The 72,089-nt window shown below is 34.8% G+C and overlaps 1 protein-coding gene across 2 annotated transcripts; it reads right to left on the minus strand.

The window, feature by feature from the left end:
* Positions 1 to 10,140: 10,140 nt before the first annotated feature.
* LOC127547959 (zinc finger protein 501-like) lies at positions 10,141 to 34,323 on the minus strand. 2 transcript variants are annotated; one of them, XM_051975092.1, is made up of 6 exons: positions 34,162 to 34,323; positions 33,348 to 33,425; positions 31,669 to 31,760; positions 21,594 to 21,720; positions 21,144 to 21,239; positions 10,141 to 14,093 (listed from the first exon to the last, which is right to left on the minus strand). In XM_051975092.1, the coding sequence occupies exons 2-6, from the start codon at positions 33,379 to 33,381 to the stop codon at positions 12,865 to 12,867; spliced, it is 1,578 nt and encodes a 525-aa protein (XP_051831052.1). In that variant the 5' UTR covers positions 33,382 to 33,425; positions 34,162 to 34,323; the 3' UTR covers positions 10,141 to 12,864. The 2 variants fall into 2 exon arrangements, with proteins under 2 accessions (XP_051831052.1, XP_051831053.1); XM_051975093.1 differs by lacking the exons at positions 31,669 to 31,760; positions 33,348 to 33,425; positions 34,162 to 34,323 and adding an exon at positions 19,801 to 19,931 and having other exon boundaries at positions 21,594 to 21,692.
* Positions 34,324 to 72,089: the final 37,766 nt, after the last annotated feature.

Below are 72,089 nucleotides of genomic sequence, written 5' to 3' on the forward strand. Positions count from 1 at the left end.
GCTATGGGCGAGGCACTATGCTAAGTGCAAGGAGTATGAAGAAAAACAAAACAGTTATATCAGGAGTCTAGACCCAAGATCATCAAAGATAATTAAAAGAGTTCAAGTATATTTTTAAAAGCTAAAGCTAGACAAAGAGGGCTATCCATTATTAAACTCAATGGCAGGGTTTTTTTTTATTTTTAATCTCTGTTATAAGATATTATTTGCTAAATAGGAGGAAGGAACACATTTCAATATGAAGGTTAAAGTAAAAGTAAAGAGAAATTCTAGAAATATACAATCCACTTAAGTCAGATTAATACATGTAATATAGCAATGGAGGGTTGGGGATAAAGTTCTGAAGAGCTTGTACAATCATGATAGGAGCTCTTTGCTTTAAGTTGCCCAATTCCTTGATTATCTTTAAACACACATGCCTAAATCAATAATGTAGGCCTCTCCACCTATCCTTTCCTAGGTAATGCCAATAAGACTTAAGTGGGTGGTTTATAGTACTAGATAGTAATCCCCTAGGGTGTGAACCAAGAATGTATTTGGACCAATAGGACTGCTTTGACAATATGATTCTCTTTTTCATATCCATTTAACCCATCTTTTGATTTCTTCCCAAGAAAAGACAACAGACTGTCTCCTATTGGACAGTTTTAGATTTTTTCCTCTACAGTACTTCCTAGCTGCCAGAATTCTTGGTCTTGACATAAGGGAAAACTATCCAAAGTTCAACTGCTCCTGACCATGAGAAGAGACTTATATAGGAAGGAGAACTGGAAAGTCAGATAAGGAGGAAAAACAAAGGAGGAATCCAAGTAGAATAGAAGAAGAAACCATTGCGAGCAATCACCTGCAAGATACAACAGAAACTGAAAAACAAGCCATGAGGACCTGTCAGAGTATTAAATTTGAATCTGTGCAATGACTATGCCCCAATGAGAGGATCCATAATTCCAATATTGGGAAAACCTATTGGAAGATCAGACCTGATCCTATGACCCAAGCAAAACTTTTAGTAGTTATTAGTTATAACTAAAATGGTTAGGTGTGAAAGATTACTTGTTTCTTTTCTTAATTTCTTTGAGAAAGCAGGGACTATTTTAATTTTCTATTTGTATCCTCATTATTTAGCTCTGTGTTTTCACATAGTAAACACTCAATAAATGTTTTATTCATTCATTATCTTTTACTTTTTATTTAGATAGCATTCACCTTTGATTAAAAAAAAAAAACTGACAAATAGAAACCCTAAGTAAAGTTATATTGACATAGTAGAAATCCCAATAGTAATAGAGACGCCAATACTTTTTAAGGAACTTCAGACCACCTGGCCTTAGGAATAATGTCTCCTTAAAATGTAGCTTTTGGAAGTGATACTGCACAACCTTGGAGAATGTTTGTGGAAAAAAAAGAGTTAGCCTTGACATCTTTATTCCACCAAGCTATCCATCAAGATGTCTGGCTTGTTATCCAAAAGTCTAGATTGCTATCCCAGATCTGGACTCAAAAAAATAAGCATTTCTTAGTTTCATGAAAAGAAAGAGGGGTCATTATTAACTTCCAATACCAAACTTCCTATCAATCATGTTGACCCCAATCTCATGATGTTTACCCTGCTCTATTCTTTGATCCATACTCTCCAAATCCCTATAAATTTACCTGTTTGCTCCCTGCTCTTTGCTATCTTACTGTCTTGGAATTTAGCCCACTTTAATGATCATTACACTTATAATAAAACTCTTCCTTTTGACTAGGAGATTCCTTCAAATTTTTTTGAGATGCCTGCAACACTGGTATGAAATTTCAATATTTTGAGGTCCTCCCTGAGTCCCAGCAATACTTTATTTAGTTTTCATATATTTAGATAAAATGAGAGAGCATGCTTTGTTTTAGAGAGGTTAAATATTTGATCCAGACATAGAGATGGCTAGACCTCAAGGCATTACAATAATGAGAGGTGCCAGTGTTGGACAATTAACTATTAGCAGTCTGGCCAAAAAAAAAAAATCCAAAATCCAAATAGCTAAATTTAAAAAACATGAAGTGATAGTAACTACAATCTGGAAACCAGAAAATGACAATTATTTTTCTTTTTCTGAAGGTAGCTATTTGACAAAAGGTTTGGGAAAGAAAGCTTATTATCCCAAGCATCTAAAAGAGAGAGACTATGTTACTTGGGAAAGGAATGAAGGCTAAGTGAACTGCTAGGGAAGCTCCACACTAAGGAAATACAGGGCAGGGAGGGGAAGGGGAGGGATGGGGAAGTTGTCTAGGATTTTCAGACAGGGAATGATTGATAGTTAATTACTTTTATTTGGAATTGCACCAAAATTTTTGGTTCCTAAGACCAATGGATAACTATTATACTTTAAAAGTGAGAAAGCCATGGGATTTAAGCATGGGATCAAGAGTTAGCAGTTCTTGTAACTTTCTCGGGCATATAAGGAGATAAACTCCTAAATTTAGACTCACAATCTGTTTTTGTTAAACTGTATTTTCAGTATGTTGGGCCAAGAATGTCTTTCCTATCAATGCAACTAGGTAGTTATATGTGACAATTTCATTCAGGAGCTTTAGTTGTTTTGTTTTGTTTTTCATGTTCACTTACTTAGAAGAAAACATATGCAGTGAATCAAGTATACTTCACTATGCCTATTATTATTTTTTATTTTTATGTTATTTTAAAATATTTTTATTTAATTTTCTTTTGATTCTGAATCCTTTTAAAATAATGTTTCAGCTTTCAAGTTAATTTTTATTTGCTTTAATTTTATTTTTTATATTTTTAAATCTGGTTTTAATTTTAAGCTTTATTTAGCATCCTAGGATGGTCCATTGTCTCTCTCATTCTATTGTTAGCATTCTGCTATATGGTTGTATTATTACTTCTCTATGAAAGAACTTATTTCAATGATATAATAGTTAAATTATGATTTAAAATGCAATTATTATGAGATTTTTATTATTGTTACTAGTAACTATTACTAATATTAGTTACTAATTAGTAATAGTTAATATTATATTAGTAGTAGTTTATATATTTAACTGAGACTATTGTATCATTTACATACAACTTTGCTTTATTTTGTCATTGTAATATATTTTATATCTGGCATTTAACTCAACATTATGAGTTTGTTGAATAATAGTAGCATAGATCAAACTATAGATGTTCCGTAGAACAGATTTTTGAGCTTTAAAAGTATGATGTTTTCTTGTAGAAAATCATAGCAATGTCCTGACTCTAGGAATGGATCCAGAAAATAAAAATATATTTTAAGCACCCCAAAAAAAGACACTTGAAAGAGTTGGAAGATTATAGTAAAATTCATAGCAAAGTCAGAATAAGGGAGAGTTTTCAGACAGGACTGTATGTATTACTTGATCTGTTTAGTTATATTTAATTATAGCATATGCAGACAATAGGAAACAGTACCTGAGAACTGACCCCCATCCCATTCCCCCAGGAGAAAAAAATCAGCCAGAGAATAGAGGCCACAGTAAGCAAATGGATCTTGGCAGCAAAAATTTGGGAATAGGTATTAATCTTTGGCTCAAAGAATCAATTACATGAGACTCTCTCCTCACTGATGGAGACGAATTACTCGATTACATCTAAGTAAGGAAAGCTGAAGAAAATGTTTTCTGGCTTCCAACTTCAACAGAGATATGCCATTTCATCATATCCTTGGTCAATGCTTAATGAGAGAAGAAGGTTCTGAGAAAATCCCAACAAATAGAGAAGCTACCTATCTCTGTCATGTCCTTATCCCCAGCTTGTTTTTTTTCACATGGGAAATTTATAGCATATGTTTAAGATTAACATCAACAATACAATAGCTCAAAATAAAGACTGGAGCAGAGTTAAGGAAAAAATAGTAATTTTTTTCATACAAATGAGGTGCAGAGGAAGAATAGACACGGATGCATTAGAGGGGGAGGAGGGCTTGTAGTTCTGAAAACCTACTTACATTCAGAATGGGTTTTAAATAGGCAACATTTTATATTTATAAATGTACAAGCTTGTTCACAAAGATATAATGTTATTTAGATATGTTATTAAAATACACTCTTGGTCATAAAAATATTTCACTATGCACACATATACTATATAAATTCTATATCCATTTCTGAAGCCTCCAAGTGAATTTCAAGGCTCACTGGCCCATCTGAGAGCTCGGTACCATTATTTTGTTCTTCACACTGTGCCAATAGGCTAAGTGTCATGGTCCTGCAGCTAATTCTCAAATAATATAATTCAGAAATAAGGAGGTAGGGATGGGCAAACAGAGAAGCCAAGGGTGAGGCAAGAAGACAAAGGAGGCATTCATTTGTGGGAAGAGGTTAAATAAATAGCAAAGCAAGTTAGAACAGAATTAAAGCAAAGGATCAACAGGGATAGGAAAGATATGTGTATGTCTATGTATGGGAGTATGTATGTATGCATGTATGTGTATATGTATACTTACATATGTGTATATATAAATGTTTCTTTTCTTAACTATAGCCTATTTGGGGTAGGGGTAGGGATAAAAGGGAAAAACAAAGAATAAAGTAGTGCCTGGCGCATGAACACTTAATAATAGTTGTTGTATATCTCCACAATCTATAAGTTATGCTACCTACCTGATGGACAATGATATCTATATGAAACAGTGGCTCAGTGACACTTCCAATGAAGGAGACACTGCACTATAATCTAATAGGGAGGCTTAAGTACAATTCCAAAAAGGGAGAAAACTGACTGAACCCAAACTATCCTATTCTGCCTAGATTTCAGTCATAAAGTTCTAAGTATAGGTGCTCCACAGAGCCTAAAAATACTATTAACCAGCTTGGGTTCTCCACAAGCTCAGGTATAGGAATTCAGGCTTAGTTTTCACAGGGACCATGATCAGCCCATACTCACCATGGTGTGTAGATAGAGTCAGATCAGCAAATCATAGGAAAGGCCAGTCTCTTCTATTCATGACCAAACTAACATATCATTCAACCTATGAGGTATTTGCATATATAGCTAGACAAAAATACTACTAACCAGTATGCCATGTCTTGCATGTGATTGCACATTTAGTGTTTATATTAATGATTGAATACCATGATTAAATACCATGAGTTGTATTGGTATAATTCTGCTATTTGTGTTTGATTATGGAATATTGTAATATATATTCTATAGCTAGAATTTTAATATATTCATTTTTCTGTTGCTACTTACATTACAAATACGCAAGCAATTTTACAGACTTATTGATATATTGCTTGTTGGCAATGTTTTGTTAAATTTGTTTTCTTATGTTCTGTGGATATGAAAATACTGTAGTGATTTGTAATATATGCTATCCATAATTTGGACATCATTCCTGAATCAGGTTTGTTTTGCACTGTATTATGTCTATAGCACATATTGCAGGACTCCCTAAAATCTCAGTTGGCCCAAAGTCAATTATGGGCAGATTATCCAATCTAGTTCCCAATCTATTTGGGAAAAGATTTATAGATAGGAGAATTAAGAGTTAATAAGAGTAATGAAGGCAAGCAACACTTAAAAAAAAAAAAAAAAAAAAAAGGAAACACACATCCCATTCTGCTATTGCCTTGGGATTTCTAGTGGGAGAGGTAGAAAGTTTGTAATCTAATTTTCAAGAACTAGCATGTATGTAAAGTTATTTCAAATGCTAATCAATAGGAACTGACTCTTTATTGTAATGGGCTGAAGCTCAAGTTGATGCACTGAGGTCCCAAGTACGTGAGGCTAAATAGTAATTGGACTACACTCTATTATATATATGCTTGGAGAAAGAATGGTCCCCGCCCACTCTTTGTGCAAGTCCTGATGTGTTGTATAGGAAATGACAATTTGGGTGGGAAGAGGCTGAGGAGCAGGAAGAGAGGCAGGGAGGGACTGCTAGCTGGCTTCTTGTCGCAGCTGCTCACATTGCTATCATGATCTCCCTTCACCTCTGCTGGCTGGGTCCTGTTGCAGCTGCTCACATTGCTAATCCCCCTTCACCTCAAAAAGAATAAAGATTGAAGATTTTCCCTTAACCTGAATTCCTGACTCCAGCTGATTTTAAAATATGCGGTCATCACATTTGGCGCCCAACGTGGGGCTGTTTCTCATTCCCTGTGGCAAAACTGTCCATTCATATCTTTTGTAAAGCTAAGTTAAAGCTGGGCAATGAAAAGGCAAATCTTTTCATATCCTCCTATGCCAGACATGTAGGTGTCTGCTTTAATCTTTGGCCAGTGACTGGGCCAATTGGCACCTCTAATGACAGTACAATCTGCACCTGTGTCTACCAATCCTTCTAATGGTAGGCCATTTATATAGATCATGAGCATAGGTCGGTCAGCTGTTACAGCTGCTGTCCAGTATATTTCTGGATTTTGTGGTCTGGAGCCAGAATCTGAGTGACTATCACCAGGTTGCTTATTAGGATTCTGTATGAGTAAACCTGATGCTACTACTCCTGGGTGATAAGTCACACATTATCTACCTGTATTAGTGACTGGGATATTATCTACACAGTCCCCAGTTTCCCACATCAGTGTGTGGATGGACACTGTTTTGTACGCCATTCTTTCTCCAAGCATATATTTTAATAGAATATGGTCCAATTACTATTTAGCCTCACGTGCTTAGGATCTTAATGCATCAACTCAAGCTTCAGCCCATTAACATCTCATGGCCTCAGATTTCAAATTCTCTAGTTTCCTTAAATTATCCCTTAAAATGTTGATCCTTAATAGAAGTTTCTAGAAGTCTCAGAATTTCAGTAGAAAATCCTGTTTAACTCATGAAGTATTCATAGTGAAGAGTAGTTACTTACTCAAGATTATACATAAAGCAGTGGAAAATTACACTATTCTATATCATGGGCTGGTAGAACATTTAGTGCTTTTGCAGATGTGAACTATCAGTCACTCTGGTTCTTGATTAACATACTATTCCTCCCTAGCCTATGATTAACAATAATCAATGAAGTACTTGCACCTTGAGTATCTTACTTTATCATCAAAATTGTGCAATTACCAAGAATATCTTGTCCATAAAGTTGACTTAAGAGTGTGATCAGGTCTTTGGTGACTTGACCAGAGGGTCTTGTTATAAAGATTTTTTTATGATCTAAAAATCTCACAGCTCCTGAATTCTATCTCAGAAAATAAAGCATGGTCACCTTGGGGTAAATCTCTCAGGTCCAGTATAGGGATAGAAAGTGGATTCAAGTAAAAAATTGGTCCATCAGGAATTATTAGTAATGTTCAGTTATTCAAGGGCCTAAGTGCCCTCCAGGCTGGTAAATTAGAATGAGCTAATCATACTGGACCATATCCTGAAACAGCACAATCACAAAATTGTCTTAATCTATACACCTTCTGCCATCTAGAGACAAAATGAATTTGGAAACAACACATAGGCTCAAAGACTAAGAGCAGAAAGGTGGCTTAGCTAGTTTAACCCTTTCTTTATATGGATAAGAAAACTAATACCTAGGAAGTCCAAGTGACTTTTCCACAATTACACTAAAAATATGCACAAGATATGAATACTGGTCCTCTGATTCCACAGCCATTGTTGTCATTATATCATGCTTCTTCTTCCTAAAAGATAAGAGCTCACAAATATTGCTGTTTAGGGATTATCAGTTTTCAAGTTTTTCCATATACCAAAATATCACACTTCCTCCAGGTGATAACACCAAATCAAAAAGGCTTTGATCAAGAATAGCTTCTTCCTCAGATTACAATAATTGTGCTTTGCTATAGAGTGCTTATGATTAGGAAAGAGTTCAGGGAACAAGCAAGATGAAGAGAATGTTCTAGAAGACAGTGGCTAATGGATATATTGGTAGCATCCATCTCTGCCACAAATGATCACTGTATGCTAAAAAGAGAACTACACCTTTTTTTAATGATTTTTTTCATGGCTGAGTGGAAAGCTGGAAAGAAAATTTTATGATAAATCTCCAGTAATGCCTCCCACAATATGCAGGTCATTCCAGTTCTTATTAAATATTCCATCAGCATACATCTTCTAAATTCCTAACCCCTTAGTTCCTTAAGAAATGACTCCTAGTCTTTGGCTCATCCAAACTAGACATTTGTACATATTCTTTAGAAGTGACTTACTCAGACATGAACTAGCTACAGTCAGCAGAAGTGTTAATATTAGATCTAAAATACATCAATATGATGTCCAAATTATATTGTCGTTCCCTGGTTAAGTCAGGTAGATCATGGCACAAACATCAGACAATGGAATATGTCAATTTCTTATAGAGTGAAAATGGCAGCAGGTGATAAAACTAGTGAAAGCAGGTCTGCAGTGTGGTCTAACTTGTGCTATAGCAATTTGTTGTTTTTAAATGTAACCCACCCTAGCTGGTTCATCAGATTGGGAAAATTTTAAATTGTAATTATGTAGAAATCCTGGAAATAATTAGAAAACCAGAATTCCCCATTTTTCCATTTCACAAATATTAAAAGACTTGGAGGGAAAAAGTTTACTTACCTAAATCTCTGGAGTTTAATGAAAAATTCCAAAAGGATACCTGAATTAGGGCATAGGCATAGGAAATTTGGATTTCTAGAATAAAGTCTGCAACACAGTTATCGATCTGAATTATGGACAAGGTTTCAAATTCAAGGGGTAGATTATGCTTACAAATATCTAGTATTTTTAGAGAACTCTGGATAGGGATTAACCAAAGCAGTACTATTGTTTGTAGCCAATAGGATGGCACTATAGCAGTGCTGCATGCAGAATTCCAAGCTAAATGTAATTTGCCTAGTTCTCCCAAAAAAAAAATAACTTAATTATAGTCATCAGATTATGAGTATCATCAGCCATTTTTGATTTAGAAGAGTTCTTTTGGTTTAGGAAAAACACTTTTTTATGTCCTCCCATTTAAATCTTCAATTGCTTTTGTGATTAGGCCAGTCAATCACAGAGTATTTAAGTGTCAGGCATTAGGAAAAATCAGAAGGGTCACCCACTTATCTATGGCCCTATTTTAAGTTTACCTTGGGGTTGGTTCAGGATTTCTTACCATTAGACTACCCTATAGTCCCTGAATTTCCTCAAGACCTTGAATTAGCACCTGAAGCTAATGTAGTTGGGTAACTCAGTATTTGGGGAATATTTGCTTGACTGGCAAACATGTGATGATTAAGCATACCTAATAGAATTTTGAATGAGATCCTTTATAATAAAGTACTTCCACTGACCTAGGTCTTTTAGGCCCTAGAACAAGAAAATGGGCTGGCAGTGCCCCAGCATCCAACAAAATAAGAATCATCTCCCTTCTAGTTTATTTTTCTGCTTCAAAAAACACAACTGAACCAGGAATCTACTCATCTGCATTTCAAAATTCAGCATCTATAGTAGATTTTTATACTTTAGGCATAAGAAGACATAGGGCTTAGGACAAAAGCATGTTTCTTTCTATGAGCCTTAGAAAATTATGGCTCTCTGGTGAAGGCAATTTTGTCTAAATTAAGTTCATTAATAAGCTTTACTAATTTAGTCTGTGGTTATCTTTATCATACTCAAAATCTTGACTATCCTAAAAACGAAAGCATATTCCCTCTACAATCCAATCCCTTAAGCATTCATAAAAATTTGTCAAATGTCAGTGTTAAATCTCAAAGTCACTTCATATGCTGAATTTCTGCCATAAAACAATAAAAATATGCTATTAGGTAACTGGCTGGTATCATCAAGATATCATTTAGCAGTCCATTTGAATGAATAATCTAACTAGCAGAAATCCCATCCTTGGGTGATCCATGAAGAAATTCCACAAGCTGGTTTTCAGATATAAATTCATCAAAGTCAAAATCTCAGAAATTACAAGAACTCTGAAAATTTATCTAAGAAACAGCTTTGAAAAAACTGTTGCAACAGCTCCTACAACTAAGGATTTTTTATCATCTTTCCATATGACCTGCCATTTTCTCATCATATTCAATCTACCTGTGCCTGACATGTGGTGATATGTTTCATACATTTCTCTGTATCTACTAAAAGTCCTGGGATTAACATACTCCTTCCATCCACAAAGGAGGATGGAGAAGTCAGATGGATAAAGCAAAAAACTGTCACAGTTCAAAAGGAAAAACAACACTCCAAATGAGCAAAAGTCTGCAAACAAACCAAGGTTAGTATTTCAACAATATAAAGAGAACAATCTATAATAAAAATCAGTTAAAAGGAAAAGCATTAACATGGGGAAATGAACTAAACTATTCCATAAGCATTAAACCCACACAAATATACCACAAATATAATAAAAACAAGGGACAAAAGGTTGGAAAGGAAAAATCAATTTCTAGAGGGTTCACGCATAACAATAATAAGCACTGTTTTCTTATAACTTGTGAGCTGTCTTCAATCATAACCATCGATTCAATCACTGATGAGGCATAACAAAGAAAAAGATGAAACTTATAAGATGATATCTCAAATTACAGAAAGGCATTGTACTTTCAAATTAGAATAAATAATTTGATCTCAAATGCCAAGAATCAGAAAGACTTGTGATTTCAGCAATGTAAGGTATTCCCTAAGAGAGATTTCTTCTACTAATCAACTCTGCAATTTGCTGTCTTAGAAAGTTGCCTAGGATCTTGAGAGGCTATAATTTGCCCACAACTACATAGGCATGAGTTTAATTCTTTGATGCAAACTGTTTCCATTATGCTATGTTCTCACTTAAATCACTCTTGCTTGTTAAAAGAAGAAAATTTATAGTGAATAAAAAAGGATAGAAAAATAAAGTTTCTGAATCAGTTTTTTGAAAGGTCATCAAATTTTTCTTATGTTTCCCAAAAGCCTTTCAGAAGTATCTAAACATATCCCCAAAAGTCCTTCTGAATTTCATGACTATAGGGAAAAGGTTCCTTCACCTTCTGATTTGCTGCCATATAAAATAATATAGGAATAATAAAGAAGCCAGAGAGAAAGTAATAAGTAGTAGACAGAGTAGCTGGTCTTAGGATTCAGAAGACTTAAATTCAAGACCTGCCTCTGGAACATACTATGTAATCATGGACAAATCATTCTCTCTCAATTTTCCAAGTATCTCATGACAAATTCAAGTTAAAAACAAGTTGTTGATCTGCATCATTAGGGTTAGAGTCTACAAAGGGAGTTCTCCAATTAATGAAATCAATGGTCTGCACAAAAATAAATTTTTCATATAAAATACAATTTTAAATGATACATCACTGAGTTGTCCTATTTAACAACTTATATACACTTTAGAAAACTTGGTATCATGCATCTATAGCATTTATAATAGATTAAATATAGTATTTGTAATCATTTCTATAAAAAACTTTGGACAACAGTCATCTGGTCAGGAATCTTGAATCCCAACCCTACATTTTAACATTGCTTTCTTATAATAATACTAAATATAATAATACTAAATATAAATCATTTTAATTTTCCTGTAAGGGAACCTACTACAAATGTAAGAACAGACTGTTCAGTTCTTTGCTCTGAAAAGTTTCTTTACAGACCCACTGTTGTTTCAAAAGCTTTAGTTGCTTTACACTCATATTCCTACATTTTCCAGAAATCTTAAACTTAAGGGTTATTCTAAGTAAACAGACCAGCACACTCAGATTTGCAAAATTCTACTGTTAGCTGACAGCAGTCTATTTATATTTAAAGAAATTTTTTTAAAAGGAAAAAAAAAGCGTCTTTAAAATACACCAGTTTTTCATAGATCAATGATTTCAATATTGCAGTCTATAATCCTACATTTCATCTTCATGAGTTTTGTGACCAAATTAATTTTTCACCTGGTAGTCAACTTTCTGGTAAAGACCTTCACAGAATTTACCTAGGCTGGTTACTTATGGAAGATAACACACTAATGCTGAGCCCATACTTTAAAATATACCAAATAAAATCAGAGTTGATGGGTGACAAATTGATATCTTGACTGCAAGTTAATGAACTAAGGATTAAGTCTGAAAAATTTCCCTTCTTCAGAATCTTTGTCATGGTTACTCTCCACTGAAAGATAAGGGATAAACTATAATTGAAAGCTTTTAATCACTGTATACATAGAATTCCTCATCAGTATAATTTCCTTGATGTTAAGTAAGGTATATACTCTGGCAGAAGGGTTTCAAACATTATCTTCATAGAAATTCTCTCCAATATGAACACAATAACATTTATCAAAAGTTGAGCTGATTCTGAAGTCCTTTTCATATATTCAGTATGCTTTTGTTTCTTTCTGATATCGATTTTTCTGATATTGAGTAAAATATTCTGGCTGAAAGTTTTCATACACCCAGAGGAGTTCTCTGTTATATTCAATCAGCCAATCTAGCAAGCCAACACTTAATAGCCAGGCTTGCCTCAGTAAAAAATATAGTTCAATGCAAGAAAGAATAAGTTGGGCACCAGAACCAAAATATTCAATAATTAAGTGAAAGTAGGAAATAAAACTCAGGGAGCAAAGGAATTACACCACACAGAGACAACAAAAATTTGAAGTCATAGATTCAGCCAGTTAAATATAATTATAGGCCAGTGGGAGGGAAGGGGGAAGAAACAGGATAGAAGGGTGAGGGAAAAAATGTCACCATGAGCTGCAGTGTCAAGAAAGCCAGGGAAAGCCAGGAAAATCAAACCTAGAGTTTTTGACCTTAAATTGGTGTACTTTTTTATATTCTAGTATGTTATCTTCTTTTTTAGGCTGGGTTGGCTATAATGCTGGTCATGTTACTTTTTTATTCTTAAAAGCAAACAAATATCAAATGCCTATATTTTAGCACTCATCAAATGTGAATTTCTGATGCAACAATTCATCTCTCATAAGAAGTGTTTCCATATCTACATCAGGTTTAGGGTTCCTCTCCAGTATGGATCCTCTGATGTTGAGTAAGCGATGAACTACGATTGAAGGTTTTACCACATTCATTGCATTCATAAGGTTTCTCTCCACTATGAGTACTTTTATGATGAATAAGGTGTGTCCTACAGCTGAAGGCTTTCTCACATTCATTACATTTATATGGCTTCTCTCCAGTGTGAATTCTTTGATGTTGAGTAAGTTCAGTACTCCGACGGAAAGTTTTCCCACATTCATTGCATTCATAGGGTTTCTCTCCTGTATGGATTCGTTGATGTTGAGTAAGGTGTGTACTCCATCTGAAGGTTTTCCCACATTCATTGCATTCATAGGGTTTCTCTCCAGTATGAATCCTCTGATGTTGAGTAAGATGTGCACGCTGGCTAAAAGCTTTCTCACATTCACTACATTCATAGGGTTTCTCTCCAGTATGAATTCTTTGATGTCGATTAAGATCTGTACTTTTTCGGAAGGCTTTTCCACATTCATTACATTCATAGGGTTTCTCTCCTGTATGAATTTTCTGATGTTCAGTAAGATGTGTACTCCAGCTAAAGGCTTTTGAACATTCACTGCATTCATAGGGTCTCTCTCCAGTATGGATTCTCTGATGTTGAATAAGATGTGCACGCTGGCTAAAAGCTCTCTCACACTGATTACATTCATAGGGCTTTTCTCCAGTATGAATCCTCTGATGTTGAGTAAGGTCTATAGTCCGTCTAAAAGCTTTACCACATTCATTACATTCATAGGGTCTCTCTCCAGTATGAATTCTCTGATGCTGAATAAGGTGTGCACGCTGGCTGAAAGCTTTATCACATTCATTACATTCAAAGCGTTTCTTCCCTGAACAAATTTTCTTATGTTTAATTAGGCCAGAATTCTCTTTGAAGTTCTTTCTGCACATGTCACATTTATGACAATTCTGTCCCACAGAAACTTCCTGAGAAGCCGTAGCAGAGTGCAGACTGTAGCTTACTCGAAATTTATTAGATTTAGGAAATTTCTTCTCAGTGAGGTTTTTCTTCTGGGTAACTTCCACTTGTTTCACTTGTCTTTCCTGGATTCCCTGTTGACAATTTGACTGACTATCACATTTCCAGGTTTTTCCTACTTTGGAAGACCAGAGACCACTCATGGTGATTCCTTCCTGGTGTGAGTTCTCTTTGGAAATGCCTTCCTTTGGAGCTGAATCTTTGGCTTCAGGCCTAGTTTCCCTGTCTGAAAGAAATGAAACGCAATGAGAATGGAAAAATTATAGTGCTAATAAGTATAAGGCATATCTGGTTTTTTCCACTCTGTAAAATGTTCTTAGCAATTCTGGGAAGAAAAAGGGAAAAGAATAACAATAAAGGAAGATAGAACTGGTTATAGGTAAAACTAATGCAACAAGAAAGGGGAACATAAAGAATCCACCAAACCAGACTGATTGATATAATGACCATTTTTAAGCACAGGGGATATGGCTAGAAGAACATATCAAGGCAAAGAATCAAGATTAAAGGTGGTAGTCTGGCATCAAATTATCAGTCCTTCATCATTTCACTTTGAAACAGTAGCAAGAACACCAAATTTGAAGTCAGACAATTGAGAAGCCAGCTATATAATCCTACAAAAGCAATTTTATCTCTGTGAACACAAATTTCTTCATCTCTAGTAACTACCTAGCTATAGATTATATTTCACAGGATTTTGTTAAGTATTAAATAAGATCATCTAAGGCAGGAGTTCGTAACATAGAGTCTGTAAACTTTTAGAAAAATATTAACTATATTTCAATTAATTAGTTTTCTTTATAATCCTATAAATTTTATTGTATGCATTTAAAAACATTGTTCTGAGAAACTAAAGGTTTCACCAAACTGCTCAAGAGGTCTATGGCTCAGAAAACATCATAACTTCTAATATAAGGTAAATTATTTTTCAAATTATAAAACACTACATAAATAAGCTATTTCATTCCAGAGTCTAGGATAGTCTCTTACACTCAGTCAATATCCTACCTTGGATATTTACTGTATGATCTTGGAGCAACTCACTTAGTCTATCAGTCTTAGTTTCTTCATCCACAAAATGAAGGTAATAATTTTTGAAATACTTCATTAGGTTATGGTGAGAAAAATGTTCAGCTCAAGTCTCTCCCGATTCCCAATCCAATTTTTTTTTTTCCTTGTGAGATAATGAGGGTTGATTTGCCCAGGGTCAAAAGTTACTAAGCATCCTAGATTTGAACTTAGATCCTCCTGACACCAAGGCCAGTGCTCTATCCCTTGCACCACCTAGCTGCTCTTCTCCCTCTAACACTTTTTTACAACATGGCATGCCTCTTTGCAAAACCTTTAATGGCTAAAAGATGGTGTCTTCAGTCCTCAACCTGTGCATATTACAAAACAAAGCCTTCAAAACTCTACTGAAATTTATATTGCGTTCTTCCACAAGTACTCTATACTCTAGCCAAGTCAATACCTTAATGACCCCAAACATGGTTCCCCCCAACTCCTCACTTAAAACATGCTCTTCCCTTTCTCTTCAACTGTTCAAATTCTAAACACCTTTGGAGTTCAGTTTATGTTTTACTAACTCAAAGAACAAAAACAATAACAAAAAAAAAAAAAATCCCTTTATGTTCAATTTTGTCCATAGATTTCCCTTTTAACATTATGCCTTCTATGACAACTATATCCATTCACATCTGATTACTTGTAATAGGCTGCATGCTCCATGAGGACAAGGGTAATATATTATTCTTCTTTATACTGACCATAAAATGTAGCATAAGATTTTGAACACAGAAGGCATTCAAAAATATATCCTGAATTGATTTCCTTAAATGATTTATATTAAGATTCTCAAGTCTTATATACCTAATTCTGGTTTCTCTCCTTAGTTCTTATACTGCATCACCAATATTTTTAGTGGATATCCTATGAGCATCTTAAACTTAACATATCCAAAATAAATTTATCTTTTCCAAAACTCTCTTCTAAACTCTTCTACTACTGGCAAGGACACTAACATTCTCCCAGTTGCATAAGCTCCAAGTCTATCATCCTTGACTCTTCACCCTTACTCAGCCCACATATCCAATTAGTTACTAAATCTTTATCTTTCATCTTCACAATAATTCATATAGTCTCCTCCATAATTTAGGTCCTTACCACCTCTGACTTATACTACCATAATAATTTTAATTGGTCTCCTTGCATTAAGACGCTTCCCACTCCCATACGTGCAGTTACCAAAGTGATTTTCCTAAAATATAGTTCTAACCATGCTACAGAGAAATACTTTCACCCTTCTCCCCAAAAAACCAATAGTTCCCTATTACTTCAAGAATTAAATATGAAGTAATTTGTCTACAACCTGGTTCCTTCCTATCTTTCCAGTCTTTTTACATATCAGTCCCCTCTAAACAATCTTCTATCTAGTAAACCTAGCCTATTTGCTATTCCTCAAACATGACAAACTCTCCCATCTCTGAGCTTTTGCAGTGTTCTCCCTTGTAACTCATACCTCTTAAAATCCCTGGTTTCACAGCTCAACTGTTATCTTCTCTTAGAGGGCTTTTCTAGTCCCCCAACTATTAAAACCTTTCTATATAAGGTGACTTCCATTTAGTCTTCATGTATTTTGGTAAACCTATAAAAATATTATGTATGTGGTTTTTTCCCTTATTAGACAAGACTCCTTGAAGTCAGGGACTTTTTTTGTCTACCTTAGTATCCTCACTACATAGAAAAAGCTTCGCATAAACAAAATTCTTAATAAATACTTGCTGATTGATTATATCAACTACTTTGTCAACCAATCATATACTATTCCTTTTAATGTTACCTAAATATTATTTAAATATTTAATATTTAAAAATTTTATGTGTTATCTGTCTTGTATTTCCAATTAGATTCTTATTTCTTAGAAGAAAACACATGTTTGTTAAAGACTAACATACATAAAAATTAAAGAATATAGGAAGTTATAGGATATAGATTATAAAAGATAAATTAATATCATTTCTTTGACTAAAAAAGGGAGGTGATCAATCATGTAATAAAAGTAAAGAATACCAGAAAGAAAACCTGTTACAATAAAAACTATGAAATAAATATCTAGGAGGTCTCCACCATAAAAGGCAAATCCATTAACTTAACTAACTTGAACTCTAAACCTTTTCATTCTACTGATTACCCTTACCTTCTGAAACATTCTGATCCATTCACTTTCAAGAAATTCTCTTTCCTATCCATCTACTACTCCCTATTTTCTTAATCATCACTGCATTCTTAGCATGGACATTCTTCAGGACTCTTAGTCCCTTTTTTTTTCTCTATATAAATTCCCCTCAAGATTTCAACTCCAATGGGTTAAACTTTACAATTTTTGTAAATGATACTAATATATCTAACATGATACTGAACTCCAGCTCCAATTGCCTATTTGACATCTCCATCAAGATCTCCCATAGGCATCTCAAATTCAGTTTGTTTAAAACAACCTTCTCCTTCAACTTTCTTTATTTCTATCTAGGAGAACACTATTATTCAAATCATTCAGATTCATTATCTCAGCTGTGACTCTTCCCTCACCCTCAAAACCTATTCTAATCAGTTGCTAAGATTGGTCAATTCTGCCCTATATAGCATCTCTCCACTTATATAACTATTATGCTATTTCAGACCCTCATAACCCCTTACCTGAACTACTAGTATAGCCTCCTAAACGGTTTCCTTGTTTCCAAGTTCTCCTACTTCCCATTTAACTTTCTCATAGATGCCAAAATAATTTATGTAAGGTACAAGTAGCACTATATTACTTCTCTGCTCAAAAATATTGACTAGCTCCTCATTGTCTGTAGGATAAGATACAGATAAGATACCTTGGCAATTAAAGATCTCCACAACCTGGCTCCTACCTACCATTATTACTGGATACAGTCATTGTCATTAATCACCATGCATTTATTAAGGACTCACTAAGTGCTAAGGATCTCCTAAGCCCAGGAGATACCAACAAAATTAAAAACAATTCTTATTCAAGTAGTTCAACATGACTTCCTAACAATTATTTTCACAAATACTATATTCCACCCTAACTAGATTACTAGCTATTCCCTGAACTTGATAGTCCATCTCCTATCTCTTTTCATTTTCACAAGCCAGCCTTCATTCCTAAAATGTATTCCCTCTTCATCTGTCTCTCAAAATTCTTCCTTCAAGTTTCAAACTTCCTCTGTAAAACCTTCCCCAATTCCCCCCTAGTAGTTAGTATTCTCTTTCTCCTCAATTTTCCTGTATTTTATGTCATACATGCTGATCCTGGATAACAGGCACAGATTAATTTCTTATCCTCAGCACTGTCACTTAATAAATGGATATGGAATTGAAATGAATTTGTGGAAGGATATGGGCAAGAATCTCAATAGTGAGAAGCCATGAATAGGTTTCAATTTGCAAGGAGTTTAGGAAGTTTTACTATTATCATGGCTCTTTCAAAGAATTAAAGTACAGTATGAAGTTATTAAAAACTTTATTATATCATGTGGAGTATAACTGGTCTAGAAGTCCAGAAAATAGACAGTAAAGCAAGGTTTTAAGGAAGAGATAAAACATAAGTAGGCATTAAAGGGTGGGAAGGGTTTGGATAAGCAGAAAGGAAGGTGTTTCACAAATACAGAACATCTTCAAAACCACAGTTGTAGAAAGACATGGCTTCTACAGAAGACAATAATAATACTTACTGGAAGAAAAGTTATTTGGGGACTAATAAAGCAAAATAAAATTTAAATGTAAAAATTTACAATAGGTTGTTATAATAAGTTATAATCCACACTCAAACACCAAACTCTCCAACAGGAAGGCGCTTTAAACTTTTGAATTAGGTTAACAATAGGGTAAAGAAACTCCAATATCCATTCTGTCCTCTACTTCCTTAATTCTAAAAAGCTACTATATTGCTTCAGCTGCTTTTGTACTTGAGGTTCAGATATTCCTTATCAGTCCAGGGCACAGAGGTAGTGTTTCTATTCCTGTTTTCTATGTAATCTTTACAGAGTTGCAAGTTAATAGCTACATTAATTGTGCTAACTTAGAAGTCATTTAGGTCTATCAGCAGAACAAAAGAGAATTATTTGGGAGGCTAAATAAGAATTTCATAAATCCAATTATGAAGTGATATGGACTATGCCTATATGGTTGGTGGCTGAATGGACACTAAAGGATAAACCTTGGGGAAATTGTTTCAAAGAAAGTAAACAGAAAAACTGGAAACAGATTGAACGAAAAAGGCAAAGATAAGGAGTATTCAAACTGAATCCTATTTGAAAGCTGGTCTAGTGGTACCCTAAATCAGAAATGTAGTATTTCAGAATGGGTGCTAGACTGGAGCTAGAATGTAAAATTAATTTGATTTTTCACATGTTGAGTTCAGCAGACAACAGGAATTCAAGTAAAAATGTTTTATAAGTAATTTAAATGATAATCCTGAAATATAGAGGCTATAGCCAAGAGAGAAATATATCTCTGAGTTATCAACATAGAAAGAATCCTATATTTCTGTAGGAAGAGAGAGAGTGCTAATAATAAAGCATTAAGGGATGCCTAAAATTAGATGTCTGAAAAAAAAAAAAAAAAGAGGAAAAAGGAAATAGAAAGAGATAAGAAGAAACTACAGCAATACATGAAAAAGAATTTTCTTCTTTCCCAAGTTAGCCTCACAGATGTCACCAAAATTAGCCTAATGTAGTATCCATTGCCCATCCCAAACTGATGAGTTTAAACCACTTCCCTGATTTCTTCCAATCACCCAAAGAAAGAGAAAAATTAGAAAGAGCCTTCCCCCAAGGAGTCCCCCTGTGTCACAGGAAAAGGATACAACATATCTCCTGAGTACCAACACCAGAACTGCTGACCCAGAAGTAGACACAAAAACTCACAAAGGGTCAGCTGAGGAAAGGATCCAAGACACTGCAGTGGTGGGGCTCCTCCAGGTCCAAAGTTCTGCACAAGCATCTCAGCTACAGAATCATACACAGTCTGTACTCTGCAAAATACCCTTTCCAGCATGCTGGGAAGAGGTGAGAGAAAGTGAAGTGGAGGAGTATAACAATGGGTATTACCAGTGTCAGACCCTGCCAAAACAAGACACTGATTAAAACAGATCTAATATGTTGACAGAAGCTAAGGAACGCATAGTTTTGGCTCTGTTGCATAATGCCAGGACCCTTGCTCCTTAATGACTTGAAATTATAATGCCATATTACTTCTCAATAACAGCTGCAAATCCCTAAATCCCAGAACATACTTTGCTAGAATGCTATTGGCTGTTAATGTTGGTTGTTTAGTTGGTGTGCTTCTCATTGATCAAGTACTTTCCATTAACTGCAGACCTTCATGTCAAAATGTTTAAATTAACTGCAAGATAGTGTGTTGTTGCACAAAGAAAGAAAAATTCAAGCCAGTACTCAACATCTCAAATAAAAGGTATGTGAAGATTCAGAAAAGATAACTTCTGCAAGAAAAAAAAAAATCAGTGAAGATATTTACATTAACTGTTCTGGAAAATGTGGAGGAAAGGGCCATATGGAAGGGATTCCGAAGACAATGGAAATGGAAGCCTTTAAGGAAAGGCTGTAAGACTAAAGAGATCAGCTGTGAAAGAAGTGAAAGAGAGGGAAAAACAGTCAAGAAAGAAGATGCCAGAGAATGAGACAAGAATCAAAAGGTCAAGAAGGCAAGAAGCGATGGGAATTACAGGAAATGTTCAGTTTAAAGAAGATAAATAATACCTCTTCTGATACCAGAGGAAAGTATCAAAAAAAGCATGAGGAAAGTTATCATTCTTCCCACAAGTAATCTTCAAAAATGAGAAGGGCTATAATGAGGAAGAAGATTAGGCTTCCATCTTTATATATAGTAAAACAAGATCAGAGTAGAACTCATAAGGAAGATTTGAACACAATATAAAGAATTCTCTAGCAATTAAAATGGAATAAGCATTGTCCCTGGAAGTGCTCACTTATCAGAAGAGATTCTTGAATTGGGTATAGAATTAAAGTGATTTCTGACATTACTTCCAACTCTAAGCTTCTCCAATACTTTGAGGTGGAGTCCAGGGCAGTGGTGGAAAATAGTAAATATCAAGTTTCCACAGGCTTTGAGAATAGCTCTTTCCATTCATTTATGATTTACCTATCTTGTCTCTCATTTCCCTGAAATTTCTGGTTTGGGGGGAAAGGAGTGCAGTTTGGGAGGGAGGGGAGTTTTACTTTCCACTTACTTGAACAAGTGCATCTTGAGGTTCCACTTTCTATCATCCATGGCTCTCTTCCTTTTTCTAACTGGGTAATCATATTTGGTTTGGAAATGTGATGCCCTACTCAAAAAGAAAGACAGAAATTGAATGTTTATTATGGAACAAAGAATAATTCCAGAGTTCATTTCCAGGTTCTTCTGAAAGACGCTGAAGAATTAATGAGATAAAACATCACACAGACATACAAACTAGTTTCCCATTTTAATTTCCATGCCATAAAGGCCTTTCATCTGTTAGCCAAAAAACAATATCATAATCTAATAAAAGATAAGAGAAATGTTCTTTTTGTTACCCAAAAGAGAACTTGCGATTTATTTAACTCAAGCTTAAATTCAGTAAAGATTTTAGAAGTTTTACACATTTTAACAATTGCAAACATAAATACAGTTTCTGAATATCAAATCACTATCATACCTAATGAGACCAGGTTCCTATAGTTCTCCAGCATAACTTCCCTGTATAGGTCCCTCTGACCAATGTCCAGGTGCCTCCACTCTTCCCGGGTGAAATTCACAGCAACATCCTTGAAAGTCAATGACTCCTAAAATATCAAAGACATTTCTATTCAACCATTTTCCAAAATATTCTTGAGGAGAAATGAGAAGATCCCAAGGGCAAAACCAGAAACAATAAGTAGAAGTTATAAAGTGGTCAAGTTAGGCTTGATGTCAGAAAAAACTTTATTATAGCTGTTCAAAAGAGGAATAGGATGCCTCATGAAGTGGAGTTCTTCAAACAGAAACTGGATAACTACTTGTTAGTTTTGTTAGAGTAAGATTTCTTTCATGTATATATAGATCATTCTAGAGGCCTAAAAGGTTCTCCCAATGCTCAAATTGTTCAACTCTAATTATGTTTTAGTTTTGTTTTTCTGATATAAGTATCTGTATCTTAGGGGTATGAGTATTTATTTGTACATGTTTTTCTTTTTTTTTCCCCCATTTTTTTTTTTTTTTGGTACATCTATTTTAACTGATGTAGTAACTAGTATTTGGATGTTAGATTCCTGAAATATCTGGAGGTTTCATGAAACAAAACAATATGTTACTGAAAATTTCTACTGATAAAAAATAAAAATATTGACTTCTAAATATATTTTTAAAAAGATCCTGATAATTTCTCAAAATAAAAATTGCAAATCCTAGCATACATAAACAATAGCTTATCATGATGATAAATTTGATTCTTAAAAATTTCATACTAATATGCTCTTATAAATTCACTAACACACAAAATAAATTAAAGGCAATTGGGAAATAGTGGGACTAGCTCCTGAGGAGTCAGGAAATGACTTATCTACAAAGCAGCATTTGAAAAAACTAAAGATTTTGAGAGGCAGAGATAAGGAGGGAAATATTCCTAGACATTCAAGAAAGCCTGTGTAAAGCCACAAAAGAGATCAGAAAATGAGAGAAATGTCCATTACATACAAAAATAAACAAGTTCTCCTTGTGGAGGCAAAAAACTAGTAACTAAAAAAATATACAATAATTGCATATACCAAATGAAGTACCATTGTGCTTTTGTAAGCAATGAGGAAATGCATGATTTCAAGAAGACATGGAAAAATTTATATGAACTGACACAGAGTAAAGCAAATAGAATCAGAGACTATTACTATTATGAAAATGATCAATACTGAGTATTTTACAAACTAAAAAAAGAATTAAATAGGTAAAACTAGAAGAACAATTTATACGACAATAACACTATAACAACAAACAGCTCTGGAAGTTTTAATAAATATGATCACTATAATGGCCATTCATAATTACAAAGGACCAATAATGAAACATGCTATCCATTGAGAGAGATGATAGATTTATAATGCAGAATTAGACATGTACATTTTTATTTACTATCACTGGGTAATTTGTTCACTTGACTAAGCATATTTGTTACAAGAAGTTTGGTTACTTCTTGCCCTTTTTACAAATGAGATAAGGATGTAAAGAAGAAAAATAGATTTTTCAAGAAAGATCAGGAGGTAATAGAGATGCACACAATTTCACAAGAAGTCACTGTGTCATCACTTTTATGTAACTGTTTTACCTTGTTAAAAATGACCTCTCACAAAGCAAGAGAAATCTGTAATATATTTAATATCAAAACTAAACTAAACTGAAAGTGGTCGAAAAAGAAAGGAGAAACAGCAAGGAGGCTAGTTGAGTTGGAATATAGAATATATGAAGGGGAATAACATATAGCAAGACTGGAAAGTAGGAGGGAGAACAGGTAGGAAAGGATTTTAAATGCCAAACAGGAAAGTCTTTATTTTATTTTAGAAGTAATCCCTACCACCATGGGTAGAGAGAGGAGATAAAATTGTGGGAAGATGGCAGAATAGGTCAGAAAATTACAACCTCTCCAAATTTCCTTCACAAACAAGACAAAATAGCATCTCAAGGTGAATTTAGAGGGCAAAATAAACAAGAGTTGGAGCACAGCAGTAGTCCTCTTAGGACTACTGCAGAAGACCCGAAACCCTGATTTGGCCTAAATGAAGAGTTATCTTCTGAAACAAGCTCTGGGGGCAGCTAAGTAGGGTAGTAGCCTCAGCCTCAGGGAATCAGCAGGGGAAGAATAAAGCACCCTATAATGCTGAGATTTGCCAGGCTTGACTGTGCTGCTCAGAGGAAGATGAAAAGGAACCAGCACACACCTAGTGAGTGCAGAAATTGAAACCATTTCTAGTCATATGAAAAGGTGCTCTAAATCATTATTGATCAGAGAAATGCAAATTACAACTCTAAGGTACCACTACACACCTGTCAGATTAGCTAAGATGACAGGAAAAGATAATGATGAATGTTGGAAGGGATGTGAGAAAAATGGGACATTGATACATTGTTAGTGGAGTTGTGAATGGATCCAACCATTCCGGAGAACAATTTGGAACTATACTCAAAAAGTTATCAAACTGTGCATATCCTTTGATCCAGTAGTGTTACTACTGGGCTCATATCCCAAAGAGGTCTTAAAGGAGGGAAAGGAGCACACATGTGTAAAAATGTTTGTGGCAGTCCTTTTTATGGTGGCAAGAAACTAGAAACCAAGTGGATGCCCATCAATTGGAAAACAGTTGGGTAAAATGTGGTATATGACTGTTACAGAATAGTATTGTTCTGTAAGAAATGACCAACAAGATGAATAGAGAGGCCTGGAGAGACTTAACATGAACTGATGCTAAGTGAAGACAGCAGAAGCAGATCTTAGTATATAGCAACAAGATTACACAATGATCAATTCGGAGGAATGTCTCTCTCTTCAACAATGAGATGATTCAGACCATTTTCAATGGTCTTGTGATGAAAAGAGCCATTTATACCCAGAGAGAGGAGTGTAGGAACTAAGTGTGGTTCACAACATAGCATTTTCACTCTTTTGTTGCTGTTTGCTTGCATTTTATTTTTCTTTCTCATTTTTTTCCTGTTCGATTTGATTTTTCTTGTGCAAGATAATTATATAAATATGTATACATATATTAGATTTAACATATATTTCTATGTTTAGCATAAATTGGATTACTTGCCATCTCGGGAAGGGGTAGGGAAGAGAGGGAAAATTAGAACACAAGATTTTGCAAAGGCTAATGTTGAAGAATTGTCCACGCATATGTTTTGAAAATAAAAAACTTTAATTAAAAAAAAACAAAACAGAAACAGTGTGGCAAGGATGATGCTACTTGTGAGCACTTACAGGACAGCTGACTTCTTGGTTTCAGTTCCAGGACAAAGGGGAGAGCTAAAGATTACAGCCACTGAAGGGTTCCCAGGGGACAAGAGCATTTTCAGAATAATGTGGCTGGGGATTTAACTGTGGTATGGAGGGGGAAAGAGTCCCAAGATTGAGCTCTGGACAAAATTCAGAAAATAACAGTAAAAAGGACTTGAGGCTAGAAGTACCATTTGCCACACACCAGGACTAGAGGTGATTAAAATAAGCTGTTAAAAATTAAAAAATAAAATAAAAATGAGTAAGCAAAGCAGAAAGAATCCAAGTATAAACAACTATCATGGGGATAGAGAAGATTTGGATTCATTTTTAGACGAAGAGACTGAAACAATAAAAGACACTCCTATCCCAAATTGTAACATCAAATAGTCATAAATTCTAGAAGAACCTTAAAAGGATTTTTAAAATTAAGAAAAATTAGAAAAAACAAAAGAACAATCTTAAAAACTAGAATTGAACAAAGGGAAATTAATGACACTATAAGATACCAAAAAATAATAAGACCAAAAAAATGAAAAAATAGGAGTAAATGTGAAACATCTAATAAGAATAAAACGTATCTGAAGAAGAGAAAACATAAGAATAATACTACCTAAAATCTACAATCAAAAAAAAAAAAAGAATCTTTATAGACTATTACAAAAAATATTTAAAGAAAATTGCCCTGAAGAACAAGAAAGGAAAGTAAAAATAAGAAAAATCTACCAATTATCACCTGAAAGAGATTCCAAGATAAAAACCTACAGAAATATCATAGTCAAATTTTAAAATCCCTATATTTAAGAGAAACTATTAGGAGCAACAAGAAAAAAAAATCAAATAATGTGGAGCCACAATTAGAATTACACAAGACCTAGTAACTGCTACATTAAAAGCCCAAAGATCTTAGATACATTGAAAAGCAAAAGAACTGCAGTTACAGCCAAACATAACTTACCCAACCAAGTTAAGTATAATCCTGAACTTCCCTCCAAAAGGACATTCAATGAATTTAAAGATGGTCAAGTTTTTGTCACAAAAAGAGTTGGACTTAATAGAAAATTAGATATAAAATTCAGGGGACCCATAAGATATAAACATCAAAGACCAATTATACGAGATTCAATAAAAACAAACAGTTTATCATTTACATGTATTCTTAAGACTGTCATTAATAATTGGATTGTTGAAAAGAAAGGCTGGAGATGAGCTGAGTATGATATGATTCTAAAAAGCAAAAGTGTGTAGAAAAAGGCAAAAAGAACAATTATCTCAAACAAATGAGGCATGAAAGGAAGAAGTGATATAGTGGAATCAGATGGAGACAAAAGATTGGTAGTGCCAGAACTTGACTTGACTCTCACCAGATACAAGTTAGAGAAGGAACTATATATATATATATATATATGTATACACACACACACACACACACACACACACACACACACACAAAATTCTTATAAATTTATAAAGAAATAAGAAGGTAAGGGAACAAGAAAAAGGGGAGTATTAAAAGAGTGTGTAGATTAAGATTTTAGAAGGTGGGAGGAGAATAAAAGGAAGGGACCCTGAGAAGAGTCAGTACAATAAGGTAAAGGAGGCTTAAAGGAGAGGATAAGGGAGAGATTCTTTACAAAAATATGGAATACAGAAATAGTGGTTAGAAGCAAACTAAAGGAGGAAAAAGGTAAAAAAAGAGACTAAAAAGGACAATAATGAGGAAAAGTAGAATGGAGGAAAATACAAAGAGTAATTATAACTTTGAATATGAATGAGAAGAATTCACTTACAAAATGGTTAACAGCAGAATGGATTAAAAATGAGAATCTGGCAATATGCTGCTTATAAGAAACATACTTTAAATGTGAGATATAGAGTTAAAATAAAGGGCTGGAGTAGAACATATTACGCTTCAGCTGATGCAAAAAAAAAAAAAAAACAACAACAACAACAGGAATGGTAATCATAAGATCAGAGTCAAAGCTAAAATAAACTTAATTAAAATAGATAAATAGCAAAACTACATTATGACAAAAGATACCATAGATAATGAAGCAATATGAATACTAAACTTACATGCAACAAATACCATAGCATTTAAATTTTTAAAAGAAAAATTAAATGAATTACTGGTGAAATAGTAATACTCCAAAAGTGGGGAACTTTAATCTTCTCTCAGAACTAAACAAATCTAACAAAAAAAATAAGAAAAAAGTTAAGAAAGTGAAAAGAATTTTAGATAAGGCAGATATGATAGATATCCGGAGAGAAATGAATGGAAATACAAAGGAATATATCTTTTTCTCAGGGGTACATGTTACTTTTACAAAGACTGATCATAAATTAAAGCACAAAATTGTATAGCTAAAAGAAAAATGGAAATATTAAATGCTGTTTACAAATTACTATGCAATAAAAATTATATCTAACAAGGGACCATGGAAACATTAAAAAAACTAATTGAAGACTAAACAACCTACTTTTAAAGAATGTATGGGTTAAAGAACAAATAACACAATCATTATTTTCATTAAAGAAAATGACAATAATGAAACAATATATCAAATCCTATGGAATACAGAAAAAGCAATAATCAGAGGAAAAATTATATATCTTACTGCTTATATCAATTAAAAAAAAAGCTGATTGATAAACTGAGTATGCAATTAAAAAACTGTAAAAAGAATAAATTTTAAATCCCCAATTAAACACTAAATTGGAAATCCTAAAAATTAAAAGGCAAAGTTAATAAAACTGAGTGTAAGAAAACAATTGCATTAATGAATAAAACTAGGAGTTGCTTTTACAAAAAAATTAATAAGATAAATCATTGGTAAATATTATTTAAAAAGAGAAGAAAACCAAATCACTAGTATCAAAAACAAAAAAGGTAAATATACCACTAAAGAAGATGAAATCAAAGTATATAATATTACAAGGAGTTATTTTTTCCCAATTATACACTATTAAATTTAACACAAGTGAAAAGGAAAAATACTTACAAAAATACAAGTTGTCTAAATTAATAGAGGGAAAAGACTATCTAAATAGAGCCTATTTTAGGAAACAAATTGAATATACCATAAATGATTTAAGAAAAAAAGCAACAAGACCAGACAGATTTATGAGTGAATTCTATCAAATACTTAGAGACCAACTAATTCCAGTATTAAATGAATTAGATGGAATAACAGGCAAAGAAGAGGTCCTAATCTACCAAACTCCTTTCATAAAACAAACATGATACTGATACTCAGGCCAAGAAAAGCAAAAACAGAGAAAGAAAATTATAGAACAATTTCATTATTTTGAATATGGATGCAAAAATCCTAAATAAAATAATAGCTAAAAGATTACAATAACATCTTACAAAGATTATACATTATGACCAAATGGGATTTATATTAGAAATAGAATGAGGTAAAAACTTTTTACAAATGATATAATGATATGCTTGAAAAATGCTATTCAATTAAAAAGTGAAATAATTAATATTGACTAACTTTAGCAAAGTAGCAGGATATAAAGTAAACCCACATAAATCATCAGCATTCTTACATATCAACAAGAGGATCCTACTGGCAAAAATAGCTAGAGTTACCCCATTTAAAATAATTCTAATTAGTACAAAATATCTGGGAATAAGCCTATCAAAACAGACCCAGTATCCATACAAACAAAAATAAAATCAGACAGGAGAAATATTAATTGTTCATAGGTTGGCAGGGTCAATATAATAAAAATTATAATCTTATTTAAATTAATCTATATATTTAATGTCACTCCAATTAAATTAACAAAAATAGTTTACAAAGCTAGAGAAACTAACAATTTAATTCATTTGGAGGTCAAAAATATTAAAGGAATTAATGGGAAAATACCCATAAAAGAAAGTTTTGTAGCACCAGATGTTAAACTATATTGTAAGGTAGTAATTATCAAAACTATCTAATACCATATAAGAAACAGAAAGATAGAGCAGTGGAACACACCGCAACAAAGGAATATATTAACCCAGTGTTTGACAAATGTAAAGACTTTTAGAATAAGAATTCATTTTTGGTAAAAATTGGGAAAACTGGAAAGCAATCTGGCAGAATTTGGCAAATACCACTTAGCATGATAAAGTCAAAATGGATAAATGATCCAGATATAAAGAGAAATATTACAAGAAAATCTAAAATACTTTGAGCATTCTATTATAAAGTTGAAATAAGCAGAGACTAGAAAAACAACAACAAATTTTCATCTCGGGCTAAAGTGTAACACAATTGGAATGAAGTATTCCTCTAAAAAAAGCAGTAAGTTACTCTACTAAAGATCAAGAAAAGTATTTAGGTATTCTTGAGGAGAGAAAGCCATTTCTTATAGAAAATGTTTCAAGGACTCTTTACATAATTGGGTAATTATTTTCACGATAGTTAGGCAGTCATATCCATCTTTATTACTAAGATCACCATTCTGCCAACCTTCATGTGTAGACACCCTAAACTAATCTTTGATTATTTTCTTACTTTTTATCATTTTAGGGGTCTGCTTCTTCTGTACATTACTTTCATCATATCACCTACCCTCCTCATTCTGTCCTCTACCCTCACCTCAGTTCCTAACTCTCTGCCTTCTAAAAAATACTCAAAAAATCAATATTCAAATGTTTCTAGGATATACTCCAAACTCTTTAGGGTAGCATTTAAGGCTCTCCAAAATCTGACCTTATCCTACAGAATCAACCTATTTCCTACTACTCCCTAAAATCATATTCAATAAATATTTATTAAGTATATTCAAAACCATATGCAAAAAAATTTATTTTAGGCATAAAAAATAAAAAGATAGAAGCAACATAGTCAGCTTCTAACATAGCCACAAAAGTTAAATCAGACTTAAGCTGAATTAAGAAAGGGCCCAGGATTAGAAACATGAAAACGTGCTTTCATCTACCCTTATCACGTACCAACCTGGAACATTGTGTTTAATTCAGGGTGCTATGTTTTAGGAAGGGCTTGATTAAACTGGGGAGCATTCAGGTAGGTGGCCAGGATAATAAAGGACCCCAAAATCATTACACATGAGAAGCAACCAAAGGATCTAAGACTATTTCGGCCAGAAATGAGAAGACTCAGAGAACATGACACTATTTGAAAGAATGTCAAGTGAAAGAGGGATTTAATTTATTCTGCCTACCTTTAGAGGGCAGAACTAGGAGCATTGGCTGAAAGCTGCAGAGGGAAAACCAGGCTTACTGTCAGGAAAATCTTCCCAGAGGTTAGAAAATGAAATGTGTCAAATTCATTAAGAATGAATCATACCATTATTTTTCTGTATGAAATGACCAATAGGATGATTTCAGAAAGGCCTGGAGAGACTTACATCAACTGATGCTGAGTGAAATGAGCAGGACCAGGAGATCATTATATACTTCAACAACTATACTATATGATGATCAATTCTGATGGATGGGGCCATCTTCAGCAATGAGATGAACCAAATCAGTTCCAATAGAACAGTAATGAATTGAACCAGCTACACCCAGCAAAAGAACTCTGGGAGATAACTATGAACCACTACATAGAATTCCCAATCCCTCTATTTTTGTTTGCCTGCATTTTTGATTTCCTTCTCAGGCTAATTGTATGCTATTTGAAAGTCCGATTCTTTTTGTACAGCAAAATAACTGTTTGGATATGTATATTTATATTGTATTTAATTTATACTTTAACATATTTAACATGTATTGGTCAACCTGACATTTAACATGTATTGGACAACCCTGGGGAAGGGGTGGGGAGGAAGGGAAAAATTGGGACAAAAGGTTTGGCAATTGTCAATGCTGTAAAATTACCATGCATATAACTTGTAAATAAAAAGCTATAATTAAAAAAAAAAAAAGAAAGAAAGAAAGAAAGAAAAGAATGAATCATTCCCCAGTTGATAAAGGATAAGAGGAGGCAGTTTGGGAAGATGAAATCAAGGCTACATATATGTAGCCATAGGAAAAAATGCTTTAAATCATTATTGATTAGAGAAAAGCAAATTAAAACAACTTTCAGATACCATCTCAAACCTATCAGGTTGACCAAAATAACAGAAAGGGAAAATGATCAAATATAAAGGACCTATAAACAAAGATGCTAACCATCATCCAAAGAAAGAATCACTATATGGAAGCACATAGGAGGGAAGGAAACAGTTTGAAACTCAAAATGTAATCACCATCCCCCTCCCCCCCAAAAAAAGGAAGGAAAAGAGAGAGAGAGGATGAAGGAAGGGAAGAGAAGAAGGAAGGAAAAGAAGGAAAGGAATGAGGCCAGGAGGAAGAAAAAAAGGAGGGATGAAAAGGAAGAAGCAGGAAGGGGCAGGGAGAAGGAAGAAAGGAAGAAACAAAAGTTTTAAATTAAAAAAAAAAAAAAAAGAAGAGCAGTTAGATACCATCCATCCTAATATAAACTTAATGAAACTACAAGTTCATTTAGAGCAAGACTTCATTTCTTCTTATACTTCTTTTGTTTCAATCATTGGCATTAGCATGCATGTAGTAGACTTGCATAATCTGTTGTATATAAGAAAGGATATCGGACAGAAAAAAACTGAGTAAAAGAAGGCATTAAGTAAATTGGAAAATTCTCTATTATTCAAAATATTATTGTATCCTGGAGAATACACTTTGGGTTTATGTTCCTGAAAAGGATTTTGCTCAGGACAAGGGGAAAAAAAATGTTTTAACCTTCTTGAATCCCAGAATTCCTAAGATAAAGAAAAGAAATCCTCAACTCACCTGAGCTCTGGCTCTTGACAGGCCAGATATCAATCTTCCCAGCTCTTCTGTGGGCTTCTCTTGGAGGGAGACAAAATTTTGAATAGGGATATCTGGCAAAAGAAAAGGGAATCACGAAGAAATACCTTTCTAACACATAAGATTCCAAAATCTTGAAATTATTACATCCTATTTCAATGTAACCCACATACTCCTTAGAAGTAGGTCAAAGATAATTCTGGCCATATCCATGTCTATAATCAGAGAAAGCTAAAAGTATCCATGTATTCCTAACATGTTCTAGAGCACAGAAACCTATTTAATCTGGGTGTAAGGACACACAGCTGTGTTACTACATGCTTTGTGATACAGAATATGTAACCCAAACTCTCTATGCTTTCCTGTCTAATTTAATTATTACTCTAATCCCTTTCCTGGATCAGAGAATATATGTAGAATCAATTTGTTGAATTTGGAGAAGTAGGAATTTGCTCCTATAGCAAATCAAATAAGCAATCAACAATTATCCAAAAAGTACTTAATATGTACCTGGTAATATCCCAGGTACTATGATACAAAGACAAATTATTCAAACAGTCCTTGTTCCCCTAGAGCTTACATTCTATCAAATGTAAATTAAGTTAGCTATTAAAGGGGTAATATGGAAAGACTAAAAAATTCAAATCAATACGACAGACTTATAGAGGACCATAGAGATTATGAACTCTACATCACATTACAGTTTAATTACAACTTGTTCAAGATCTCAAAGCTAATAAATATTTATCAGCTTGGCTTTTTGAACTCGTATCCTCTCACTCATGATGAAGCACTTTTTACTTCTGATCCTAATTGTGTTACCAAGTAACTATAAAATGGTAACAATTTGACATGAATCTCAGGTTTCCATTATTCAAATAGAGATGATAATAAGCCTCAAGAAATAGAGAGTTGAAAGAAAATTAGGTGATTGGAATGTTTCCTATCAAGGAAGAGGACAAAAAGAGAATGGTCTCTGCTTCTAGGATTCTACAAAAAGTAGAGTTGCTGAGTCTTTAACTCCCCAGACAATTTTTTTCAGACTGTCAATCCATTATCTCCAGAAAGAATTTACAAAACAGGGAATTTCCTATATCCATGAAATTTCTTATCTGGACCAAAAAAAAAAAAAAAAAAAAAAAAAGGAGATATATACAAATATAATGGCCTTTCCCCCACACATTTGGGGCATTATCTCCCAACCCAGACTCTCCTTTGAATCATCTACCTTCTGAGAAAAGGGAGGTGGGAAGGGCAGAGTTGATTGGAGTACTATTGAAAGTTGACTGCCAACTCTCAAGCAAGATTTCAATTTGGGTCAAAAAGCTGCACACTAAAAACTTCTCTATATCAACGATTTTGTGCATCAACTTTTTGTTTCTAATTCCTTTATTTTTTAGTAAATGCTCCTTTTCAAAAATATCTTTCTCTCAACTAGATGAACGGGGAAAACATTTTTCACTTGTTCTTAACCAAACGGCTAAGTAACTCCACAGCCAGCATGGATAAGAGGTGGCAACGTAACCAACTTGGAACCCAGAGAACTCCATAGAGCTAGGACACACAAGTGCGTGTGATGTGAGAAGAGTCATCAGCTACGGGTCTGGATTCCTTCAGTCTATTCCCTCCCAGCGCTCCCACATGCTCCTGCCACTTCTCACCTCTCTCCCCGAGCGACGAGGCCAGACCTTTCATGGTCACTGCTTGCTTCCCAGCTGTTTTCCAGGAAATGATGGATCCTGGAAAAAGGATCAGGCTTCCCCTCAGCCCCAAGAGTTCCAGGCCCAGCTCCTACCCAGCCACCAGCCTTCCAACCCGAAACCTCTGAGCAGGTGCATGGGCCCGAGGATCAGAACCTCCAACCTCCAAATGCAAGAGGCGGTCACTTGTGGTGGAAGAGGGGAAAACTCTCACCAGCACTTTTTATTATCTGGGGGCTGGGCTCCGCCCGGAGGGGGTGGTAGGCGGGGCAGGGACTGACTAGGCCGCCTGCCCACGGGGCGTGTGAAACTCGAGAAGGCCTGTGTGAGGGTCACAGAGACTAGCACTCCAGGCTCTCGCCTCGCCCCACCCTCCAACCCCGGCCTCGTGACCTATAGTTCTGGGCACGAAGGTATTTATTACACAGCCCCACCCCCCACACACAATCCCCGCCCCCCACCTCCCCAGACACTCTAGGTGAGCTAGCAAAGATCTGGCCAGCTTGGGTTTTTTTCCTGCGTCCCCCGGACAGCGCTCCAGGATAGGCAACAACACATAAGTGCTGATAGACCGACAGACAGACTGACTGCAGGGGAGAATACAGCCCCGCACCTGGCGCGCACGCACACACTCACATACGCGCACATACTCATACGCTCACACACGCGCGCACAGTCCCCTTCCCTCCTGAGGGTCCAGAGAAGGCCCGGTACGAGTCCCCGCAACTTGGCGACCAGGGACCGGGTGTCCCCATCTCCCTAGTCGGGCTCTCACCCTCCCTTCGGGGCCTGGGAGCAACAGGCGCGAGGGTCGCAGGTCCCGGGACTAGAACAGCTGCGAGGAGCGGACAGGAAAACAAAGGGGCGGCAAGTCCAGGCCCACGCGAGACTTGGCCTGCGCCTGCGCCGCCACCTGTCTCCCGCCCCAACGAAGATTTCTAGAGGACGCCGCAAACCGCAGTCCAGTCCCGAAAGGATAGGAAGATCCCAGCGGCTCCGACCCAAAGGGGTTCTGTCTGTGGGTTTGTGGGAAATGAAGCCTGGTCGCATGGATAAACTCAGCTCGAAGGATTCTGGGAATTGTAGTCTGGCGATGCCTCGCCCACTTCAAGCAACTGCAATGTGTAAATCATCAAATTCTCTAACTTTTCTCTGCGTAGTGTGATACTACCCACGTTATGGTCAGTCATAGATTTAAAACTGGAAGGGATCTCAGAAACTATCTAAAACACCCCACTTATTTTTCCGGAAGAGGAAACTGAAGTTCAGGGAGGTTTTGTGCTTTTTCACAACGTCCCACAAGCAATATCAGATAAGGGATTTGAACATAGTTTCTTATGCACCAATCAACATTGTATCTACTGTATTTCTGTACATTTCCATCCTTCATACAAAATGTAATATTTTTTTCTTATGATTAGTTTATGAATCTTTGGTTTGCTAAAAACAGTTCTTTTTCATAAAAATTATGAACCAATCACTACTGTAGTCACTATCATTCGATCTAAAATAATGGACAAGCATAGCAATGACTACTACAGATTCACCTAATATGCAAAGAATAACATACACACACATGCATGTGTTGATATCAAACCTGACCAGAACTGATAAGATGCACAAAAGATAACCCTAGAAAATCCCCCTGACCATCCTCCCAGAGACAGAGTTCTAGAGGAAATGCAGAGTTTCTCCTATCATCGAAATTTCTGGCAAGCCTAACAAGGCAGCTGGACTTTTTACAATCTTCAGTGGCTTAGCTGGTCTGAAGCGTTTTCCAAAAGCAATTAATGACATTAAGGCTCCTCATCAGTGATCAGCTTTGAAAGAAATCCATTATTAGTCATCCTTATTCCCACTACATCCCAAAGATAAGAACAAAGCTCACTTGTCTCTTAAAAGCACCGATGCAGGTTACAATTATGGGTCCCCATTTGCCACCTCTTCCTATCCTCACATAATATAATTTTTTTTAAATGCCTAGGGATTTTAGACCACTGTACATTCAAAGATCAGACAATAGTACTTGAAGAAAGCTAATATAAACTTAGGCTGCATTAGAAATATAGTATCCAGAATGAGAGTTAGTCTTTCATTGGCTCTGTCCTGGGCACATCATATCTGGAAAACTATCTTCAGGTCTACAAACCACATTTAAAGGATGATGACATGTAGCAGTTACCTTAAAGAAGATAATTAAAATGGTCAGAGGGTTTGAAACCAACCCACCTGATGACCAGTTGAAAGAAATAGTCATGTTTAGCTTGAAGAAAAGATATAGTAGGAATATAACTATCTCTAAGCATTTGAAAAAATACCACATAGAAGAGCAAATAATTTGGTATAGTCAAAAAAGCATTGAATTTGTATAAGAAAATCTTGATTAAAAACCCAGCTCTGCTTACTTTACACTTTTGTGTTCCTTGTCAAAGGACTCAAGATTTTTAGACTTCATTTTTAGTAATGTGAAAATACATTTCTTTGTGGCCCTAGAGAGTAGTTGGGGGGGGGGGGAGGGAGAGGGGGGAGGGAAGGGGAGAAATTGCAGGGACAAATTTGTTCTGGAGTAGACTAACTCAGGAGAAAGTGAGTTCCTTATCACAGGAAATCAAGGGAAAAATGAATAATCATTTGTGCATTATTTTGTAGTGGTGCTTTCTCTACAAGTAAAGGTTTTTCTAGTTGACTTCAAACGTGACAATTCTATGATCCTGTTGGAGAATTGAAGTGGAATCAATAGACAAAAGTGATAGCCCTTCTCTCTATGGCCAACCATTCGACATGTTTACTTTCCCTTCCTATTTTCCCCAGAAAATCGTCTCCACAGTCATCCCCTTCCTTTTTGATCTTCAGTCTCTCACCATATTCTAATTCCTTTCTTTTTGCTTCTAAATCTTTCCCCATCCTGAAAAATCCTGACTCTGTCAGCCCTTTAAGTTCATACTATGTTTTCTTCCTTTCACTATAAACTGCTAGAAAAAAGTTCTCTTACTCTTTCTCTCCTTTTATTCACTCCCAACCCTTTTCAATTTGGCTGCCAACTTCAATATTCAACTGTTACTGCTTTCTCTAAAGTAGCCAATGATATATTTGCCAGATGTAATAGCTTTTTTTGCAGTCCTTCTCCTTCTCATCTTTTTAAACATTTTATACTATTGACCACTTTCTACTCTTGGATAGAGTCATTTTTCTATGACACTACTCTAATTTTTCATTCTCCTTCACTAGTGCTTCATCTATATCATGCTCCCTAATTGTGGATGTACTGTCTTGCTATCACATAGGCTGTCTTCTCTTTTCTCTTATATTCTTTTGATCGGCTCTTCAGTTTCCATGGGTTTAAGTGTCACCACTGATATGTTGATGACTTCCATATATATTTAGCCTTAGGCTACCTTCTAAGCTCCAGTTATGCATTATCAACTACCTACTGGACATTTCAAACTGGATAGCTCATTCTGATCTCAAACCCAACATAAACTAAAACCCAACTCATCATATTTCCTCCTAAATCTATTTTTTTTTTAGATATTCCCTGTTTCTGTCAATATATTACCATTCCAGGTTGTTAGGTTATCCTTAGCTTCCCACTCTCTTTTCCCTAACATAGCGAGGAAATTATTCAGTAATAAATCTTTTTTGTCCCTACTTCCATAAAATTTAAACCCAATCCACCCTTTTTTGTTGTTCATAAGATCACCATCCTAGTTTAGATTTTTATCTTTGCTCATTTTGACCATTCCAGCTGTGTCTAAATTGGTTTACCCGTCTTTTCTGAAATACATTATAGAACAAGAACATCTAATTCTTCATGCCAGAAGAGGGCTCCAGAGGTTCTAATTGCAAGTTTTCCTTCTTAAAATAAAGCTTCTTTCACCTGACTTCTTAAAAAAGGGGAAAGAAGACTTTACTAAAAATCAAATGAGAGGTAGAAGAAAAATGGGGGGGGGTGGAAATAATGGAAGAGAGTGGCAATATACTGGAAAAAGAAAGGACAAAAATTGACTGAAGAAAAGAATTCCTTAAAAATACAATTAATCAATCTTTTTAAATCCTCTGAAGAAAACAATTCCTCAAAAAGTAGATTTGGCCAGATGGAAAAGGAGGTACAAAAGCTAACTGAAGATAATAATCCCTTAAAATTTGGAATTGGGCAAGTGAAAGCTAATGACTATATGAGACATGCTTCACTGGAAAAATAACTGACCTGGAAAACAGATCCTGGAGAGATGATGTAAAAACTTTTGGACTACCTGAAAGTCATGAAGAAAAAAGAGAAAGAGGAGGAGGAGGAGGAGGAGAGGAGGAGGAGGAGAGAGAGGAAGAGGAAGAGGAGGGGGAGGAGGGGGAGGAGGAGAGGAAAATGAGGAGGAGGAGAGGAGGAAGAGAGGAGGAAGGGAGGAGGAAGAGGAGAGAGAGGAGAGGAAGAGGAGGAGGGGGAGGAGGAGGAAAAGATGAAGAAGAAGAAGGAGAAGAAGAAGAAGAAGAAGAAGAAGAAGAAGAGAAGAAGAAGAAGAGAAGAAGAAGAAGGAAGAAGAAGAAGAAGAAGAAGAAGAAGAAGAAGAAGAAGAAGAAGGAAGAAGAAGAAGAGGAAGAAGAAGAAGAAGAAGAAGAAGAAGAAGAAGAAGAAAGAAAGAAAAAGAGAGCCTAGACAGCATCTTTCAAGAAGTAATCATGAAAATATTGTCCTGATTTTTAGAACCAGAGAATAAAAGAGACATTGAAAGAATCAAAAGATCATCTAATGAAAGAAATCCCAAAATGAAAATTTCAAGGAATATTGTAATCAAATCCCAAAATTATCAAATCAAGTAGAAAATGCTGCAGGCTGCCAGAAAGAAAAATTTAGATATCAAGGAGCTGCAGTCAAGATTACACAAGATTTAGCAGCTTGTATATTAAAGGACTGAAGAACTTGGAATATGATATTCCATAACTAAGAAACAAAATATTTTATTAAAAAAAGTAGACATTAAATGAAATAGGGGACTTTGAAACTTTCCTGATGAGAAGATCAAACTGAACAGAAAATTCAGTTTTCAAATATAAAACTCAAAAGAATCATTAAAAGGTAAATTGGAAAGAAAAAGAAACATGTTATTTAAAAGTTAAAGTTTTTACATCCCTATATGGGAAGATGATGATTGTAACTCTTGAGAATTGTATCTTTATTGGGGCAGTTATAAGGGGTATATATAAACAAAGAGTGGGTATAAAATGGCATTAATGTGATGATATAAAAAAATTAAGGATAGAAAAAGGATTGTATTGAAAGGAGAGAAAAGGAGAGGTTAAATGGGGTAAATTAGATCACATGAAGAAACACAGAAATTTTGATCTAAGACAAAGCAAAAGCAAAAATAGATTTAATTAAAAGAATTAATGAAGGAAACTACGTTTTGCTAAAAAAAAAAAGTCTAAACTACCTTAGACAATGAAGTAATATGCCATCCCAATTCTTTAAGAAGTTAAATGAGTTAAGGGAAAAAATAGCAAAGCTCAATCTCCCCCTCTAAGAACTAGATAAATCTAACTACAAAATAAACAAGAAACAAGTTAAGGAGGTGAATAGAATTTTAGAAAAGTTAGATCTCTGGAGAAAACTGAATGAGGATAGAAAGAAATATACTTTTTCTCAGCAGTACAGGGCATCTAAGCTAAAATTGACTATGTATCAAAGCATAAAACGCTCACAATCAAATGCAGAAAGAAACAGTGAATGCATCTTTTTTTCCAGATCAAGGTGCTAAAATACATGTAATACAGAGTAATGCATTGGAAAAATAGATTAAAAAATAAATTGGAAACTAAATAATCTAATCTTAAAGAATGACATAGATAGAAACAATAATTTCATCAGAGAATGGCAACATTGAGACAACATACCAAAATTTATGGGATGTAGCCAAAGCAGTTCTTAGGGGAAATTTTATATCTCTAAATGCTTACATAAATAAAATTAAGGAAGAAGAGATGAATGAATTCTGTCTTTCTAACTGTTAGCAATATTTTTTTCTTTGATCTGGAAGTCATGAATTTTGGCTATGATGTTAGGGGTTTCTTTTAGGAGAAGACTAATGGAATCTTTCTATTTCCACTTTGTCCAAACTATTAATTCCCTTTCTAGTTCTTTCTAGTTCTCATTTCTTTTTCAATTTTTAATTCAAGCATTCTCATTCTCCTTCCATTCATTAAAATATTTTAAATCTTAAAAAACAAACAAACAAACAAAAAAACTCTTGCTTCATCTCTTCAGGAATCCCAGTTGAATTTGTACTCAAGTTGTGTTTTATTGTGAAACAAAGTTTGTAGATGTTTGTCTTGAGTGTTATTGCCTCTACAACAATTCATTATGATAGGGTTTTTTGTTATAATAGTAGTCATCATCATGCTGGTTTGTCTATTCTTCCAATCTACTTCCTGATTTTGATTTTGATACTAGGTCCGACTTCTGAGACACATAGGGAAATTCTGAGTTTGTTTAATTGCTGTTTTCTTGAATGTACTATTACTTCAGAATTTCAGAGACAGGGAACAAGCTAATGACTATTCAGAGTTTTCAGTGCTCCCAAAGTGATCTAATCCAGGACAAAGTCTGAGTTTTGCAAATATCTGACCTGGATTTGTGCCCAGCTATGAGCAGTCTGCTTTCAGACTCCTCTCAGTCCCCTCTCAACCAGTTGAAAAGTACTTTTGGGTCAAGGCAGCAGAATCATAGGTTCTCTTTTGGTGTGTGAATCCTGTGTCAGATCACTACATATTTTTCTTTATATTTAATTCCAATTCATTAGCCTAGTATTTAAGACATATCCTTATGATGGTCTCAAATAAACAGGATGAAATGTCTGACCTTAAATAGTGATTAATAAACAATAAGAAAGAAATATACAAACTTACCTGCTTTCAATCAATGTAAACTATATATCAGCAAGGGGCAAAAAAAAAATATCTAGAGAGGTGAGTTTATAAAGAATAAATAATATTTGGGCTTATGAAGTTTGAAAGATATAATCTTAACATATCACCTACTGAAAATCACTAGTTGTTGAAAAATAAAATGGTGCCACAAATAACCAGTTGGCATCATAATCAGGAAAACCTGGAATTATGTCTTGACTCTAAGATACATATCCTTTAAAGGAATTTCAGGAAGTCTCAATTTAGATGGAAAAAAAACATGCCTATATTTTCACTAATATTTAATTGAAATTCAGCATTTTCTTTAATTATGAATTTGTTACTGATCTGCATTAGTCTCTACTGCAGAGAACACAACTCTGTGGACTGGCTACATTGCTCAAATGCCAAATATACTCTTACCAAAAAAATTATTTTATGGAGAACTCACAAATGGCAAGCGTTCACATAAAAAAGCACTACAATAACATTCTCAGGCTCTCTCTTAAGAACTTTAGAATCAATTGTATGACATGGAAGACGTTGGCACAAGACCATCCAGCATAGCATGCCCTCATCAGAGAAGGTGCTGTGCTCTATGAGCAAAGAAGAATTGAATTAACACAAAGGAAACATGAAATATGCAAAATTAGAGAATCCACCCTAAATCTTTTTAGGGACAATTTGTGTTCAATCTGTGGCAGAGCATTCTGAGTTCATATTGATCTGATCAGCCACAATCAGACACACTGTAACTTGATCCTAACATAGTAATGTTCTTCAAAAACAAAGGATAACAACAATATCATTGGAATCCCCTTATGTCCTTAAAAGAGTTATAGTAATTAATCATCTTGGAAATATTGGCATTAAACCTTAATTTTGTTATAAATAAATCTTTCATGTCCTTTTAGGATTCACAATATATTTAAAAGGTCTTCAAGGTGATCTAAGATTCTACTACAGCAATATCAGTCCATGTCTGACTTGTTTCCTGCTTTCTGCAAACATATAGTAATGTAAGCTGTCAATCAATTAACTAGGAAAAAAACATAATTTATGATTTGTCAATATGTGGCCTTCACTCAAGCCAAGTAGTATCAACAGAGAGTATCAAAATTATACATGTGGGCTTTCCCAAAAGTTAAAGTATCCCTATAACAATTCATCAGCTCTTAAAGAATTTTTCCATCAGCAGAGATATGGCTAAACAGGTTTAGTCACTTTTACTAGCTGAATTCAAAATTTAATCAAGAGGAAAAGAACATCACTTTTAAGCATGAGAATTGGAGAGAGGGAGATTTTATTGGTTTCTTCATTATATTCACTCTAATCCAGAATTCAAGAAGTCTTCTGCCCTCATTCTTAAGTCTTATACAATTGACTTTTCAGTGATCATATGGTTTATTAAAAATAATAAAAAGAAAAACTGCCTAGGTGCCATAGCAGAGAAAAATTAGAAAGAAATTGTTTTATCTGATCTTATATCCATCCCATCCTTCTCTCCCCAAAACCTCCTTCCACTTTATAGGTGATGGGAATATTAAGGAAAGAATGGGTATGTTTGAAACCTGCTATTACAAATAATCCAATATAAAATCCTAAAGTGTGTAGGAGGTGGGGGAATGAGGTTGGAATTGGTCTTTCTGCCTGATCTTACAAAGGGATAAGGTTTCCTAGCAACAGATATTAGTCTGGGCTTTCCCATTAATACATAGACTCACATGGCCTACTTCACTCACATAGCACCTAGGCACTATCATAGTTCTTCAGCATGTGAGGGATAGAACTCCCATCCAAAAATGACTACTCAGAGACTTCTCGAAGTAAAAAGCAGAAAAGTTGTTGTTTATTAATAGATTCTCATGAGAATGAGCAATTCCACCATGAGGAGGGAAAGAGAGAAAGCCCACGGTAGAAGCACTAAAGAATTAGGAAAGATATGCAGTTTTTATAGGTTTGGTTACAAAGAATTACATCATAGGTTGGGGAGCATTTAAAAAATAGGACCCCTCTCCCCTTAATTGAATGTTAGACATGGGTGCCAACAGACCTTAAAAATTTAGATTACTAAGCTAACAGCATTCAACTAATAGTCTAAATATTGATAACATTGAATAGTAATAAATGTCATCATTTCAGGTTAAGTAAATATATCTAAAGTTTAAGTAAATATTGGCTAACACACAACATACTTATGCAGGTCACAGAGACATAGAAATAATGAATAATAAAATACAGAAAAAGAATTTAAACATTCCTGGAAATTCTTCACCTTATTTCTCCATTCCATACAAGGATATTTCCCATATCATCATTTGTTGCCCCCAGCTGCTTTCACTCCTGTGTCAATGTCAGCCTGAAGCTTCTTGTCCTATTGGCAGAATGAAAAGTTATAGCTTCTTAGAAATCTCAAGTCCCAAAGAAGAGGAAATCTACAGATCTGAATGGCTATATGCATATCCTTTTCTTATCTGGTATCTTCCCAAACTCTCTCCCTGTTAGACTTAGGGAATGGGAAGATCTATCAAGAAAAACTGTTGGGGCAGTTAGGTGATACAGTGGATAGAATATCAGCTCTAAAGCCAGAAGGACTTGAGTTCAAATCTGACCTCAGACACTTGTTACTTCCTAGCTGTGTGACCCTGGGCTAGTCACTTAACCCCAATTGCCTCAGCAAAAGAAAAAGGAAAACTTGCATATGTCTTCAAGGCTGGAAGGAGACATTGAAAGGAATGATCCCCTATGGAATTTCTTCTATAGACTCATTTGTATTTTGAAACTCACATTGCCTCCTTCATTGAAGAGACAAAGCTAAGTGGTGTTAGAATATAGAAAAATTAGTCATTGCTCCCTGGACTTCACTGCCTGGAGATGATGTGAAGAATTTTTTAGAAAATTCTTCATTAATACTAAAGAAGGGAAAGGGACCTGTATGTGCCAAAATGTTTGTAGCAGCCCTGTTTGTAGTGGCTAGAAACTGGAAAATGAATGGATGCCCATCAATTGGAGAATGGCTGGGTAAATTGTGGTATATGAATGTTATGGAATATTATTGTTCTGTAAGAAATGACCAGCAGGATGAATACAGAGAGGACTGGCGAGACTTACATGAACTGATGCTAAGTGAAATGAGCAGAACTAGGAGATCATTATACACTTCAACAACGATATTGTATGAGGACATATTTTGATGGAAGTGGATTTCTTTGACAAAGAGACCTGAGTTTCAATTGATAAATGACGGACAGAAGCAGCTACACCCAAAGAAAGAACACTGGGAAACGAATGTGAACTATCTGCATTTTTGTTTTTCTTCCCGGGTTATTTATACCTTCTGAATCCAATTCTCCCTGTGCAACAAGAGAACTGTTCGGTTCTGCAAACATATATTGTATCTAGGATATACTGCAACATATCCAACATATATAGGACTGCTTGCCATCTAGGGGAGGGGGTGGAGGGAGGGAGGGGAAAAATCGGAACAGAAATGAGTGCAAGGGATAATGTTGTAAAAAAAATTACCCTGGCATGGATTCTATCAATATAAAGTAATTATTAAATAAAAATTAAAAAAAAAAGAAAATTCTTCATTGATACTTCAAGTATTGATACCTAAAATTGTGCTCCAAAATTATCATATTGCCCAATCATAATTATGTGTGTATACTCCTGCTGACCCAGAATGGTCACCAGGATAAATAACTGATATGTATTTATAAGCTTGATTACAGAACAACAGTAGAAGAGAATGGATAGAAAGTGAAAAGGGGTGAGGAAACTAGATCATGTATTTCTTTCATTGATCCATTAATTGTCTTTATCAATTTTAATGTACTTAAACCTCTGCCAATCAACAAATATTTATAATGGCCTACAATATGCCAGGCACTAGCGATACAAAGACAAAAATGACTGTCTTTGGAAAAACTGGGTGGCCCTGTGGATAGAGCATTGCCCCTGGATTCAGGAGGATCTCAGTTCAAATTCAATCTCAGATACTCCCTAACTTTGTGATCCTGGGAAACTCAACCCCTATTCCCTTTAAAAGAAGGAAAAAAATCACTGTTTAACTGCTAGGACAAGAATCCTCAGGAAAGGAGAAAAATAATTAGAACAATTATGAAGTACAACTAGAAATTGATACTGTGGGTATTTATTTTATTCTTAATCTATTGAGAAGCAAAATCTTTATATTGCTATTCAACAATTCTTCTTCCTTTACTGAGTTTAATAAACTATTTGACCACTGAGAAGCTAATTGTCTGAATCTTTTGAATGAGATTGATTTTTGAGAGCAGAATTCTCAAGTTAGGGTCGATATAGAACCACTGAAAAAACCAACTGAGATTTTCTTTCAGACTCTGATATTTCAGAGGTAGCAATATTCCATATTTTTCAAGGGAAGAAGAAACCATTTGCTATAGGATATCTATCATTTGCAACATGGTATAACAGACAAATATCCTTGGAGACAAGTTCATAACTTACCTCTGATATAACCTCATAGTGCTTTAGACAACTCTTTAAGAGTCTACCTTGCAAAGAAGTCCTAGGCAAAGGAAAATGAGAGAGAGAAGTCACAGCTCCCTTCTCTTATCTTTATTTATCAATTAAGTTCCCATATTCCCATCCCCCCCAAAAAAAATAAGTAACAAGACAGGTGAAATAGCTATCCATGGCTATCAATCAGCTCCAGCCTAAGCTGACAAATTTAATCATACCAGCCCAGCTAGCTGTTCTTCACTTTTCCTTACTTTATCACTTCTTCCCTCTTTCCTTGATCTTTCATATTGGGCAGAAATCAAGAGTGGGAAGCATTGGGGTGCAGTTAGTCCCTTTTGCATTTAGCCACTTCTTCCTTCATCTCATCAGCCTAATCCTGCAAATTCTGGGCTTTAATCCTCCCTTTATTTTCTTATTCCTAGATCTTAAGCACTTAGATCATCAATCTGAACCCCAGGCATCTGTCAGAGAAAAAAAAAAAAAAAAGGACAGGTATTGGAACCTTTTCTTCACCATGCAATAATCCACCAGTCATAGACATAGCCTAGACTCCTCTCCACTTGAGAGTTGAGGAAGGTAGCAGTATATCTGTCTCCATGACAACTGTCACTTGACCTGGGAACAAAATTGACAGCTTCCTTATGGAACATGTGGTTTGGAGTTAGATCCCCTTTTGTAGTCAATGAGGTCAAGTGAGCAATCTATTGGTCCCATGTCTAACTGAAAGATCTTCACAGATACAACACTGATTGGTCTCTTGGTCTCAATTTCCTCATCCTTAAAATGAGATAGTTAAATCAGATCATTTCTAAACTTTCTAGTCCTCACATTGTGTCTCTAAGTATTATCCTGGGGATGATTATCTGTAATCTCTTTACTAATATTTTATTTTAAGATTTTTGCATCAATATTCATTAGGGAGATTGGTCTATAATTTTCTTTCTGTTTTCGTCCTACCTAGTTTAGGTATCAGGACCATGCCTGTGTCATAAAAGAAATTTTGTAGGAGTCCATTCCCTATTTTTTCAAATATTTTATATAGTATTGGAGTTAATTGTTCTTTAAATGTTTGTTAGAATTCACATGTAAATCCATCTGGTCCTGGGGATTTTTTCTTAGGGAGTTGATTAATAGGTTGTTTTACTTTTTCTAAAATGGGATTATTTAAGTAATTTATTTCCTCTTCTGTTAATCTGAGCAATTTATATTTTTGTAGGTATCCCTCCATTTCACTTAGGTTGTCAAATTTATTGGCATAAAGTTGGGCAAAGTAACTCCTGTTAATTGCTCTAGTTTCTTCTTCATTGGTGGATCATTCTCCCTTTTCATTTTTGAGACTAACAATTTGATTTTCCTCTTTCCTTTTTCTAGTCAAATTAACTAAAGATTTATCTATTTTGTTGGTTTTTTCATAAAACCAACTCAGTTTTATTTTTTAATTCAGTAGTTGTTTTTTTTTTTTAGATCAATAAAATCTTTTATTTTTAGAACTTCAAATTTGGGCTTTGATTGGTGGGGACAGGGGGAGGTTAATTTGTTTCTTTTCTAGCTTTTTTAGTTGCAAGCCCAATTTGTTGATCTTCTCTTTCTCTATTTTATGCAAGTAAGCATCTAGAGATATAAAATTTCCCCTTATTACCACTTTGGCTGCGTCTCACAAATTTTGGTATGTTGTCTCATTATTGTCATTCTCTTGGATGAAATTATTGATTGTGGCTATGATTTGCTGTTTCACCCATTCATTCTTTAGGATGAGATAAAATCATTTCCAATTTCTTTTTGGTCTATTTTCCCCTGGCCCTTTATAGAATGTAATTTTTATTGCATCGTGATCTGAAAAAAATACATTTACTATTTCTGCTTTTCTGCATTTGATTTTCAGTTCTTTATGTCCTAATATATGGTCAGTTTTTGTATAGGTTCCATGAACTGCTGAGAAGAAAGTGTACTCCTTTCTAATTCCATTCAATTTTCTCCAAAGATCTTAGTTTTTCTAGCACTCAATTTACCTCTTTAATTTCTTTCTTATTTATTTTGTGGTTTGATTTATCTAGTTCTGAGAGAGCAAAGTTGAGATGTCCCACTATTATAGTTTTGTTGTCTATTTCTTCTTGCAACTCTCCTAACTTCTCCTTTAGGAATTTAAGTGTTACACCACTTGTTGCATATATGTTTAATATTGATATTGCTTCATTATCTGTGGTATGCTTTAGCAAAATATAGTTTCTTTCCTTATCTCTTTTAATTAGATCAATTTTTGCTTTTCCTTGATCTGAGATCAGGATGGCTACCCTTGCTTTTTTTATTTCACCTGAAGTATAATAGATTCTGATTCATTCAGCCTTTTATCTTTATTTTGTATGTATCATTCTACTTTAAATGTGTTTCTTGAAAACAACATATTGTAGGATTCTGACTTTTAATCCAGTTTGCTATCTGCTAACATTTTATGGGAAAGTTTACCCCATTCACATTTATAGTTAAAACTACTAATTCTGTATTTCTTGCCATCCTATTAACCCCAAATTATACTTTTCTCTTTCCTTTGCCCCTTTCCCTCCTTCCCAGTATTTAACTTCACTTGCCTCAAGCAGAACTCCCCCTTCAGAGACACCCCCTTTCTTATACCTTTCCCCTACTATTTCTCTTTTCCCTTCTATTTAGCCTACCCCTTCCCTTTCCCCCTTTCCCCTCCCACTTTTCTATAAGATGAGAGATGTATCTTCTTGATGAAACCAAATATATCTAATATTCTTTATTTGGGCCAAATCTGATGAGAGTAAGATTCACACAATATTTGTCACCCTCCCTTTTTCCCCTCAACTATAATATGTTTTATTTGTCTCTTCCTGAGATGTAATTTCCCTCAATTTTACCTCCACTTTCCCCTTTTTTTCTATTACAATCCCCTTTCCATCTATAGTTTCTTTTTTATATTATAACAGTAAAATCAGATTATACGTGTACTCTCAATGTATAACCATAACATAAATAAAGTTCTCAAGAGTTTTTTTTTTCTTTTTACCTTTTTATGCTTCTCTTGAGTTCTATATTTGAAGGTCAAAATTTTTGTTTAGCTCTGGTCTTTTCATCAAAAATAAATGGAACTCACTAGTTTCATTGAATGTCCATCTTCTTCCCTGAAAGAAAATGCTGAGTTTAGCAGGGGAAAGGTATAAAAAAGGGGGTGTCTCTGAAGGGGGAGTTCTGCTTGAGGCAAGTGAAGTTAAATACTGGGAAGGAGGGAAAGGGGCAAAGGAAAGAGAAAAGTATAATTTGGGGTTAATAGGATGGCAAGAAATACAGAATTAGTAGTTTTAACTGTAAATTTATTCTTGGATGCATTCTAAGTTCCTTTGCCTTTCAGAATATCATATTCCAGGCCTTTTGATCCTTTAAATGGAAGCTGCTAGGTCCTCAGTAATCCTTATTGTGGCTCCTCTGTTTTTGAATTGTTTCTTTCTGGCTGCTTGTAATAATTTTTCCTTGGTCTGATAGCTCTCAAATTTAGCCACAATATTCCTTGGGGTTTTAATTTTGGAGTCTCTTTCAGGAGGGTCTCTTTCGGTTTCAATGATCATTTTATCTTCTGATTCTATGATATCTGGGCAGTTCTCTTTGATGATTTCCTAAAAGTTAGTGAATAAGCCCTTTTTTTCATCATGTATTTCAGGGAGTTCAATAATCCTTAGATTGTCTCTCCTAGATCTATTTTCCAGGTCAGTTGTTTTCCCAATTAGGTATTTTTTTTTTCGATTTTTTTCATTTTTTTGGTTTTGCTTGACTGATTCTTGTCTCATTGAGTCATTCATCTCCATTTGTTTAATTCTGAATTTTAGTGAATTAATTTCTTTATATGCTTTTTTTACATCTTTTTGTATTTGTCCAATTGAATTTTTAAATGAGTTGTTTTGTTCTATGGAATTTTTTTTCCATTTCACAAATTCTGTTTTTTAAGGAGTTATTTTCTTTTTCTGTTTCACCAATCCTGTTTTTCTGGGAGTTGCTTTCTTTTTACATCTTATCAAATCTATTTTTCAATGAGTTATATACCTTTTCCAAACCCTCTTTCAAATTTTTCATTTCCTTTCCCCATTTTTCTTCTAGCTCTCTTTTAAAATCCTTTTTAATTTCTTCTAGGAGAGCCTTGTGTGATAGGGACCAGATTATATTGCCTTTTGGGGCTTTCTCTGGAGACAATCTGCTTTTAGTCTCCTCGGGATTTGCAATCTGTTCTTCATTTTCACCACAGAAGCTATCTATCATCAGAGCCCTCTTTATTTTTTTTACTCATTAAAAAAAAAAAATTAAGGTCTGACTTTAGGGTAGAGGAGGTTTTCCAAGCTGCTGCAGATACACTAAATCAATGCTGACCCATTCCCAGTGCTGGGGGCATGGCCAGGTCCAGTGAGATTCTGGCATTTGAGGGTTCACTATTAATCTTCTGGGTTTGTGTTGGATGTTTTATAACTTCTCTGCTGATCTACAAGCTTTCAACCAGGCCAGAGTGGCCAACATAGCTATAGATTCCTGTAGATTCCTTCCCATAGATTCTCTGCCACGGGGAGTCTACATCACCCTGAGACTCTGAGCTATCTGCACTGATGTTTGAATTCAGCTGCTTGTGCTTCCCTGCCTCCCTCTTGTTTCTGATTGAAGCAGACCTTTTCTTCTCTGTTTCATCCCCATAAATTCTCTGCCACACAGAGTCTGCACTGCCCCCAGAGACAGCCTCACCCTGGGACTCTGCACTGTTGGTGCTGATGTTTATGCTCAACCTTATGGCTGGCTGCCTCCCTCCTGTTTCCAATTGAAACAGACCTTTTCTGGTGATCTTTGAAATTATCTTCTGCTGATACTTTGTTGCACTCCCAATATTTGTGGGTCCTGCCAGTTCAGAGCTAATTCAGAGGCTAGATTTCATAATTAGTGTAAGAGTTGTAGAGAAGGTCAGAAACGTGTGTTGTCTCCACCATCTTGGCTCTACCCCCAGAAGTCAAATCTTTTTATTTTCAAAATATATGCATAGTTTTCAACATTTCCCCTTGAAAAAACTTGTGTTCCAAATTTTTTCTCCCTAATTTCTTCCCCAAATGGCAAGCAATCCAATATATGTTAAACATGTGTGATGCTATATATTTTTCCACAATTATGCTGCACAAGAAAAATCAGATCAAAAAGAAAATATGAAAAAGAAAACAAAAAAGCAAGCAAACAACCACAAAAAAGATGAAAATATTATGTTGTGATTCATATTCACTCCCACATTCCTATCTCTGGATACAGGTTGCTCTCTTTATCACAAGACCATTAGAACTGGCCTGATTCACATCATTGTTGAAAAGAGCTAAGTCCATCACAGTTGATCGTCACCTAATCTTGTTACTATGTACAATGTTCTCTTGGTTCTATTTACTTTCCTCAGCATCAGTTCATGCAAGTCTGTCCAGGCCTTTCTGAAATCATCCTGTGATCTTTTCTTATAGAATAATAATATGAACCAAACTTATTCAGCCATTTTCCAATTGGTGGGCATCCACTCAGATTCCAGTTTCTTGCCACTACAAAAAGGACTGCTGCAAACATTTTTGCACATGTGGGTCCTTTTCCCTTTTTTATGATCTCTTTGAGATACCAATCCAGGAGAAATACTCCACAATCAACAGGTATGCACATTGACCTTTGAGCATAGTATCAAATTGCTCTCCAGAATAGTTGAATCAGTTCACAACTCCACCAACAATGTATCAATATCCCGGTTTTCCCACATCCCCTCCAACATTCATCAATATCTTTTCCATCATCTTTACTCCATATTTCTATAGGGCTATAAAGTGTACATAGTACTTTCTTCATAATAGCCCTCTGAAAATGCTCCTATTTCAATCATCCCTCAAATCTACAGGTTTTTTTAAAGGTTTTCTGGCAAATGGCTTTGTTAAAAAGCTATTTGGAGTTCTTGAAACCACAATAGTAATCCCAAGGAAGATAAGGAAATTCACAAAATGTGTCAAGGCTAGTGAAAACATGCAATTAATAGCTTGCAAAGAATTCATTCATTCAACTAATATTCACCAATTGCTAACTGTGCAGAAGACTGTGCTGGTGCTGGAGAAAATACAAATATGATACACTGTGTGAATCGTGGGTATTACGGGCTACCTTCTTTCATACCATGCCTGGTTCATTACAAAACTTTCTGCTATTTTACAACTTGATCATCCCATTATTAACAGAGAGGTTGTATTATACTTTTTGGCCACCAGATGATGCTCTAACTACAGGAAAGTAACCAACTCTTCCTACGCTTGATTTTTCAGCACTTACCCTGTATTAACTGCAACCTAGCTCCCAGGTTCACTCCACATTCAGTTGTTGCCTAGAGATGGTTAAAACTGGAACTATAGTTATTGTCTCAAGCTTGATTTTGCAGACTTCAATAGAGTACATGACATACTCACTTTGAGCAAATGGGGGCAGGAATTTCAGGGCAGAACCTCTCGGTTTTTTTTTTTTTTTTCTTATCTTGGTAGCAGGAGGAAGGATAAAACAAGAGTTTTTTCCTACCACTCTACAAATAAAGATGAGGAGATGTGAAAAATAGCTGACAATTGAACCTACTATCACATGCATTGGTCAAAGGAGGAAACATGAGAAGGAAGGAAGGAGAGAGAGGAGACAGAGAGATTGAGGATTAGGTACAAAAATACATCTCACTCGATAGAGAAATGAGAGAAGGGAAAAGATGGAATTAGAGGGATAACAATTTGAAGGAGATTGGTCTTGAGCAATACAAATTCTATGAGTCTGTAAAATATTTATAGCTTTTTTGAAGTGACAAAAAAATAAGAATCTGAGGTGGAGCTCATAAACTAAGGAATCTGAGCTGAGGTGGAGCTCATAAACTGAGGAATTGATTGAACAGCTTAAGTTTTATAAATGTGATGGGATAATTATTGAGTTATAAGACAGGATGAAGAGAACAGTTACAGAGAAACCTTGGAAGACTTATATGAACTGACGCAAAGTAAAGGTAACAGAATCAGGGGGAAAGTTTATATAGTGAACACAAACTTAAAGACAAACAAACGGTAGATTTTTTTTTTCTGATTTAAAATGTGTGTGTGTATAATTTTTCAATGGTGTTTATTCATACTTAAATTATAATTTGATTGATTTAATTGAGATGTATGGATTTCTGGGATTATATTATTTGAGGCAAAAGTAGAATAACTTTTACAAAAATCAATGGAAAGAATATCTTATTTATTGTTGGCCAAAGAAAAAGAAGAAATGCTTTTAAATTCCCAGGAAGACAGATCTTACAAAATGAATAAATAATCATTTTCTTTGCTAAATAAATTAAAACTAATTACTGAAATTGAAGTATAAAGCTCAATAAACCCAAGGACACAAACTCCAAAAGAACTCTTTGTTCAACAAAAATTACTGGAAAAGTGGAAAGTAGTCTGCTAGAAATCAGATTTAGCCAAGTATCTTATATTGTATGTTACAATAAACTCCAAATAGAACATAATCTAAATATAAAAGACTACATCTATGATTTTTTTGAAAATAGTGGGGTAGTGAAAAATGTAGTAGGTATACAGTTCCTACAAAGAAGAAGAGGATTACATGGAATAATTTGTCTACAAGAAAGGGATATGTTTATATTAAAGCATGAAGGTAGATGAAATGTTTAAAATGATCAAAGATATAAAAAAAAAAGATTATGGATTCAAAATGGCAGAGTTGACTGATTGCAATATAACATAGATTGTAAATGGACTCCATGGGGGGAGCAACATATCTTAAAGGTAAGTGATCAACTAAAAAGACATAGTATGATGCACTGATCCCCACGCATGCCACAGAAGTCAATATAGGACACAACTTTGCCTATCCATGATTTATTAGAACCCAACATTCCCTCCCTCCATTATTAGAACCCAACATTCTCTCCCTCCACTTCCTTATGCTTCTGTGCAAAACTTCCAAGAAAAAGAAGAATTGGGCTCAGGCCATGAAAGAGTTCAAAAGGAATTTTGAAAATCAAGTAAAAGAAATAGAAGAAAAATTAGGGAAAGATTGAGAGACATACAACAGAAAATACAAAAAATGTCTTTAAAAGCAAAATTGGCCAATTGGGAAAGGAGTACAAAAGCTCACTGAGGAAAATAATTCCTTAAAAAATAGAATTGAGCAAATGGAAACTAATGATTTTATGAGAAATCAAGATACAATAAAGCAAACACCAAAGATGAAAAAATAGAAAAAAATTCAAAATATCTCATTAGAAAAACAATTAACCTGGAAAATAGATCTAGGAGAGATAACTTTTAAATTATTGGTCTACCTGAAAGCCATAGTCAAAGAAAGAGCTTGGTCATAATATTTCAAGAAATTATCAAGGAAAACTGTCCTAATATTCTTCAACCAGAGGGTAAAATAGAAATTGAAAGAATCCACTGATCACCTCCTAAAATAGATCTCAAATTGAAAACTCCCAGGAATATTATAGCTAAATTTCAGAACTCTCAAATCAAAGATAAAATATTAAAAGCATTCAAAAAGAAAAAAATTAAGTATAGTGAAGCCACAGTCAGGATAACACAAGATTTAATAGCTTCTAGACTAAAGGATCAGAGGACTTAAAATATGAAATTACATAAACCAATGGAGCTAGGATTACAACCAAGAACCACATACTCAACAAAATTAATGTAATCCTCCAGGGAAAAGGGTGGGTATTCAGTGAAATAGAGGATTTTCAAACATTCGTGATGAAAAGACTAGAGCTGGAGAGAAAATTTGCATTTCAAATATAGGACTCTGGAGAAGCATAAGGAGGTAAACATTAATTTAATATAATCAAAATTAACATTTTTATATTTCATAATGTTCTCCATCTCTTGTTTGATCACAAAGTTCTCCCCTTCCCCATCGATCTGACAGATAAACTATCCCATATTCTTCTAATTTGTTCATGGTATCACCTTTATATCTAAATCATGTTTCCATTTGGACCTTTTCGTGGTCCATACCTAGTTTCTGACATACCATTTCCCAGTAGTTTCAGTCAGAGTTGGGTTTTGTTCCCAAAGGTTGTATCTTTGAGTTTATCAAACACTAAATAACTATAGTAATTTGTTGTGATGTATTGTTTACTTAATCTATTCCACTGATCTACCACCCAACTTCTTAACTAATACCAGATTGCTTGGATGATCACCATTATATAATTCAGGTTTGAGATCAGGTTTGACTAGGATACCTTCTTTCACATTTTTTCCCTTATTAATTCCCTTAATATCTTTTGTTAATATCTATTGTTCTTCTAGACAAATTTTTTTATTATTTTTTTCTAGCTTTAATAATTTTTTTTGGTAATTTGATTGGCATGGCACTAAATATATATATTAATTTAGGTGGAATTGTCATTTTATTATGTTATCTCAGCTTACTCATGAGCAACAATTATATTTCTGCTTGTTCATATCTGACTGTATTTGAATGAAAAAAATGTTTTTTTTAATTATGTTCATATACTTTCTGAGTTTGTCTTGGCAGGTGGACTTCCCAGTATTCTATGTTATCTACATTTGTTTAAAATGGAATTTCTCTTTTTATATCTTGCTGCTGGACTTTGTTGGTGATATATATAGATTTGCTGATGATTTATGTGGGTTTATTTTATGTCCTGCAGTTTTGCTAAAGTTGTCAATTATTTCAAGTAGTTCTTTAGTTGATTCTCTATATCATCATATGATCTGCAGAATAATAGTTTTATTTCCTCATTGTCTAAATTAATTCCTCCAATTTTTTTTTCTTATTGCTATACCTAACATTTCTAGTACACTATTGAATAATGGTGGTGATAATAGGAATTCTTGTTTCATTCCTGGTCTTATTAGAAAGCTTCTAGTTTATCCCCATTACAGATAATGCTTGCTGATGGTTTAGGTAGATACTACTTGTGATTTTAAGAAAATCTCTATTTACTTCTCTATTCTCCATTGTTTTTAATAAGAATGGGTTTTGTATTTGTTACTTTCTGTATCTGAAATAATCAAATTATTTTTGTTGGTTTTAATACTGATATGGTCAATTATGCTGATAGTTTTCCTAAAATAGAATGAGCCCTGCATTCATGCTGTAAATCTGACCTAGTCATAATGTATGATGCTTGTCATATATTGCTGTAATCTCCTTCCCAGTATTTTATTTTGTAAACATTTTTTAGCAATATTTATTAGGGAAATTGATCTATAGTTTTCTTTCTCTGTTTTCTCTCTTCCCGATTTAAGTGTCAGTACCTTATTTGCATCATAAAAGAAATTTGGTAGATGCTTTCTTTGCCTATTTTTCTAAGCAGCTTATGTAACATTTGAGATTAATTGGTCTTTGAATGTTTTATAGAATTAACTTGTGAATCTATCTGGTCCTAGTGATTTTTTCTTAGGAAGTTTATTAATAGTTTATTCAATTTCTTTTTCTAAATTAGAAGTTATTTGATCATTCTATTTCCTCTTTTTTATTTGGACAATTTTTGTAAATATTCATTTATTTTATTTAGATTGTCAGATTTATTGACATATAATTGGAGAAAATAATTCCTAATAATTATTTTAATTTTCTCTTCCTTGATGGTGAATTCACTCCTTTCATTTTTAATTTTTTAATATTGATAATTTAGTTTTCTTCTTTCCCTTTTTAAATAAAATAAGTTCATGGTTTATTGTTTATTTGTTTTTTCATAGAACCAGTTCACAATGACCTTTCTGATACCTCCCAGCAATATACAGTTTGCATTCTATATACTAGGTTCCTATATTATGAGAGGGCCATGACCCTAGCATTGCCATGCTAGGTCAGCTTGTCTACCACCTAAATTCAAACTGCCCAATTGGCTGCACTTACACAAATACAATCATCTACAATGATTCCCATTATACCTTTGGAGTTTGTCAACCTAACAGGATGCTATGGTTGCATAGGAGCTTCTTGACTTCTTCTAGTAAGATCAATGGAACACATTATACATCAAGTAAACTTCTATGTAGTCTACAACTTCCCATTGCTCTTTTATTGCCCATTGTCCTGCTTATACAATGGAAACGACCATTTCAAGAGGTAATAATTGTGTTGCTGCTGCTGCAAAACTTGTTACCCTTGAGGTCCCTTTGCAAAAACTCTGAAATTATGAAGTAGAAACCGTAATTTTGTGCCAAGTGGGCATCCAGAGTCTGGGTGACTATGGAAGGCAAACCATTCCTCCTTTAAAGTTTCTGTCACCAGCTATGTCTCTCTGTCCATAAGAGGAACCATTTTGGAATACAAAGAATTGTTGATACAATTAGAAAAGTGTGGGTCACTCAAGGTATTACCCTCTATTTCTGTGCATATTTTTCCCTCTTACTTTTTAGGGCTTAAATCACTTTTCATGATTAAACCCTAGTTTATACTTCTTTAAAATTGATTTCATATGTGTGCCTAAGTCTGGCCACTATAAGGTCTGCCTTGTTATCCTTGATAACCTCACTAAGTTGTGTAGTTTCATAATTCTAAGACCATAATGAATTTTGTGGCTAAAATTGATCTCCAAAAAAATTTAGTTTCCTGGTTTGACCCATTGGTTTGTATTGATTCTGACAGAAGGTCTCTTTTCATTAACATGGATTCTCTCCCAAACTTATTCTTGTCTTTGAGAAATTTTGTATCCCTTATCACCTACTAGAGTTCTAGTCAAGTTAAATTAAACACATGAAGAAAGAACTTAAGAACAACACTGGGAAATTGTGCTCTGAGAACTACCATAAATGACCCCCTTGTGATTTTTTTTTTCATCTGTGAATTAGACCAAAGTGAGAATTATAGCTTCCTTCTTTTGAAATACTTTTCAACCATCCTCCTCTAAAGATAAAACCTTTCTCCCTAGTTTATACATCATTACTGAGAAAAGATATTTTTGTTACTTCTTGTAACATAGAAACTACAAAATATACATGAATATAACTTCATGACACAGATGCTGCATGACCCAGCTGGGCATTTGGATTTTTCACTATATGAATTTCACCATGAGAATTAGGTCTACATCAAAAATTTTCCAGCAGACCAGCAGAACTCAATTTGCCAGAAAAGGCTCGTTCCAAATATTGCTGATCATCCCACCTATTAGAAAAAATTTTCGTGAATTCACTGTGTCCAAATAATACCTTCTCCTTACCATTTTACATGGCCAATGTATCAGAAAATCTTTTGTTTTATTCTTAACATCATCACTTGGTATTTCTCCTTCTCCAGTTAATCCAAGGAATGAAAAATTGTCACAATCATAACTCATCATATGTTTTAAATCTTGCTTGTTTCTTTGTTATTGCTTAATTTTAAAGTTATCATTTGCTCTTTTCATATTCCATTCCTTCCAAGGGGATTGTAAAAGACTTAGTACAGTTAGTACATTTCATGATAATGTTGTGCATACTTTGTATCATCTTGGAACAATTGAACCCTATAGATTCTAGGTTTATCATTATTTCTGCCAGAGTGACCCATTTGCTTGGGTAGTACTCCCTGTTATGTAAGGGATATGAGATATGATCAATCTTATTATTCTTATATTAACCAACAACTGATTAGTCATTCAAGCCTTCATAAACTCCAAAAAGTTATAACAGAAATGTAATTGCTTATACCAAGTAACCCCAATGGAATCCTTCCCCTGGTTCTTTTTGTTGCAGAGTAATTGCAGAGTGTTGCAGAGGGAATTATAAAAAACAAACTGATTCCATTTTGAAAATAAGCTCCACTGTGAAACATTCCTGTAAATCATCTGATTTAAGGGAATTTTACCTCATTTACTCCTTAATTCACAAAATCCCTTAACTTTTTTTCCAGTAAGAAATCAAATCATCCCAATTTCTCTTGTGCAGGAAGATAAATGTATAATTATGTATAAATATATTGGATTTAACATATATTTTAACATATTTAACATCTATTGGACTATCTGCCATCTAAGGGAGGAGGTGAGGGAAAAGAGGTGAAATTTTAGAACAGAAGGTTTTGCAAGTGTCAGTGTTGAAAAATTAGCCATGCATATGTTTTGTAAATAAAAAGTTTTAATAAAAAAGAAATCAGATCATCAAATCCTATATCCTATTCTATACCCTGCTGTTTGTTTTCTTATAATACATAAAATCTATACTTAAAGTCTTTGTGCCTGCTGCTTTGTGCCTTTGACAGAATTAATTATGCTTGGCTTACTAATAAATTGCTTAGCTTAGAATCTGTTTCCTCAGTTATTATAAATTCTTTCATGACAGCTTCTTAGTATCCTCAGTACTTAGTAAATGTTATGCCAAAGTTCTCTTTTTAATGTCGTGACCCAGTTTCTCCAATTGTCCTATTTAATTATTCTATCTTAGGTTATAACCTTTCCCTCTTAATGTTTGAGATAAAGGTTTTATAGACATTCCTTCTTAATGTTTGACAAGATAAAGATTTATCCATTTTAGATGTCTTTAGAATATCAGTAACCTCCCTCCATTAGGTTATCCCCACCTAAGTACCTCCACTATGCCATTGTTCTTGTTATTCTATAAAAAGCTTGCTGTCCCCGATACTCAGGGCTAGATTCTTTGAGATGATAGTCTTATCTAGCCCTGGGATCAATCATGGATCCATTGGTCCCAGTATTTCTCTCCATTTAATAAACTATTGAATTGGTCTCTAATCCCTTGTCTTGCTCAGTTTCTTTGGCATTACAGTAAAGTGCATATAGTGGGGATTTAATAAATGTTTATTTATAGACTGATAACCTACATGATTTTTTTTTTAAACAATGCCTAGGGATTTAACAAATGTTTATTTATTGACTGATAACCTACATTTTTTTTTTAAACAATGCCTCTAATCCATAAAAGGAGATAAGTTGGGGGAAATTGTACAAGGTTTAAAAAAAAATAGATAAAGCTCAAGATGCCTCCAATTCAAATTTGTCCAAGTTTTCGTATTATGTAGATAACCCCAAAAAAGCTGCAGTCAGTTATCATGAAAGTTTTCCCAAAGTAATTAGCCAGTTTTGTCAACATTTCTGTTTTTTTAACTATCCTTAAGGAAAAATAAGAATGAAGTTACACTTTCCTCACAAAAATTCATTGGAACCACAAGGCTATTTGGTTTCATGTTTTGGCTAGTTAAATTTTTTCAAGAAAAATCTTGATTAGGTTTTCATTCTAATAAATCAGGCAAACTCAGGGAAATTATGGGGGGAAAAGGCCAAAGTCTCCTACAGCATCCATGACCATCCCCAGTCATCTTGATATATATCTGCCCACTAGATGCAGAGACTATCTTTGGCACTGGAGGTACAAAGTTTTAAAAATAATAGAATGCATATGTGTATGACTGGCTCTAAGATATAGCCTCAGGTTGCTTTCAAACATGAATTTTCATAAGAGAGGACAAATCCTAATAGTAGATTCATATTTCTAAAGGGGGATGGAATAGAGTTGTTTAAGAATTGAGTTTACATTGTGGTATATGAATGTTATGGAATATTATTGTTCTGTAAGGAATGACCAGCAGGATGAATACAGAGAGGACTGGCGAGACTTACATGAACTGATGCTGAGTGAAATGAGCAGGACCAGGAGATCATTATATACCTCAACAATGATACTGTATGAGGATGTATTCTGATGGAAGTGGATCTCTTCGATAAAGAGAGCCTTAATTGATCAAAGATGGACATATGCAGCTACACCCAGAGAAAGAACACTGGGAAATGAATATAAACTGCTTGCATTTTTGTTTTTCTTCCCGGGTTATTTATACCTTCTGAATTCAATTCTCCCTGTGCAAGAAGAAAACTGTCCGGTTCTGCACAAATATATTGTATCCAGGATATACTGTAACCTATTCAACATGTAAAGGACTGCTTGCCATCTGGGGGAAGGGGTGGAGGGAGGGAGGGGAAAAATCGGAACAGAAATGAATGCAAGGGATAATGCTGTAAAAAATTACCCTGGCATGTGTTCTATCAATAAAAAGATATTTAAAAAAAAAAAAAAAAGAAGAATTGAGTTTACAGTCTAGGTAGGATTTTTTTTTCTTTTTTGTATTTAGTATTTTTTTCTTTTTTCTTCAATTACAGGTAAAAACAATTTTCAATATTTGTTTTTAAAATTGAGTTTCAAATTCTTTCTGTTTTCTCATCTTCCTCATTGAGAATGCAAGAGATTTGATAAAGATTATACATGTATAGTCATGCAAAACAAAATATATTTCCATATTTGTAATGTTAAAAAAATCACAGATCAAAATTTAAAAAAAAAAAAGTTGTAAAAGAAAACATAAACCAAAATAAAAATCCAAGAAAAATAAAGTGGAATATGTGTGTGTGTGTATGTGTATGTGTGTAGTAGTAGTAGTTGTAGTAATTGTAGGTAGTAGTAGTAGTTGTATCAATTCTTGTTTGGATATGAATTGAACTAGATGACCACTGAGTAGAGTCTTAATTAAGCTGGAGTAAAAATGTTATCATTCCTAGGGTAGTTCCTTCTGTGCCCACATCTCAATTTTCTTCTTTCTTTCTTTCCTCCTTCTTTTCTTCCCTCCTTCCTTCCTTCTCTTTCCTTTCCTTCCTTCCTTCCTCCCTAGATATCTTGGGGTTTACTAGCTAGATTTCTTTCCTAATGATCGTACCTTAAATCCAATTCACTCTGGTTCTCATTGATCATCCAATAAAAAGTCAAGGCCAAGCCTACTTAGTCTTTGTTTTGGTCCTGATTGCCTAAAGTAAATGTAAATAACATTTTTTTCTGTTTTAGCCAGAAATCCCGAGGTTCTTTCCTTCCCAGACTGATTATCTTTTTTTGGACTAGGTAAAAAAAGCCATTTTGAGCCTCATTCCTTCCTTACCTAACTTTAATCACTAAATGGATAGTTGTCTCAGTCAAACTGAGACCTGTTAAAGATTAGTTTAAAAAGGCCAAAGTCTCCCACTGCATCCATGACCATCCCCAGTCATCCTGATCTATATCTGCCCAACAGATGCAGAGACTATCTTTGGCACTGGAGGTACAAAGATTTAAAAAAATAAACCACAGACTCTCTGATAAAGAATCTTATAGTCTATTGAAAAGGATGTTATTGGAATACAGATAGGAATTTTTAAAAGGCAACATCCTTTTCCCAGGAAAATGTTATTCAATCATCAAGCAGTACACATTTATTAAGTATTTTCTAGGTATCAGTCACAAAACTAGGTGCTAGGGATACAAATTTGTGACTGTCTTGCAAGGAGCCATGCTGGTGGAAAACTATTATATATGAGAAACATCAAGGAGCAGACATGGTCCAGAAATGAAAGACTTTGCTGGATAGCTACCCATTGAACCTTAAGACATCAACACCTACTGCTGAGGGCTGGTGTTATAGAGTATTTACAGTGGAAGGTGGACAGAGATACATTTTCTTACATAAATTGAGGATGTGCAGCAGAACACCATTCTCCCTGAAGATCTGTTTTTTAGGATCCCTAGTTCCATCATTAAATCAATTATTAGGCACTGCAATATCTCTTCTTCTATACAATCCAAAGACTTTCAGATAGCAAACATTTTTTGGTGAGATATAGGAATATAGAATCACTGAACCCCAAAAATATACTGGTTTTAGGGTCTAATGTTATAAGGTGTCTCAAAAGAATTTATAGGCTTAAAAGGCAGAGATTTTATTATTATTATTTTATTATTACACCTTCAGGCTAAGTTCCAAAAGGGAGTTTTAGCTCTTAATAAGGGAGATGATATTATAACAAGGTAGATTATGTTCCTAAAGAACTAGCCATTGTGACACCTAGAAAGCAGGCTAAATTCCTAAAAGAGTTAGTGGAGATTACACCATTGAACTAAGGTACAAAAAAGAAATTAGCTATTGTGACACTTAGCAAATGGGCTAACCCTAAAAGGTGTTAGTGAAGAAATGGGATACAAGTAGGTTCTGTTATAGGAGAAAAATAACCATGGAGGTTGACATCTACAGCTTAGTCTTCTAATTAGATACAGTAACTGGGGTCATTATAATTTTGTTAACACAATTCCTTGTTGAATTCAGCAGGAGTCAACTACAATAAAGACTCACTTAAGGATAATAAAAGACCCACTCACAAACAAAAAGCTCACTTAAATACAAGATAGAAAGAAGGATTCTAGAAAGATACCATGTTTCCCCAATAATAAGACACTGTCTTATTATTTTTTTGGACAAAAAAACCACCAAAGGGCTTATTTTCAGAGGAGGGCTTATTTTAATGAATATTGAGAGCAATTTTAATAAACAGGTAAATGTGAACAAAAAAAAGTACCTTTATTCAATAATGATCATGTCATCTTCTTCAACAACATCGTCTTAAGTGTCCATACCCTGAATTCCGTCCTGGATGTCTTGCGCCTCTATTTCCTTCAGAAGAAATGGACCCAATCTGTCATGTCCAGCAATATAGCTCTCTTTAAATGAACATGTCTTGTCCAGGTAACCTTTTCATAGTGCCTTGGCAACACAGCTGTCAGTAATTTTATCCCATGACTTCTTCACCCAAGTCACGACTTCTTGCAGACAGGGCTTCACAAAGTTTCCACGCTGATTTCTTTCCATTCTATTTTCAATGTAGTCATTGACTTCCATGCGCAAATGGTCCTTGAATGGCTTGTTTATTGCAATATCAAGGGTCTGGAGATAGGCAGTCATTCCTGCAGGAATCATTCCTTGATCTATTCTTCTCTCTGCAAGGAAGTTCTTCATTTCTTTAGCGTGGTGAGTGCTGGCTGAGTTCTTCTTTTATCTTCCATCATGCCCCCTGAGTTCTTCTTTTATCCTCCATCATGCCCCCTCACTCCCACTTACATACCGGGTTTTTATGTTGTCCTGCCTCAGCTCTCCTCCACGGCACTGCTCTCAATGGTGCCAGCAAACAAAACATTTGTGAGTGGGCCAGCAATGTTTCTACTGGACTTATACCCCAAAGAGGTACTAAAGAAGGGAAAGGGACCTGTATGTGCCAAAATGTTTGTGGCAGCCCTGTTTGTAGTGGCTAGAAGCTGGAAAATGAATGGATGCCCATCAATTGGAGAATGGTTGAGAAAACTGTGGTATATGAACATTATGAAATATTATTGTTTTGTAAGAAATGACCAGCAGGATGAATACAGAGAGGATTGGCGAGACTTACATGAACTGATGCTAAGTGAAATGAGCAAACCAGATCATTATATACCTCAGCGATACTGTTTGAGGATGTATTCTGATGGAAGTGGATCTCTTCGATAAAGAGAGCTAATTCAGTTTCAATAGATCAAAGATGGACAGAAGCAGCTACACCCAAAGAAAGAACACTGGGAAATGAATATAAACTGCTTGCATTTTGTTTTTCTTCCCAGGTTATTTATACTTTCTAATTCAATTCTCCCTGTGCAACAAGAAAACTGTTCGGTTCTGCACACATATATTGTAGCTAGGATATACTGTAACCTATTCAACATGTAAAGGACTGCTTGCCATCTGGGGGAGGGGGTGGAGGGAGGGAGGGGAAAAATCGGAACATAAGTGAATGCAAGGGATAATGATGTAAAAAAATTACCCTGGTATGGATCCTATCAATAAAAAGTTATTAAAAAAATAAAAAAGAAAGAAAAAGGAAGAACAGGATGACGCACTCACTGCTGCAGCTCTGATTGGATGCAGCTCGGAGTGCAGCGTGCATTTCACCAGGCAGGGGGGCTGGGGGGGGGGGGGGGACAGTGCATACAGAGGGTACTGTAATGTAGCGTGTATCGCAGGGGATCACTTCACTACAGTAGCAATCTCAATAGGGCTTATTTTCGGAGGAGGGCTTATTTTAGAGGAATCTTAGTAAGGGGAGGGCTTATTTTCGGGATAAGTCTTATTATCGGGGAAACACGGTAGCAGAGGAACTTGGAAAATTTCAAGCTCTCCAGATTTCTCCCACAAACAGAACAAATTTGAGTCTCAGGGCAAACATATTCCTGTGAAAAACAAAGAAAACTTGGGGCAGAAGTTCTTCTGGTTTGATGAGTGGGGACAGAATCTTAAAGAAGAAAATAATTCCTTGAGAATTAGAATTGGGCAAGAGGAAGTCAATGAAGCTATAAGAGACAAAGAAATAACAAAACAAAATATAAAGAATGAAAAAACAGAATAGAATGTGAAATATCTTGTAAGAAAAACAAAAGATCTGGAACACAGATCAAGAAGAGAAAATACAAGAATTATTAGACTATCTGAAAGCTGTGATCAAAAAAAGATCTTTAACACAATAATGTAAGAAATAATCAATGAAAATTGTTGAAAAAAGAACAGGAGGGAAAAGTGGAAATAGAAAAAATCCACCACCTCAAAGAGATCCTTTGTAGAAAACACATAGGAATATTATTGCCAAATTTCAAAACTCCCAAATTAAAGAGAAATTTTTGCAAGAAACGAACCAAAAAAATTTAAATATGCTAGATCTCCAATTAGAATTATACAGGACTTATTAACAACCACAATAAAAGACAGCAGGTCCTGGAATAATATATACTGGCAATACTAGACCTGTGTCCAAATATAGCATGTCCAGGAAAGGACAGATTAGTGTAGATTAATGGAATGGGATAAAGAAAGGGTAAGGGAAGAAGATAGGGATCTATAGATGGGAGAGGTTAAATAATAGCAAAGCAAGTTAATCAGTAGAATTAAAGTAGAAGAGTTAGCAGGAATAGGAAATAAGAGATATATAGAAACATTATAGCAAGATTGTTGTGGTGTGAGAAATAAGGGTTGAGAGATCCCCTGGCTGGTACCACAAGCTCTTTGTGAAAGAATTTGCAATTCTGATTCAGCTAGGTTTGTGGCAAAAATGGGTTTATTACACTGAGAAATAACTTCCTCAGTGGACTTTCCTGATTAGGAATTAGCAAAGGTTTGGGGTTTGCTTTGATTATATTGGTTTTTTTGTGGCCTAAAGCCAGAGAGCAATCTCCAGGTGAGTTTGAAGGAATAATTTTCAATTCAACAAAGGGTGATGATTATGCTTCAGGTCAAGATCTCCAATCGAACTGTAAGTAGAGATTGCTATGGGTGTTTCCCCTGTCAACAGGAGGGTGGGGACCCACCCAGAAGCCAGGAAAGATTGAGATTTTAGGGTTTCTCTAACCCAGGTCCACCAACCTCCAAGATCAGGAGGGACACAATTTACACCAAGATCAGTAGTAGAATTTGTTAGGAAAAAAAAAGAAGGGTTTGTAATCATTGATCTTAGATGTCAAAGATTTAATCAAGAAAGAGATCTACATTATATGTCAGCTATATTAATATTGTGGTAGATTCAAGTTTACATATGGGTAAATGCACATATATATGTATATATCTACACAGTTATGTGTGTCTTAATATATGTAAATATGCATGTAGATCTATGTATGTGTATATATATATATATATATATATATATATATATATATATATATATATAGGGGGAATGGGAGAGGGGGGTGTGTGTATGTGTGAAATATATATATGTACATATATATAATATATATATATATATATATATGTATGTATAAATATATCTGTGTTTGACTGTAGCCTACTGGGGGAAGAAGGGAGAGATAAAAAGGGGAGAAAGAATAAAGTAAAGTGCACAGCCGAGAACAGAATAATTTTCTTCTATTATTATATATGATTTCTTGGAATGTAAATTTATTGCTATGTATTTGAATCCTCTCTCATGTTCTGCTATGCACATGACAATGTTTTTTGTTTTTTGTTTTTTAATTTTCCTTTTCTGTTCTTTTTTCTATTCTGTTTTTTTCTTATTTTGTATTTAGTTCAACAAATAATTAAATAGAAAGAAAAGAAAATTATCAAAGAATTTTTTATTACATAAAAGATGACAGAAGGAATCACAGAAAAGCAAGACAACTTTGAAAGTTGCAGGTTGCATTTATTATTTACTCAAACAGAAAAGCAAATTGTACATAAAAGAGATTAATGTTTCATGTATAATTATTGTTTCTATTCTTATATTCCATGCTTATTTTACTTAGTATGTATACTTAGTATTTACTTGTATGTATACTTTTATGTTCAACATTAAAGTGCAAGAAACCTGGAAAAAAAAAAAAAAAAAAGACAAGATAATCCTGCCAATGCCTCTCCCTGCTTGCTTCAAGGAATAGCTTGGTTTCTAAATTGTATACAATTATTCAGGTTCTCTCCTGTTAATACCCCTCCCTGTGTGTGGCCCATGAAGCAACAAAGGAACCAGGACCATATCATTACCTCAATATCCTGAAGCGTTTTAGAAGGTAGAAGTGTCTAGGGTTGGGCTATGAGAAAAAAGTATTGACCTTTTTTATGAACAAGGTGCTTAAGAGTATTGTGGTCAATTTCAATGCTCCATAGCTTATTACCTTGTGGCCCAAGTATACTTAATGATCCATTGAGGCCATCAGATCTTTGAACTTAGCTGAAGCATTAAATAAACAGCTACAATAGAAGCCAAGCAAGTGGCCCAGTAGGAGTCCCAACAGACTTAGTTCCTAGAAGAGACAAACAGGAGCAATAGTGCAAGATTATTCAGTTCCATCTCAGGATGAACCTGAGACTATCAAGATGATCCTGGAAGCACTGAGGCAAGAACCCAAATTATATCAGATTTCAAAGTTCTGAGCTGCCTGGGACATTTTCAAAACTATTGTCATTATCTCAGAATCTAGTTTATCTCATCATCATTGACAACTTTGTGAAGAAAGTTATAACTTCATCAAGGCAAGAAATATTGAACCTTTTCCTAACCTCAAAAGAAATCTGTTCTGTTCCTCCTTAAATTATAGTTTTGAAGAATCCATCTAATGTCTAAATCCTACTTCCTATCAGATAACTTTTTAGCATCACTACCATCACCCTCTCCAATTCCATTATTCAAATGAAAATTGACAGACATTCTTTTCCCCACTTATATTTGCTGGGAGTCTGAAGTACAAGTGATGAGGTCTAGATTTCAATTCCCAGTCAGGAAACCAAATGATGAGATTAGGGTTCCTGGCCATCAGGATTAGGTTAGTGGCAGGTTTGGGGTTCAGGGAACCAAAATGATGAGATCTAGAGTTCAGGGTTCCTGGTGAGGGAACCAAAATGATGAGATTAGAGTTCCTGGTGGTCAGGAAGTTTAGTGGCAGATTCGAGGTTCAGGAAACCAAACGAAGAGGTTTGGCTCCCCTAAATCCCCTGGGATTCAGCACAAGATAGGGAATTGTGGGAACCCCTTCTGGAGGCACAGAGGTCCTTCATAAAAGAATTTACAAACCCAAAAAGCTGGACTGGTAAAAAAAAAAAAAAAAAAGTTTACTATTGGCATTGAGAAGTCAGCCTTTGCTATGTATGCATGAATAGAAAGACTGAATTCTTTAGTAGCAAGATCCTGGCAGAGAGATATAAAGTTTCTAGTGGAGGAGTCCTGGCAAAGAGATAGAGAATTTCTAGCAGAGAAATCCCAACAGAGAGGTATAAAGTCTTGTTAAGAAAATAGGTAGGAAAGATAAAAAGAGGGTAACACTGAAAGAGAATATCATTTCAGTGGGCAGAGGCTGCTGCTATGCCAGGGAGAGGTTCCTTGGCATGTTAAGTCCTCTGCAAGGACTGAGCCCCAAGTTGGCTCTTTTTATCTACAAACTGGAGTTTGCTCTTGCTGGGGACTGGCCAGTGCAGCTTGAACTGGAATTTGAATAGAATTGAATGAGTGTCTCTAGGTTTGATTTTCAATTCAATGGGGGTAAAAATGCAGTGACATATTAACTACAAACCCAAGAAATTTTACCTCCAATAATAAAATTCATTAACCAAAGTTTTGGACAAATCCTAAACAGATATTTACCACAACCTTATATTTATACAAATCAGTTTGCTTCTTTTAGCCAAAACCAGGGGGCTACAAGTTGATTAAAAAAATGTCTGGAACAGTTTAGAGAGAGGGGGGAAGGAAAGAATCCCACGTGGCCGCCCTTCCCCCCACTCCATCTCCAAAGAAGCAGAAGGGAAGGGAGGTGAACTGACCTGCACTCCAGGCTAACTAGATGCTCCATAGAAGTAGCAGAGAGCAGTGGGTGGTGAGTTTAATCTTCACCTTTGAAGACAAAAGAGCTCTACCCCACCCAACATTTAAAGTAGCAGAAATCAGTGGGGAGATGAGGGGGGAAGATTCCATAAAACCCACATGTCCAGCAGAGATGGATTCAAAGCATAACTTACAATGTTATAATATAAGTAACAAACTCTGAACCAAAATACAGCTTTAAATTCCCAATAATATAAAACTGCTTTTCCTATCTCATTTCAAATAATGAAACAGCATAGTTTCTTTCTCTCCCTCTGGCCCCATGTGGTCATTATTCCCAATGGACTTCTCCAAGGCTCCAACTTGGCCAGAGTTGAAGCCTTCAGAAAAGTCAGAACCCTTTTGCTACATACTTTACCTAATTAGAGGCACATGACCCTTTCAGGCAAGTTAATAGAACTTCTTTAACAAGTTATTATTCTTTTAAGATCTTATACTTAAAGATAATCTAGCCAGCATAGGCAACAGTAAAATTATTTCCCACAATTTTAAAACTGCCCAAAATACTCAGAACAAATCTGGCATGCAAAGGCATTTCCCAAATTTAGAATTATCCTAAAATTCCTAATCAAATGTTTTCTCCAGCTGGAGTTCAGAATTATATTAAGTACATTGAATTCGTTCATGGTTCTTAAACTTAATAGAGCTCTTAAATTAACAAAACAAACAGACAAATCACACAGAACACAGAACACACATAGACTGCATTGTCAAAACATTTAACACAGACCAGAGGCTATCTGGAAAGAAAAGCCCTAAGGGAAGTTGTCGGCTCCAGCCTCTCCTTCCATAATCCAAACAGAGCCTCTTTTTTTCTTTTTTTTTTTTTAAGGCAGATGGTGTCTTAAAAAAAGACACCCAGATTTATACTCTAGAATGCCCAGAGTTGTGCCAACTGGCACATAGATGTGTCTTAGACACCCAGGTAGGGTCCCCTGCATCCAAAAGACCCTATTCCCAGAATTTAGGCCCGTCAGCATTTCATAATTCTGGGAATACAGATGCTAGCAGATAGAACAATATCTTATACAGACAGAACAGAACAGGTCTTAAGACTTAACCAGATGGTACCCCAAAAGGTATCCAGACATACTTATTCTCCTGTGGCCAAAATGGGAGTGTCTACCATTAGGTTGTTGTGGCTGGAAACTGCTCTCTCTCCCGGAGACTCTGAAAAAAAAAAAAATTCCGGGGGAATGGGGGGGTGAGGAAGGGATGCCTCTCCTGGCCAAGAATTCAGATCCCCAGCCCCCCTGACACCCAAGGCAGAGACCCAAAAGTCTCTTATCTCTAATCCTGCTCATTTTCTAACATCTCGCTGAGGCCTTCAAAATGTAATGCTGGAGAAACTGAGCAAGATAGCGATTAGAGAACAATTTAATAATTTATTTAATGGAGAGATTTACTGGGACCAAATGGATCCATGTTTGGTCCCCTGGCTGAATGAGACTATCATCTCAAAGAATCCAGCATAAATTGTGGGATACAAGATTTTTTTTAATGGGGTAACAAGAACAATGACAATTAGGGGGGGGGTACCTGGATGGGGATGACCTAATGGGGGGGAGGCACCTAGGATGACATAATAGGAGGTACTGGAGAGGCTCCTGATATTCTAATGATATCTAAAATAGATAAAGATCTTTGTCCCATTAAACATTTTATTATTTTTAATAGCTTTTTTTTTTACAAGTTATATGCATAAGTAATTTTACAGCATTGACAATTGCCAAACCTTTTGTTCCAATTTTTCCCCTCCTTCTCCCCATCCCCTTCCCCCAATGGCAGGCTGACCAATACATGTTAAGTATGTTAAAGCATATATGTCCTAACAGTTTTTTTGCTATACAAAAAGAATCGGAGTTTGAAAATAGTGTACTATTAGCTTGTGAAGGAAACGAAAAATGCAGGCAGACAAAAATAGAGGGATTGGGAATTCTATGTAATGGTTCATAGTCATCTCCCAGAGTTCTTTCTCTGTATCCCATTAAACATTAAGAGGGAATAAGTATAGCCTAAGGTCTAAGATATAAGACCTTTATCCTATCAAATATTAAGAGGCAATGGTTATAACCTGAGACATAGTAACTAAATAGTACAATTAAGGAAACTGGGTCAGGACATTAAAAGAGAACTGTGGCACAATAAGATCCAGACAGTCTTTTAAAAAGTATGTGAAAACTAATACATTTTGAAAAGAAAATGTTGAAAAATAAGTAAATAAAAAAATGTTCTAAGAACAAAAAGCTAGTATGGAAACAGAGGCACCTAAGACACAAAATCAGAAAAAGAAAATTATTTTTAAAAATCTACAGACAAAACTCTAAAGAAAAACAGAGCTTGAACACAAGATCAACTAAAATTTCTAGAAGACATAAAGCAAGAGAGTTTGTTGTTGTTGTTGTTGGGTTTTTTGTTTGTTTGTTTGTTTGCTGAGGCATTTGGGGTTAAGTGACTTGCCCAAGGTCACACAGCTAGGAAAGAAGCAAGAGTTTTTAAAAAATTATTTTTACATGAAATGAAAATGATAGCAGAAATAATTAGAAATAGTTTAGTACACGAAATATAAAACATTAACCAAATAACAGACTCCTTAAAACTTAGAATGGACCAAAATTACATTTCAAGAAAAAATATTCAAAGTGAAAAAATGAAAATAAAACATGTATCTCATATGTCAAATCTCAAAAACAACTAACCTTATTAAGGATACATAATTTTAAAATTATTGTTTATTAAAAAGTCATGTACAAAAATAGAGACTCTATATCATGTCTTAAATTTTTGTCTTAAAATTTTGCCACTGGTCAGAGAAGATACAAAGAACTCACAAGTTACAAGTTACTTTTTGAAAGAGATCCCAAAGTGAAAATTCCTATAAACAACAAAGCAAAAATCCAAAGCTTCAAAGTCAAATAAAAAAATACTTCAAGCAGCCCAAAACAAAGAGAATTATAGTCAGATTCTCTCAAAATATAGCAGCTATCACTATAAAGGACCAGAGAATATGGAATACATTATATTCCAAAAGGCAACAGATATAGAATTACAACTAAGAATAATTTACCCAGAAACATTGAGAATGATGCTCAAAAGAAATGGACCTTTGGAATAGAAAACATCTAAGTGTTCCTCATGAAAAGATCAGACCCTTGAAATACAAATATGAGTTAAAAGAAACATAAAATAAGAATTCACACAGAACCATTATTTTAATGGAGACACAGAAGGAAATAAGAAAGAAGTCTTGAGAGTAATTTTATGTCTTGATGATCTTTAAAAAAAATTAAAAGGGGGGAAAGAATATACTTAGGAAAAGACGAAGAGAAATGGGAAGGGAATTTATCTTACATAATCAAGGTACAGACATAGAATACTGCACAAATAAATAGGAAGAAGATGAGGGAATAGGTGACACTTGAAAATCTCACTTTTATCTGGACTTGCCAAAGTGAAGAGGTTCTGGGAACCAAATGATGGGGTTTGGTGCAGGGCAGAGTCAGAGCAGAGGTCCTTCATTGTAATGTTCTTCTTTAAATTATAATGTTCTCTGGGAGCAGGTTTCTTGGGGGACTTCCAGGAGCAGCCTTAGTTTCAGTTCAGTGTAATCTCCCCAAATGCAGCCAGGATTAAAGTCCAAATCCTTTATTTTCTCTTTCAAGTATTGTCTCCTTCCTTGGGCCCGGTTAGTTTTCTTAGAGGCCTATCTCTCTCCTTGGTTCTGAAAGCTCTTGCTGCTAGTCCTTTGCCTCTGCCAGCTTCAGCCTCTAGCTCCCTCCGAATGTCTCCAGCCAGCACAAAGATGAAAAAATGGAATGAATCTATCTCCTCCTCCGAGAGTGGGCTTGGTGTTTCTGACTTCTGACTGTCCCAGACTGAATCCTATGCTCTCTTAAAGGTATGGATCTTGTAGAACTCTAATAAGGACTAAGTACATTAGTGAACTAAAGTACCATGCTAAATTAAATAACTGACTTAGTACCTTGTAAGAATCCTAACACTTCATAAAGGAATTTACAAACCCAAAAAGCTAGACTGGCAAAAAAAAAAAAAAGTTTATTATTGGCATTGGGAAGTCAGTCTTTGCTAGAAAGACTAAATTCCTTGGTGGCAAGGTC

This window comes from Antechinus flavipes, chromosome 2 (genome assembly GCF_016432865.1).
Source record: "Antechinus flavipes isolate AdamAnt ecotype Samford, QLD, Australia chromosome 2, AdamAnt_v2, whole genome shotgun sequence".
NCBI classification, from domain to species: domain Eukaryota; kingdom Metazoa; phylum Chordata; class Mammalia; order Dasyuromorphia; family Dasyuridae; genus Antechinus; species Antechinus flavipes.

Excerpts from the sequence above, each read along its gene's own strand:
- LOC127547959 (XM_051975092.1), bottom strand. The coding sequence starts at position 33,381 with ATGAAAGGTCTGGCCTCGTCGCTCGGGGAGAGAG. Across the intron at positions 21,240-21,593 it reads TAGGAACCTGGTCTCATTAG|GGCATCACATTTCCAAACCA; the intron begins GTATGATAGTGA and ends CTTTTTGAGTAG. Across the intron at positions 14,094-21,143 it reads CTCAAGATGCACTTGTTCAA|ACAGGGAAACTAGGCCTGAA; the intron begins GTAAGTGGAAAG and ends CATTTCTTTCAG.